The following is a 72089-nucleotide window of genomic DNA, read 5'->3' as shown; positions in this document are numbered from 1 at the left end:
GTCTGAGCAATGGAGCTCAGACATGCAGATTGTTCTCAGATTTCAGCTTATATTTCCATGCTTTACTTTGCTGAATGTTTTGTGATCTCTGCTGGGGCTTTCTCTCCCAAAGTACTTGACCCAAACCTGAATCTTAGGCATCCGGGGAATTCTCCCTCCCCCCCCCCTTTTTAACCAAATTACTAAATATCAACAGCTGGCTGCCTTGGAGCCATCCTAGGCTCGAATGCCCCTTCCTTATCAGTACGCATAGAATAAACTAAGCCAGCACAATCAGAGAAGCAGGAAGAAACTTTGAGGAGGGTTTTCTGGCAAAGGATAAAAGAAGGAGCAGCCAGCGGCTAGACAGAAGATACCGTAAACGTTTTAGAAGCTGTTTCGTTTTATGAGGAAAGAATGGGCTGAAGGTGATGATACAAAGTGATAAGACAGCACTGTCCACATTCTTCGGTCAATAATGATCTGGTAAATCAGTGTTTTAAAGGGCCTCCTGGTTGCTTCGCACACCCTTTATTCTGTCAACCATTCCGACTGGTGTGGAGCCTTCTCTTTAGAGAGCATTGGTGTTGTCTGATGTGGACAATGTTTGTGCCAGAAGTGTGTGCCAGAAACATGGGGGTGTTTCCCCCTCCTTCTACCCAGATTTGCAATGGCTCACCCCCACCCACCTGCCCACAAGCATCCACCCCAGCCCCTGTTCTTTCTTTAGTTCGTATTTCAGTTTAAGTCGTTGCTGTCGGTGAAAAGACAGCTAAACACAAAATGTAAAGAAAAAGAAGGTACCTTTTATCATATGTGGTGGACCTGCTCCAAGGTGAAAGACTTCTGGGAGAAGATTTATAATGAATTGGAAAAAAATGTTGAAATATACATTCATTAAGAAACCAGAGGCCTTTCTTCTTGGAATAACAGGTTTGGAATTGCCCAAGAAAGATGTTAGACTGTTTTTGTATGCCACGACTGCAGCTAGAATTTTGTTAGCCAAGAACTGGAAAACACAAGAAGTGCCAACAGTGGAGGAATGGCAGATGAAGATGATGGACTTTTCGGAGCTAGCCGACCTCACCGGAAGAGTCCGCAACCAGAAGGAGGAGGAGCGCCAAGAGGAATGGAGAAAATTCAAAGACTATTTAGTTAAATATGCTAAGATAATTTAAATAGAAATACTTGCAAACACCAGATAGGCTTAGGATTTAAATATGTGATGTTATAGAATAACATGTTTAAATTTAATATGAAAAGAAAGAAAGACGTTAATTGATTAAGTAAATTTTATGAGAAATTTGTTTTTTGAAAACTGTTACAATGATATATATTGAAACTCAGCCAGGGGGATTCGAGGAAGTCACGTAACAATGTTATTAAGACTAGAATAATTACAGTTAGGATTTATGTTTGTTTGTTTGTTTGTTTATAAATTTTGGAAAATCAATAAAAAAATTGGGGGGAAAAGACAGCTAAACACGGAGGATAAATCGGAACTGAGCAGGGGAACGTTGCGAAACATGTGCAGCATGTCTTGAGCTTTCCACGTGATTCGTGAGATGCTGAGCGAAAACATGCTCCTCAGGTCCTCCTGACAGCAGTTGCAGGCCTCACCTTTGGAGACTGAATTCCCACACTTTTCCATCTGCTCGCTGCCATTAAGTTCAAAGTCAGAGTACAGAATCTGTTTAATCAGATGGGACTGCTTGCTGTTAGGCGTTCAGAGGGGTGTTCTGTATCCAATGACTAATCCTTACACTTGGCAAAATACATTTGTTTTCCAGAGACTCTACAGGGTTTTCTCTCTCTCTCTCTCTCTCTCTCTCTCTCTCTCTCTCTCTCTCTCCATGTAATATTCCTTTGCAGAGGTTAGACTGGGGGGGAAAGAAAGCATATCTGAATATTTCAAAAGGAGTCTATTGAAACCTGGTACAAACTGCATTTCTGCAGGGAATTTGGCTAAGCAAACCATTTCTGCGGTACTTATGTATTATTGGTTTTTTATGACACAGTTGCTTATTATTAAGCACAGAAAATTCACAGACACAAGGTATCAGTTTCAAATAAATATGGTAATTGGATGTAGTAAAAAACCGGGGGGGGGGGTTCCTTTCTGAACAATACCCCCTTCAATCTTACTTTATTTTATTTTTAGGTCCAATTCACATGGAGGTTTGTGTGTGATTTCTGCTAAGTTTTAAGTCAGGGGTGGGATCCCCTCCAGCTCATCAGCTGTTCAGTAGGGAGCAGGAAAGAGGTAAAAGGATGTGGAAGCTGTGGAAAGTTTTCAATTGAAGCTCCTTCCTCGGCAAGGAGATGTGCTGGAAAAAGATCAAAGCACAGTGGGAAAACGTCTCAGCAGAGTGGCGGACTTGCAGAGATGCAGAAACTGTCGATGCATTTTGCAGGCAGTTTTTGTGATGCAATTACATTTTGCCAGTTGAGGCTTTGAATGGCGGTAAGGAGGGGCTTGCAGTTCAGCTGCACGTTGGCTTTTATCTGCATTGTTGCAAGCCACCCCAAACTCTGAGCAGTGCTTACTAGGTTCCAGGTGCTTACCCAGGGTTCAGTCTCCTTGGAATGAGGGACAGTGGAGACTGTGGTGTCCTTATGATAAATAAAAAGGTAAAGGTAGACCCCTGACCATTAGGTCCAGTCGTGACTGACTCTGGGGTTTTGGCGTTCATCTCGCTTTATTGGCAGAGGGAGCCGGCGTACAGCTTCCGGTCATGTGGCCAGCATGACTAAGCCACTTCAGGCAAACCAGAGCAGCGCATGGAAACGCCATTTACCTTCCTGCTGGAGTGGTACCTATTTATCTACTTGCACTTTGAGGTGCTTTCGAACTGCTAGGTTGGCAGGAGCAGGGACTGAGGAATGGGAGCTCACCCCGTTGTGGGGATTCAAACCACCATCCGTTTGATCGGCAAGTCCTAGGCTCTGTGGTTTAACCCACAGCGCCACCTGCATCCCTTTATGATATATATTTACACATATATTCTGTGAACTGCACTGAGACCCTGGGGTATAGGGCAATTTAAATTCAATTAATAATAATAATAATAATAATAATAATAATAATAATAATAATATACAACCTGAGGGATTCACAGCACCCCAACACCCCAAGAAAGTCTTGCTACACCCACAGCTACAGACTTGGATCCCAGCAGAACTCAGGCATGGCTGTGTCTCTGATCTGCCCAGCCTGCTTTCTGCTTCTACCTCACACACCTCAATTTGACTTTTGTCTTTCTAACTAACAGACTTCTGTTTCAGTGTATCTGAAGAAGTGTGCATGCACATGAAAGCTTATACCAAGAACAAACTTAGATGTCTCTAAGGTGCTACTGGACAATTTTTTTAAAAAAATATTTTAACTAACAGACAGTGGAGGGAGGGAGGCCTGCCCATTTGTTTTCTGGCACAGAGCCACTTGCTTTGTATTCTGAATGGCCCATACTTTAGGGGCCATTACCAGGAAACCTTGTTAGATCCAAGAATTAGAAGGGACTCAGGCATAAAACCTAACCACCTCCACCCTGCCCAAATTCACAACAATACTCTTCTGCTCAGATTAAAAAGGTAAAGGTAAAGGTAAAGGTACCCCTGCCCGTACGAGCCAGTCTTGCCAGACTCTGGGGTTGTGCACCTATCTCACTCAAGAGGCCAGGGGCCAGCGCTGTCCGGAGACACTTCCGGGTCACGTGGCCAGCGTGACATCACTGCTCTGGCAAGCCAGAGCTGCACACGGAAACACTGTTTACCTTCCCGCTGGTAAGCGGTCCCTATTTATCTACTTGCACCCGGAGGTGCTTTCGAACTGCTAGGTTGGCAGGCGCTGGGACCGAGCAACGGGAGCGCACCCCGCCGCGGGATTCGAACCGCCGACCTTTCGATCGGCAAGCCCTAGGCGCTGAGGCTTTTACCCACAGCGCCACCCGCGTCCCTAAGTTCCTTTTTAGGCATCAGCATAGGCAGAGGAGATAACAAGCGCAAGATGAACTTCTTCTAAAAACCAGAAAGAAAAGTTAATGGAGAAATGGAAAGTGAAACTTCAGTGGAATTGCAAGAATTAAATATATGCCTCTGTTTCCATGGAAAACAGATCTCTGTGTGTGTTTGTGAGTCTGGTACCTCCCACTATTGGAATGTGACCCTAGGACCAGAAAAGCTTCCCTTCCTCATGGACTGTGGTCCAGATGAAAATCAGTTCCCATCCCCCCCGCTCTGCAACTGCCCTTAAAATTTATATTATGGGTATGTTGGTGCTGCAAACTGGTTTAGCCCAATATCGGATATGGATCGTTTAAGCAAGTCCACTTAAGGCAAATGACTGCAATTTTTTTCCTCTTGATACAAGACAGGCAATAGCTCAGTCGGTAGAACATGAGACTCGTAATCCCAGGGTTGTGGGTTTGAGCCTCAAATTGAGTGAAAGAGTCCTGCGTTGCAGGGGGTTGGACTAGATGACCCTCGTGGTCCCTTTCAACTCTAACAATCTGTGGTTTAATGTGCAGGGAACCAAGCGCTATGAGCCAGCAGCCAAGAAGTTCATCTTTCCCCTGAGCTTCCCCCTTTCCCTGCTCTTACACTTGAAATATTCATTGAGGCCGGAGCAGTGGATTTCTATGATGGCAGTAAAAGGAAGCCACACGCATTGCTCTACAAAAAATAATAATGTTTAGAACTACATTCACACAGACCTGGGTAAATACCGTAGTTCTCGGTGTCCTTTTTTCTTTTCTTTTTTTACTGTTCAACTTCTGTTATTTTAAAAACTTTTCCATAACTGTTTTATTATATTTTGTGCAATGCCTTGAGACATATGAGGAAAATAATTAACAAATAACAATAATACCAATGCTACTAATGGTCTAGGTCCTGGTTAGATTATTACCCCAGAAGTAGAAGCATTCCCTCCAACTTAATCTCATTTGCCTAGGTAAAAGGTAAAGAGACTCCTGACCATTAGGTCCAGTCGTGGCCAACCCTGGGGTTGCGGTGCTCATCTCACTTTATTGGCTGAGGGAGCCGGCGTACAGCTTCCGGGTCATGTGGCCAGCATGACTAAGCCGCTTCTGGCAAACCAGAGCAGCGCACGGAAATGCCGTTTACCTTCCCGCCAGAGCAGTACCTATTTATCTACTTACACTTTGACATGCTTTCGAACTGCTAGGTGGGCAGGAGCAGGGACCGAGCAACAGGAGATCACCCCATTGTGGGGATTCAAACTTCTGACCTTCTGATCGGCAAGCCCTAGGCTCTGTGGTTTAACCCACAGCGCTGCCTGCAATGCCATTAGAAGGAGAGTGGAATCTCTAGAAATGGATGTTATTTGCAATGTGAGTTGGAATGTAATTTGTTAATAATTTTGAAACTTAATAAAACTTAATTGGCAAAAAAGGAAGGAGAGTGGAGTCTACGCATGCACAGTAAAGTCCTTCTTTCTTGGTGCTTAACTTTGTTTCAGTTAACAGATTTAATTTGCCCAATTAACAGATTTCCGAGCTAAGCTCTGCCAGTTACAGGTTAATGGACCTAACAATCCTTTAAGTCTTTCAGGAAATGTTTCTTTGCTCCCATTCAACCAATATGTGATAAAACTGAGATTCAGCTACGTCTGCCAAGAGTAGATTGGGGAAAATAAACTCCTTAAAGAATCTTAAACTTGGTATCATATTAATCTTTCATGGATAAACTAACTTTGACAAGATATCCCTTTAACCCAAATTGCCACCTGCAATGTGGGTTGTCTATGATACAGCACTTTTTCACTTTTTCAATTTACACAGAAGTAGAGAGTCTAACCCACTTGTGTACATTGGGAGTATGGAAGCCAGGGTGGAGGCAATAGCTTCTTTAACCTCCAAGATTGCAATCTGGTATTAGTTGTTTGCTCTGCATTTGTCAATCCATTCCCAATCAACATTACTACTAGACTTTTTGTTTAACATAGCTTAAGACTTCAGCTCCAGCATTGTACTGCCATTATCTGCTCTCTGTCTTCTTGTAACAGAAGAGCAGCAAAACAATGGGACTAATCCAATCACATGAGTTGGATAACTTTTAACCAAACACGCACACATTTACTCCAATCTGTCACAGATGCAAGCCAGATAATGCTAAGCTGAAGTACAACATCCCATCCTTTCAAACTCCTCTGGAAGGCCAAGACTTCAGACAGTGTTTCAGCCCAAGCCACTGAAAATAACTAGACCACCCTTGTTATTTCATAAATAGAATCAAAGAAGGTTTGTATGGCAGCATATGCTGTATGGCCAGCAACCCATTCTTACTCTGAGAGCAGCTTGGTGTGTTTTTAAGCTGCCCTTTTTCGCACAGCAAGCTCCTTATTAAATACAGATTTTGCCGTGGAAAATTGGTGACTTTCTTTTTCCTTTAAAGAGAGATCTTGCGTTCCAAGCGGCAACTGAAGTGCTGTGTTTTATTTAATGCTTTCACACTTAAGGATGCCCAGGTCAGCATAAATAAAGCATACCTTTAGCAGAAAAAGCGATTTTACAGATTTGATATAATACTCGAAATTGTGCAATGATACATTGTTGAATGCCAAAAGGAAAAGGAGAAAAAATCGAGACATGTGGCTCCTCAAAGACAAACAGGTTTATTCTGAGAATTTTTTTAGTTCAATGGGGCTCACTCCAAAGTAACTGTATGGTTGCAGTCACACAATCATCCCTTGGTTTCATAAACAGAGGTATGCTTTGCCTTTCGCTATGTTTTCTAGTCACATGCTATCCCCTCCCCCCCTCCATGTGCTGCACTAAATCAGGAAGTCTTCAATTAACCACAACTTCCCATTACATCCAAAGTGGGGAACTTTGGCTACCAACTTCCAAACAAGCTGAGTTCTGAAACCAACTCCAAACCACAGTTTAAGATCCCAGCTTGTTCTGAAATGAGAAACCTTTGTTTCTGAGCTCAGATGTAACTGTTAATGGAAGACTTGGGTTAACTGCAACAGGAGAAGGACTACCAGGCTTATTATAAAATCTTTGCTGTACCTACAATTGCTTCTTCAGAGGTATACTCCTGACAAGTTTAAATAAAATATTGCCTCCCCCCCTAAACCTACCAATAAAATATTATTTTTTGCTGTATGAGTCTGAGTAGGTAACAAATGCATGACATCTACTAGACTCATTGATGCATTTGTGAATTTCCTCCCTTCTGAATAATAAAACAGCTTACTTGCCAGCTATTTTTCTCTAGCTACAGTTTTCTGATGGAAGCAGTAATTCATTGCTAGAGCAGATGTATATTAGAGATAGAGATGTGTCGCTAAATACCCATCATACCATCAGCAGTTTAAACAACTACTTCAGATAGACACACAGCACATTCTGCTCTCATCTAGCTAAATAATCTGCAATGGTTGGGTTACATCCACCTCCTTTGAATCAGTTAGAACAAGTGCCAAAGCGATCAAATGGACATAAGAGGGCGCTGTTTGGCTTCATCTCTTGGAAGAGAGCTTTGTTAACCAAACAGTGAATAACAGCAGTGCCTTTAAGAGCTGTTCAGTGTCCAGCATTTCATAAAGCAGGAAATGGGGTTGTGTGCTCTAGAAGATTAGATATTGAGCCCAACATTTGCCAAAAATAAGACAAAAACTGGTGTCTGCTTTAAGAAAACTCTAAGCAAACTGGGATGTCTGCCCCATATTTGTACTGCTGTTTTGTGCACTATAGTTCTTTGGATTTAATGTTACTTATAGACATTAAAATGTCCAGCAGAAATACATAGGAAGAGTAGATCTTAAAGTAAACTTTTTTTATGTTGAAGTTTCTGCAACCTGACTTATGTGAAGACTGGCAATTGCATAGACCAGGGCTAGTCAACATGGTGCGCTCCAAATACTATAGGACTCCAAGTCCCATCAAGACCAGCCAGCATAGCAAGTTGTCAGGCATGATGGAAGTTGTAGTCCAAGAAGATCTGGGGGGCACCATGTTGAATACACCCACCCAGTGTAGATGTTCAAACAAAGTCATAGATATTTATGCTGTCAGTGCAAGCACATATAGGAAAATTTATTCACTGCCTGGCCAACATGCATAGTCTCCAAAGGGACAGGCAATGTATTGCCCTCCTGATGTTGTTGAGCTGTAACTCTCATCATTCCTAAACACTGGCCATACCGGCTTGGACTGATGGGATTTGTAGTTCAATGACACTGGGGAGGGGGTCATCACTGGCTATTCCTGCTCCAAGCGAAGTTGGTGAACATGCTCAAACTGACTGTCAAAACTGGGGATTTCTTACACCGCCCAGTCAATGTGCTTGCAGACCTTAAGAACATAAGAAGAGCCTGCTGGATCAGCCCCGTGGATCTGCTGGATCATGCTGGGTCTTGTCTAGCATCCTGTTCTCACAGTGGTCAACCAGATGCTTGTGGGAGATTTGCAAGCAGGATTTGAGCACCAGAGCATTCTCCCCTCCTGTGATTTCCAGCAACTGATATTCAGAAGCAATGCATGAGAGCTTGCTTGTTCAATTTGTGCACAGTGTACAACATCACCTGCAAGATCAGGCAGTGTACAGTTTCCGCCATTAATGATTCACATTGAGCATGCTTTTAGGAGCCAACCTTGTAGCCTTCTCATATTCTTACGTTTTCCTTAAATCAGATTCTGTAAGACATTTTATGTTGGTCTCTATATAGGATAATGATGTGATGCAGGCAATTTTAATAGAGCCAAATATTCTGCTCGTTTAAGAAAAAAAGGTCAACAGTGGAGAACACTCTTCAGCAAGTGACGGCTTCTTTCACTTGCCAAATTGGAATGGGGAGCCAGTTCTGAATGCCAGTTGTGTTAGTTTCCTCATCTCTGACTATGTAGCAGGATTGACATATAACAAAAGACACATGCTGGAGTTCTATAATTACTTGGCCATAAGGGAAATTGAGGATTAATGGTAGGGGGGAAATTTTGATATTCAGAGGCAACACCCACTGTAACTGGCATGCTACATCCATATTAAGTCACACATTTCCCCAAGGACTAGCCAGGCTATATGGATCTTGGCTAAATGAATCACAAAATACCCTATAGAGGGCAGTCCAGGAACAGCAACTTCCTATGTTTTCTCCTGGGCAGCTAACCAAAACAGGGATTTGTTTAAAATAGTAAGTCTGAACAGTCGAGTTCATGAGTGAAGTTTGCACAGAGTGAAAAAGAAAAGGGATATGCATATGAAAAAGAAGAGAATCTGAGAAGGCAACATTTGTGATACGATACATGAAGGCATCATGTTTCTAGTCTTCAGGGTCCTTTCAGATTAGTTATCATTTTATGAACACAGCTTTGCAACCAAGCTTCTCCACCTCCTCCTCTAAAAATTAATATATTTTTATTATTTCACAAAAATGAACCATATTCCAAGGATTCCATTATCTTAGGATGTGGGTCTGTACTTTACAGTCACCATCACAGTTGTATTAATAACCATTACAAAAATTCTGCGTCACATAGAAGGGCTTTTCTCAAGGTTCACCTTATTGGTTTTGCTGAGTCTATAATGCTTTGTCTCTTTTGAGACTGTGGTGTTTTCAGGTGTCCTTCCTCACCAGTTCATTGGCAAACTTTGTTTGGCTGCTGTTAAGATGACTTAAAAGTGCCGTGTCTCTGACTAATACACCTTAATGAATTGCAATAACGCCATAGCAGAATCCAATACAAACATTCTCTTGCATAAGTTTTAGAACTTTGCCCAGTTCTAAAACTGCCTTTTTAATAGATAAAACCAGCAAACAACCTTCAAATATCAGTATTTTATTCTAAGCACTCTATAAGGTTTTAACATTTTTTTCAGGTGAACATTTCTTTAAGGGTGTATGATTTTACATATACTCTTCACCTGAGAATATCCAACCACATATATATGATTCCATTTGTTTACAAGCACTAGATCCAAGGAAGCTTATCCAACCATTTTTATTGTTTCCTCTACTCTTTGAATCAAAACAGTCACCCACAATCAATTAATTGTGTTGATTAATCAGTTACTAAGGGGGCAAATAAGGCTACAGTCCTAAACACACTTCCTAGAAAGCAACCTCCCAAGAACACAGTGGGACTTATTTCTGTGTTTAAAAAAGGTAAAAGGTAAAGGACCCCTGGATGGTTAAGTCCAGTCAAAGGCAACTATGGAGTTGCGGTGCTCATCTCACTTTCGGGCAGAGGGAGCCGGCATTTGTCCACAGACAGCTTTCCGGTTCATGTGGCCAGCATGGCTAAACTGCTTCTGGTGCAACCGAACACCATGATGGAAGCCAGAGCACACGGAAATGCCATTTACTTTTCCACCGCAGTGGTACTGTTTATCTACTTGCACTGGTGTGCTTTCGATCTGCTAGGTTGGCAGGAGCTGGGACAGAGCAACAGGAGCTCACCCCATCGCAGGGATTAGAACCACCGACCTTCTGATCGGCAAGCCCAAGAGGCTCAGTGGTTTAGACCACAGCACCACACATGCATAGGATCAGTCTGCACAGCTTCCAACCTTAGCTTTAACAAGTGGAATCAATTCTTACTAAAAGGGATGTGAAATGATGGGACTTGTAGTCCATCAGTATCTGGTGAGCCACAGGTTCCCTAACCCTGCTGATGAGGCTGATCCATCTTTTCTTAATATTAAATGCCTTCTTCTTCAACAGACCATAAGAGTGTTTACCATTTGCCATCATCTGCCAGCAGCCATTTGTCTAAGTCAGGTGTGAGGAACCTTTGTCACTCCAGTAATTGCTCAACTACAATCCCCATCATCCCTGACCATTGACTGTGCTTGCTGCGGTTGATGGGAGTTGTAGTCCAGCAACACCTGGAGGGCACTTGATCTAAGCCCTTAATTTGTGATCCCATTTCTGGGTCACCCAGTTTCTTTCCACACACCCAACCCTTTCTACAAGCAATATAAGCATTTATTGTTCAACACCTACGTACTTATTCAATGCTATAGTAAAAATACCTGACCCACAAATTTTGCTTTGACAGGCTTCAAGAATGGTAATATAGAAGTTTAGGCTAAGTTTTTCATTGCCAAAGACTGCTTTATATGATTTCTGGAGAAAGATACAGAGAAAAACCTCAGAGGTGAGAGGAAAGGCAGTTGAACTTAAACATGAAGAGGAAAGAGACAGCAGCAAACATTACACGATTACGTAGGAGAAATGTAATGGGCTTTCACGCAACCAATATATCACTCACCCCATAAGTTAATATTTCCAGGTTTCTCCCTGCATAGGGGTTTTTTGCTTCTCTAGTTGAACTGCTCTAGAACAAGATATTCTCACAGGATCTTTCATTATCTAAATGCCATTAGTTACTGTTATGGAATGCTTTGCGGAAGGGTCTCAAAACATTTGCAGGCGGGGAAGCCATAGTCTACAAGGCTTCCAAAAAGGAAGGGTGTGTGGAGGAACCCAAGAACAGGAAAAAAAGAATTACACTCAGCTTCTATTCAAGGATTATCAAATGTCCCTCATCATGACTCTTTCCAAAGGGAGGTTTCTCCTGTTAGCGGAAGAGCACAAACCCAAGCTAAGCTCTATGCACGTCTAAGAGATTATTACAAAAAATGAAGTATGCAGAACTGTGGCTAAAGCCAAAGGTACATCTAAACTACATTTAAATCACAGAACTAGACTTCTGTGCTGGTGCATCTGTTTGCAACAACAGCACAATATTATTCTAATTTAGATCTAGAATCACAGTTCAGCACTGCACTTTGCATAGTGGTGCTGGCTAATGACAGAAAATTAGGGTCAAATAGTGTTCTGTGGAAATAGGCTGCTGTCAAGCCATGCCAACCAAGGCAGGTTGGAGACACGGACAGCTTTCTGCTGGACTTGTTACTACCTCACAACAATCACTCGGTCTAAGACAATGTGCTGTTCACAGCACCTTGCCCCATGAGACCCAGTCCAACTCAACTCGGTCTGGCACATTTGCGTGAAGACAGCACTGCCATCTTCTAGTCACAACTCCTCCAAGCCCATTCTTCAAAACAATCTGCTTGGCACAGAAATATTTATTATCCCTCCCTAGTGGGTGTATCTAACCCTGAGGAGCAAAATGAATCCCAGCCAAAGAAAACGGAATATGTAACGTCCATGAGAATAGCAGATGTTATCCTCCTGTACTATTTTTAGAAACAACATTTATTTGGGAATGCATGGAATTGCTGGCATATATTTTTCAGGTCAGTTATGCAACATTTGCTGCCGTATCTAGCAGAGGAACAAATGTAGTATATGCAAGCAACTGAAAACAGCTCGCTGTTTACGTACAGAAACACATTCTGGGAGTTTTTGTGAATGAAAGTTTCTAGTCCTCGTGAATGCAACTGGTTTTACAGTATAGAATTTGGGCCAATTGTGTGCTTCATAGTTGCCCTCCAACATCCAACCCCCGCCCCCACCATAGCTCCTGGGCCAGCTCTGTGCTCTTTGAGACTGTGTCATTATAGCCAGTGAGCAAGCCTGATCTTCAAGATTTAATAGGGAATTGGGCAGTACCAATTATTAGTAGTACTGACCTAGTAGTAGTAGTAGTAGTAGTAGTAGTAGTACTGTAGTAGTAGTAGTACTGTAGTAGTACTGTAGTAGTAGTAGTGGTGGTGGTACTGACATTATCATTATCATCAGTGCTTTTTTCTGGGGGTATGCAGGGGTACGCATACCCCTAAACATTTTGTGAATCTGATGGGAGAAGAAACTGTTTTTAAAAAATTAGTTTCTTCTCTAGCATGGTGAATCATCAGTTCTGTTGCTACCCCCAATGGTGGCCTCATGTCACAGTGTTCCTGTCAATGGTGATTTTCTTGAGTCAAAATGAGAGTACCCCTAAACATTTTTTAAAGAAAAAAAAGCACTGCTTATCATTATCACTAGGCTGGTGGTGTATCGTCAGGATCATTGCCTGAATCCTAAGGGCATCCCTTAGGTCCCAGGTTCATATTTGAAAAGCTGGTCCCAAACAATTGTCCTGTGAGCAAGCAGTGAGCCAATGGCTGTTGTGACTGGTGGGACACGGTCACCCTCCAAGCACTGGAATACTCACCTGGTCTGATCTGGGACAGGGAAGGGCGGTGAGGTTGAAATTGCGCAGGTGCCAGTCCATCGCTCTTGCTAGTTCATCTATGCAGCCCTGACGCCTCAGCACCACCCAGTCCGGCCCCAGATCCATCCAGGTAAGTATTGCAATGGTGATGATGCTCCACCACACTGGCTATGAAGGAACACTTTATGTGTCATGGCTCTCCCTTGCCCTAACCTCTCCCTTGAAGATACCCAAGTGCATCATGTTCAAGCATCTCTCTTCTAGTGCACAAGCTATGGTTTTATGGTCTTAGTGACCAGGCAGAATGGCCACTCTTTACTCTCCAGCATCCATTGCCTGAGGCTGCTGTTTCATGCTGCCTAACAGTAAGACTAAAGGGACGCGGGTGGCGTTGTGGGTTAAACCACAGAGCCTAGGGCTTGCCGATCAGAAGGTCAGCAGTTCAAATCCCCACAATGGGGTGAGCTCCCATTGCTCGGTCTCTGCTCCTACCAACCTAGCAGTTCGAAAGCACACCAGTGCAAGTAGATAAATAGGTACTGCTCCAGCGGGAAGGTAAATGGTGTTTCCGTGCGCTGCTCTGGTTCACCAGAAGCAGCTTAGTCATGCTGGCCACATGACCCGGAAGCTGTACGCCGGCTCCCTCGGCCAATAAAGCGAAATGAGTGCCGCAACCCCAGAGTCGGGCACGACTGGACCTAATGGTCAGAGGTCCCTTTACCTTTAACAGTAGGACTGGCCCTGCTCAATGTAGTGATACAGCTAAAATACCCATCCCCTAACAGTGGCTGGTTGCAAAGAGAGATGGAGGCTGTTCCACAGCCTTCCACAGTTCAGTCCACTCCTGCCACCCCCAGCCCACCAAACTACATCCCACATGTTCAAGGTTTGGATATTAGGCCCAGCATGATGTCTGAAACAGGCAAGTGAGAAGAAGAGATAAGTAATGTGAAGTCTTGAGGGGACACATTTAAAAACTTGGGTGCTATCCAAAAGCTTGCTTCAGAGTTATATGTGGTTGTTGTTTGATGCAAACAACACAGGGATGTTTACAAATGTGTTAAGAATTCCCCTCAGGAGCTTGGATAGGTTTACCTCTTAATTACTTACGAAGCTGCCGTACACTATGCCATTCCTTCCTGATGTTTAATAATGCTTTCGAAAGAATCCTTTATGAAGATGGATAGTATTGTAATTGTGCAGCTGAGGAACTGGCGGGCTGTCAAAGAAAACAGAGGCCAGTTTATCACGGGTGAGGCTGCGTTTTTCATTATCCGCCACTGTCTTCCTCAATAGAGTTTCTATTAAATAAAAACAAATTGACCACTAGGGAACAGATATTATTAATGATCATCTTTATTGTTGTTAGCCATGGGCCATTGCAACTTGCCAGTGACTGATTAGATTGCATATAGCAAAATATCCTGTACAGAAATTGTGAAAAGCAAAAGGCTCGTCTCGTCAGATGAAGCCCAGCAGAAGATGTCACAAAGCAAATACAAATGTCAACAAATGGATATATTGTGCGATTGAAATCCAGCCCCATAAGGAGAGATTCAGTAATGTGCTATGCCTTATTCCTACCCATCCACCAGCAACATACATCAATGCATGTTACTGCTAAACCAAGTTGGCTCATAATTAGAAAGCAGTTAATAGAACTAGGGGAGATTGAACACAGTTGTAGACCCATGATTTGGTTTCCAGTCAACTAAAAATACTATCTTCTACTGGACTGAGCAATATAGTAAGACTTGAAGCCAAAAATGTGTACAGCCTGCAAAACTGATGAGCCACAACTGCATCCTATGCATGGTGGATTCCGGGTGATATTTTGGCTTTTTGCAGGCCAAATGGATTACTGAGCCCCTGGTGAGCTGCCAATCCTAGCTAGTAGTTTGTATTTCTGGTTCCAATGGTTCACAAAGTGTGTAAGCCTGAACGTACAACTTTTACAGAATTAGATAAAATTTAATATAATTATTTTTTCAGGCTTTTTTGTATGTGATTGAACTAGTATTTCAAGACACAGAAATACTCAGCACTGCACTAACAAAGGTATAGTTGTAGAACCACCAACAGCAGGACTGAAAAGTGGTAAGTAATAAGTCATTATAATTACAGATTTGAACTTGCTCATTACAGATTTGCTAATTACAGATTTGAACTTGCTCACATGCTCACTGGTGCTAGGTTAGCTGAAACTCAGAGATGTTTCTCTTTCCCTTTCAGAATTTGTATTTAACAATACCGTAACTATATGGGGTGGCATTCAACTAAATTTTACTCGAAGTGGATTCGGAGTAGTCATGTTCATTAATTTCAGTGGGTCTGCTCCGCAGAGGCCTCAGTTGAATGCTGCCCATGAGCTCTATCCAGTTTTTAAAACAGGGTTTTATACACTGGTGGAGTTTAGTGAAGTTTAAGGAGAATGTGGCATTTCCCTTAGAATGTTTCACTATTTATTACACAGTAATAGTGACCTAGAATAGAGAAAGACTGCTAAGCTTGGAACAGATCATGTCAGGGGGTGGGTAGGTGGGGAAAACTTTTGAAGGTTTCAACTTCTAAATGTTTCAACAGCTGGCAACCCCCCACCCCCAAATGATCACCACAGAAGAGGCAAGGGCAGGTGAAAAGATAATAAATGTTAATTTTATGTGTTGACCTCTGCGGCCTAGTTGCGGCAGGGGGAGTCATTAGGCAATCTCTCGCCAGACCACCCATCACCTTGCATAAACTTTAGCAGAGAGGCTGTTGAGGACAGCAGGATTGCCAACGTCTTAATGAGCTGCTGTAAATGTGCTTTAAAAAATGGGTCGGTGTGGTGATATTTTAAAGTGTGTGCTAAATGTCTGCATCTTTGGTTATAGAGAAATGGCTGCTTACTCCTGTAAGCCTTGTTTGGTGACCACAAAATGGGGGGGTTCCCTAGGTATTTTCAGGGGGACGGGGTGAAATTCAGGGAGGAGTATGCGAATTTCACCAGCATTCCTCTGTGTTGCCAGCTGTCATGTTTGTAAATCCCCATAATTCCCTCAGAACACCATGGTGTAACATTGTTCCAGGGTATTGTGGGAAACGAAGGCTGTGTACACGCTATACCTGTGAAGCACATTCAAAGCACACTGTTTCCCTCAAAGAATTCTGGGCCCTGTGATTTGTTGAGGGTTGAGGTGAATTGTTTATATATATATATATATATATATATATATATATAATATTTATTAAATTTTTGCTTAACAATAAATGCATATAATAACATACCAATTTCAAATATCCACATTTCATAGACATCCTTGGACTTCCTCGCACCTCTTGTTCCTGCTCTCTAAACTCATAAATTTTACCAGCAAATTATTAACTTAATTTAATTTATCTAATAAGGTTTTCCAATATTCAGATCTCAAATTTTAAGATTTAACAACTCTCTTATTGAAGGTTAATTATAGAATACTATTTATCTAAAATTTGTCTTGTTTTTCAATTGCGTTCACTTTTATACACAGTAATTACTAATTTGTTAGAGCCATGTTGTTACAGATCTTACATTTTTCTTAACATTCATACAGTTTACAATGTTTTTGTAAGTAGTCCTTAAATTTCTTCCAGTCCTCCTCCTCCAATTCTTCTCCCTGGTCTCGGATTCTGCCAGTCATCTCAGCCAGTTCCATATAGTCCATCAGTTGCATCTGCCATTCTTCCAGTGTGGGCAAGTCTTGAGTTTTCCAGCATTTAGCGATGAGTATCCTTGCTGCTGGAGGGTTGAGGTGAATTGTTAAATCTGTGAGGGGTAAACTACAGTAACCACTATTCTTTGAGGTGAAAAGTGTACTTTGAATGGCTTTAAAGGTGTAGTGCAGGCATAGGCAAACTCGGCCCTCCAGATCTTTTGGGACTACAACTCCCATCATCCCTAGCTAACAGGACCAGTGGTCAGGGATGATGGGAGTTGTAGTCCCAAAACATCTGGAGGGCTGAGTTTGCCTATGCCTGGTATAGTGTGTACATAGCCTAAATATGGTGGCCAGCTTCACAGTAGAACCAGGAAAGTGTTGGTGTATGTTGCACACCCCAATTTAGAAATTTCTTCCACACCAATGTTTCAAATGGGACCCCATGGAGGGGGGTGGGGGGAAGTCACGGGATTCGGAGTAATCTCTGTATAAGGATATATATTTGGATTTTTATACTTTTATATTTGTAAAATCAAATAAAAGTGTTTTAAAAATAAAAATAGAAATTTCTTCCACACCACTGCTTTCCACCAGCACCCCAACTGCAAAAGACTGGAAGTGGTCCCGTCCTCATATTTTACCTCAGACTCCCCATGAGATTTGATGGTTGACACCTGTTGAAGATGTTTACCTTTCAACAAGCCTTCAAAGCTGGTATCTGTATTAGTTTTGAATTGATTTTATAGAAAGAAGAAGAGTAGAAGAAGAGTTTGGATTTGATATCCCACCTTTCACTCCCTTTAAGGAGTCTCAAAGCGGCTAACAATCTCCTTTCCCTTCCTCCCCCACAACAAACACTCTGTGAGGTGAGTGGGGCTGAGAGACTTCAGAGAAGTGTGACTGGCCCAAGGTCACCCAGCAGCTGCATGTGGAGGAGCGAAGACGCGAATCCGGTTCACCAGATTACGAGACTACCGTTCTTCACCACTACACCACGCTGGCTCTGGGTGTTGTTTTTACACACACATACATATTTTCACTCTTTTTATACATGCAGTTGTTCTTGATAAGTTTTTATTGCATTGTAAATCACTTTGGGATGCCACAAGGGAAGTGATTCATAAATGAAAAATATAAATAAATAAGATTCCAACTGAACATTTAAGTATTTGAAAGCTTGGCCCAATCCTAGTTTAATCTCAATTCTATAAAATGTGTTACCTTCTGATTTCTACATATCAAGGCACTGTTAAAAGTCACAGTCTCAGCCCAGGCTGTTTTCATTTGCTTGTTTTAGTCAGTTGGGAACTGCAGTTGGAACAGTAGTTCCTAGCCAACAAGGAAAAACAACCCAGGCCTAGCTCTAAAAGTCCTCCTGACAGCCCAAACTTAACCTTTTCTTGCTGCTAACACATAATGCAAAAGTCTTCACACCCAGCCCAGGTTTTTAGTTTTATTTCAAGAGTTTTAAACTTTGGATAGGCAATCCACACCCCCTTCGTGTGTGGAAATTTTGTAACCTGCCCACAAGTTAGGAACGGTAATGTGTGTTCCTCACCTTCGCCATATTTTGTTGTACCAATTTTACATGCTCACCCATCGGTAAATATTTTTTGGGTGGCTTACACCAAAATAAACAGCAAGACAGCAAAGAACTTCCTTTCAAAAGAGGCTGCATAAAACAACTTATGGTCCAAACTGAAACCACGATTAAAGCAGAATTTATAAACCTAGGTCTTTATTCACCTGGGTTATGCTTCAATTTATTTGGCAGAGGCACCCAGAACAGGGCCTCTAAAGAAGGTCCAGGTAGGAGGAGGCAATCTCTGTGTAATCTTGTCCCAAAAAACTTAGTGCTTCATCAGTTAAAATCAGCATTTTAATTGAGCCCAGAAATGGACCATTGTTTCAGAGCTCCAAGGCACTGAGCAAGTCATCAGTTGACTGGCCAAAGCTAGTGGTGTAACATGGGGCAGGCATAGGGGTGGCTGCCCCAGACACAAAATTGTTAGGGGCACAAAATTGTTAGGGGCACAAAATTGTTAGGGGCACAAAATGTCAGCACCCAGTGCTGCCTCAATATACTGTAGCTCTGCACTTCAGTCGCCAGGCTCCCTTGAAAATGGCTTCTCCATGTGAACGAGGAAGCGATCTCTCCAGACAATGGAAAGGCTCTTCTTTTCTTTGAATGCACATGCATACTTTGTCCGTTTCCCCTCCCTCCCACCCCCCACTTCATGCAGTCCCGGACACTGGCAACCCAAGCTACACCACTGGCCAAACATCCCTCCATTGGTCATTTCCCCCACCTCCCACTTGCTGTGACCAGCAGCAGGACATTAATTTTGCTCTGTAGCAAATGAGAAACTAAGCAGTAGGTCCTTGCAACCTTAGTGGTCAGTCTACCGGTGGGGTGGGAACATGTTTGCCCATACAGCTGGAAAATCAGATACATAAAAATAGTTAATAAATGAACTTTGGGGATCTGGTGTCAAGCCTCACCATCCATTAGACCCTGGTGCTTGGGCTAGAAACAGCAAAAGTGTTATGCTCTTCATTGGGTGTAGATGTTTTTGCAAATGGCATTTCAGAATGTAAATATGCGACTACATTTCCTGGAAGAGTTTGCAGCAGAATAATTTGACTTCAATTTTCATCTCCTTTGACCCACATTTGGCAGCAGTATACATTAGTCCAGAGGATTCTCAGCCGAAAATAAAAAATATTACTCTCACTAAAATCCGGTGCTGACACAATCTGTTGCACTGCTTCAAAAGTGATCATATTTATCGCCGTCATTGTGGTGTCCATCTGCTTTCACTTCAGGGGCTACACATGTTTTCTTAATCAAAGCCGTTGCTCTGTTGTGTTTATGGAGGATCATTATTTTCAACTTTAGACCTTCCTAATCCCAGGAGGGGAAGCTTTAACCACAAGTTTGCTTCCACGCCGTATGACATGCAAGTGACCAACAATTTCTAGTTTGTCTCTAGAGATTACAGAATGGGCTGTTTGCCCAAAGTGCAGGGAAAAATTGCTTCTGACATCAGGATTAAATTGGCTCCAGAGATTTCAGCAGCTGGCAGCCAAGCCAATCACATGCAACTGTACGTATTGTACTGTATGCAGTTTGTTTAAGAGACTGACTGCAAGTTGTGTGTATCTGTATAAATTAGTCCTAGCACTGCAGCAAATTCTGAAATAGGCCAGGCACAAGATTTTAGATACATTCCCACTCAAACCCTCTTGGATTGATCCTCAGATTATGAAGGATCAGGCCCAATCTGCATTTATCTATATTGCTTCAGTTCCTACAATGACATAGCCCCACCTCCATTCAGTAAGTTGTATAATTTGGGGAAGGCAAAATGATCTACAAAACTAGTCTACTCATACTGAAGCTGATTTCGACAGCATTACCTATAGCTAACAAGCACTAAAGTAATCCATTCCGAATGAGAAATTCAAATACCTGAAATGCTTCCTAACTGACTTATTTTTGGTAACACAGAACTACACTATTTATATATATGAAGTTGACATTCAGTTGTAGAACAATATGTAACGTTGCAGACCTAGGTCAAACCAATCAGCAGCTAATGGAAATTAAAACCTCACCATTTCATTGAAAACCAAAGCCATGGGGAAAATGGCAGGCTATTTCCCTAATAGGTATCATCACTAATAGCAAGGAAAGTGCTTGTTTGGGCTTTTGTTTCATTTCAAATAAGTTCTAATTCACAAACTCACTATGGATGGTCTACAGAGCTATATGATGACCAGGTGCAGAGATTCTATTTTGGTTCTAATCCCCTCCCTAACTCCTTACTGCTTGGCAGTTAAGCATTTCCTGGGGTGCGTGGTAATAACAGGCAGCTGTCCTGTCAATTCCTCTGAAAAATGAGCTAATAAGGCAAGCAAATGATTAGCCTTTCATGTCCTGCATCTCTATATTTTCTGCAGTTGTCCTTAGAGATGGCTCAGGTAAACACCCCGGTATTCCTTAAAGCACCTGCCAGTTTCAGGGAAAGGGAGAAAGCTGTTGAATATTATTTGTTAAAGCAAAGGTGTGTTGTGGTAAAGAAAACTATAGTGGTAATCAAAAATGCCGTCACTTCAGTGCTTTTTTTGGAAATGACACCTATAATTCCTGAGCAGTGATGTAGCATGGGGGGAACAGTGGACCATGGCCCTAGGTGCTAAATTCTGAAGGGACGCAAGCAGGTGCTCATACTCAAGTGCTGGCTTCCATCGGGATCCCTGTCTCACTCCAGAGAAAGTGGCAGAATAGCCCATTGAGGGCTGCTGCTGCTGCCCAGGCACGTTCTGGCAAGCCCCCTCCTCAGCTCCCTGTCCTTCCCTGCTTTCTTGCCTACAGGTGGGGGTCTCTGAGCCATGGAGCCCAAACTGGCCTCACCTTGCTACCACATCCCTGACAGAGGCTGACAATCGCGGATGCACTTGTTCCTTGCTTGACACATTGCATTCCCCAAATGGCAACAGGAGCATTGCACTTCCCAGTCAAAAGCAGGAGCTGCCCAGGCTTACGGTGAGTGGGCACGGATGGAATGAAGTGGGAAAGGGGTGACTCCATTGTCGGGATTCACCTGCCAAGGGCCGTGTTAGCAGGTGGGACTCCCCTGCTTCACTTCAGGGGGGCGTTCCAGTGGCACTGGCAGTTTGCCTGCCCCGGGCACCAGCAAACCATGTTACACCACCGTTGTTGAGCATTCATTTAAAGAGGAGTTTGGGTCATAGTTGGTTTCTACACAAACAGATCAGCAACCTCAATCTTTTCCTCTTCATAACATTATCCTATGATTCTTTTTTTTAAAAAAATGTCAAGACAATGTACAAGTTGAGCCTGCAACAAAATGTTACAGTCTATCCTAACATTTTAGCATGAATGCTTCTCTTTGTGGCTTTAGTCAACAAGACAGAAAGAGTTGGAGCAGGCTGCTCCATCACCATTTCTGAATTTTGCTTTTCCAACTGACGTTCAACATTCAATAGAGCTACTGAGCATGCTAAATCCTTATTGGGCTCTTTTGCCTCATCCCCCATGCCCACCCCACACTTGGGTACCTCTGCCATAGTTCATTCCTACAGTGGAATTCCTGGTTTCCCGTTACATTTGAACAGGGCTGTTAATTTCAAGGAAGAACCTCTCTAGTAGCAAAGTTTGGCTGCTGAACAGAAGCTAGCAATGCTTGTACATTATTTTCAGGGGAAAGGACATACCTATTAAACTTTTTTCCCCATTTGCTTTCTGGATGTCCAAGCACTAAATTTGCATAAAGTGAAATTTGAGGCTCCTTGGGGGTTTCAACTTGGGCAAAACATCAGAAGAATTTCATGGGAAGCAAAATATTTCTTGGAGTGGGAAGGTGGGGATTCTCATATTTTAAAAAGAAAGAAAGAAAAGAAAGCAACTGGCAGAAGTCAAAGTGTAGAATGACTGTGATAAAACACCACAAGTACCTTCGAAAGGAAATATTGGGAGAGATTTTTTTTATTTAAAAAAATCTATCAAACAGTCAAGGCAATCACAGGATGAAGCTAAGCCATTGTATCAACACGAAAGCAGACAAACGTTGCTCGCCAATTGGTTGGCACTAACAATGCTTGAAAAACAATATGCTGCACAGAACATCTGGCAGGTTGAAGAGACCTGGGCACTCGGTGATTTTCAGCATGCTACAAACAGAACATTTATTGTAGGCACATCAACTCTGTGTTATAATGGCTGCTATCCAACATCCAATGAGTTGCAATTAAGCTCCTCTGTAATTATGATATGAATAGCATAATCCACAGGCTCTGATGAAGTTCGCATTTGGTTAATTGTACAGTCTTGGTTGTGCAAATCAGTATAAACAGTGGCTATTCACTTAATTGAAATAGTTATGGAGAATCTTCAGAATTGGAGAAGTTATTCTGGTTGAGTACAGAAGCATTTGTTTCATGACGCATCTTAAGCACCAGTCTAACAGTTCTTTCGTCCGCCTCAAATTCTCATCCAGCAAACCTGTCGATGTTTTCCATGTCACAGTAAAGGACACCTGTGTCTTAAGGGAGAATGCTGCTGGCAGATTTATAAAACGTCACTCCAATTTGTTTATTTGAAACAGCTAAAATCACAATTATTACAATGGGGGGGAGAGGGGTACAGGAAAAAAAGACCCTGGATAGCTGAAAAGACCTCCCCTTGTCAGCTGCAAGTGGAAAGATGTGAGATTCTGTATCTTTCCACCTGCATCTCAAAAGCCAGGATGGCAAGGATGATCCTAATTTCCAAAACATGATGGCACATTGTGCTGGACAGGCCTGTAAATGGCATTTTGTGCAAGAAAAGCAGTTCTATATATTACAAGCTTAGCCTATTACTGTAAGATTTTGTCCAAATTGTTTCTGAGAAGAAAATCCTAACCAAAAATGTGTTTCATTGGGCTAGTGTGTGTGTGTGTGTGTACACACACACACACACACACACACACGAGAAGGGCAGGATTTTCTTAGGAGGGACAGAACATAGCAATGAATAAAGTTGCTACAAATCAGGAGGAGGGGTAGGAGAAAGGCCTTTGTCACAAGCGATCTAAGATGTTTGAAATGTCACTTTAAAAGGACTGTCTAGTGTCTAGGATTTTCAAATTTTCTATTGAAATCAAGTCCTCCTTTGTTTTGTTTTTACGTTGAGAACAGCGGTGCCTATTCCTAGGAAGCCGCAGACTGCAAGTTCGTAGGTATTTAGCTAAGTTCCAGCCTATTTGAAAGGTATTTAGCATTCTCTGTTGTTCTGTGGGATTTGTCGTAAATCTTGAGTAAATATACTTAGCACAAGCTCAAACAACTGAAGTTTTGAATTCTCAGAGGGCTCAGATCTGTAAGCCCTTAAAAAAAAAGTCTCTTGTTTAAAGAGAGATAAAGGAAAAGAACCTATTTGTCAAAACAAACATTTCGGTGTGTGGGTGTGTTTGCGCATGAGAGAGACGAATACCAGACATTATCTCTCTAGGAAGTGGCTGTCCTTCTGGGCTTTCGGGTAGCATCTTTTATCTAAGGAACGAGACCTATTCTAGGAATTAGGCCCATGTTTCTTGAAGTGGTAGCATCGCTAAGAAACCCCTGAATCTTATTTTCCTATTGCCTTCTGTTTCTCTCCCTCAGATGGCATTCAGAAAGTTGTCTTCAAAGGGCTCCTATCCTATCTCTGGTTGCCAGGAGCTCTCTCAGACAGGGATAGACATTTTCAGAGCGAATGTCTCATCGAAATGCTTTGTTCCCAGAGATAGCTGAATCACTTTTGGGTTGAGCGAGCCGGAAAAGAAGACATACTGACAATTTTAGCTGGTGCCCTGATCCTAGGGAGCAGCCTGACATGCAGCACCGGGAAGTAGGAACTTGGCTCGGTGCCTGGGATGCAGAGCAAAGTCAGCTATGGCCGACACAGCTTGGGCATGGGCTTTTTGATGCTCACAAGCACATTGTGCACACAAGACAATGATTTGGATCCTAAGAGAAGCTAACTGAAGGAAGTTTGCAGTAGAAAAGTTTTCCACCTCCCCCTTTGCCTTGCCTTGCACTCCCACCCTACCCCCACCAAGCAGGATGGAACATTGGACTGCTGTTGCCATTTTCAAAAAAAATCTAAAACAGGGCTTGGCTCCTAAGGTAAGTAAACTGAAGTTGTTCACAAAAGGAATGTTTCCCCATCCCTTCCCTCCACCTGCTACCGCCCCCCCCCCCCATGCATTGACAAAAAAGAGGGTGAAGATTTGTGTGGTATTTGCATATGTTAAATTGCATGCATAAATGCCAAATCAGACATTGTTACTGTAATTTCAAATGGAAACACAGCACGACTCTTGATGGGCATCTTTAAAACCCTTACTCTCCTGTTCTTATGGTTCTTTTTCTGTAAAACAGACTTGAATCAGAGTCCTTCAATCTTTCCCCTGTAAAGTAGGACACATGGCCACCTTACCTCTGCACTCATCCCATAACCAACCAAGCTGAATGCATCCCAACAGAAGTTTGATAAGCCTCCTGTTTGGGGCATAAAAAATACACATTACACAGGATCCTGTCTTCTTTCCTCTCCATTTTTTACTGAACAGAAATCTGCCTAGACAAGGCAAAAGAGGCAGCTTAAAGTGTTCCCCACCCCCCAAAAAAATTGAAACATGGCATAAGGGACTGGCATTCCTGAAGGAAGGCAATACTTCCTCTTACACATTTTCAAAGTACTGTAAACCTTTTTGCATGCAATTGTAAGTCTACCTCTCATTTAAATTCAGAAGAGCTGGGTGCCACAATTTAAGGATATTGACAAGCTGGAACATATGCAGAGAAGGGTGACCAAGATGATCAAGGGTCTAGAAACCATGCCTTATGAGGAACGGTTGAGGAAGCTGGGTATGTTTAGCCTGAGAAAGAGGAGATTGATATATGATATAATATAATATACTGTATGATATGTGATATGTGATGAGATGGGAGCCATCTTCAAATATCTAAATGGCTGTCACATTGAAGATGGAGCTTCTCTTGCCCTGGAGGGCAGGACTCTTAACCAATGGCTTCAAGTTACAAGATAGGAGATTCCAACTAAACATCAGGAAGAACTTTCTGACAGTATGAGCTGTTTGACAGTGGAATGGACTCCCTTGGAAGGTGGTGGATTCTACTTCCTTGGAGGATTTAAAGCAGAGGTTAGACGGGCATCAGTCATGGATGCTTTAGATGAGATTCCTGCATTGCAGGGGGCTGGACAAGTAAACCCTTGCAGTCCCTTCCAACTCTACTATTCTATGCTTCTAAGAAATCCAGCAGTTCATCAGGCAAGGCTGGTCCAAGACGTTGGCAACAGTTTGCTGCTCTTGCATGTGTACATACCATATACATTTAGAGGACATGACTTCTCCCAATGAATGCTGGAATCAGTTGCCTGAGGCAGCTGCTTCCCTCTGCCTACTGGTAGGGCTGGTCCTTCAATTCTCAGAAATTTGGGAAACACTGTGTTAGACTCTGCGCACAGTGGGTGGTGTCTCATTGCTCATAGAGACTATTCACGTAAAATGAAAATGGCTATTGTTCAAAAGGACAGAGGCAATCAAACTTTTAAAAAAAAGATTTGAGAAGAATTAAAACCAAACAACATGGATTGCCACAGTAAACATTTCAAAAGAGAAAACTTCCAAATTGCCTTGTAATGTTTAGGATAAAAATGCAAAGCTTTTGAATTGGTGCTGCTAAAGAGCCTCTTGTAAAAATCTTACACAGATCTGGCTCTGGGATCGTGCAATCTGCCATGGGAATGCTTAGCTCTGTGATTGGTAGAATGCCAAGCATTTAAAATGGTTTTGTGTCAGCATAATGATTGCTCCCACGAGCTTTGCTGGGGAAGGTTGACATTAATTAAACTACTAAGTAATCAAGAACTTGTCTTGTAGGATCAGGAGAAGGGCTTGGATCCAATTGTTTTCAAGGTTTACTTTGGCCTCCCTCCCCTGCCTCAGTGCACCATATATGCCAAATGTCTCCCCATTGATGAAGTGTGACAGTAATGTCGAGCGAGTGGCACTGAGCCTGCTATAGACCACCACAACTTATCCAAGCTACGTTCTCAACCTAGGAGGCTCAAAAGCTAAACTTCTAAGGACAGCCTATGTAGTCCGGTGGCAAAAGTTCTGACTTGGGTGCAAGGGATTTGGACTGCAACCACCGCACAATCTCTGTGAAAAAGGAAAATAATATTTGACAAAGACTGCACTCAGTCACTAGTTTCCCCAGAGGATCTCTTTGAAAAGGAAGAAAGGGGTTGGGGGAGTCAGTACTCGATTCTCACTCCCTTAAAGTGACCCACCAACAAATAGGCATCAGTTCATTTCCACTCTGTCTCTGTTTAAATTTGCCCTCCCATTGCCACGTCAATCTGGTTTTTTTTTAATTTAAAAAATACATCGTGAAAAATTGAACTCATTTTTCACAAAATGTGCATTCTTGATATGCATTTTACCTCACAGTGTGAATATTTTGCATGTATTTAAAAAATGAAATAAAATTCTATTTTGTACACTATTTGTTTCATTCTTTGCAGACTTCACTGTTTCCCTACACAATTTCCCCATGAGGAAGGTAACTTGTATTCCACTTTATTGAGGAGCTAGGAGCAATCATTTTAACCAAGACCACCCAAATCTTAACTTTTATTTTAATAGCCCTATCTCACGGCTGAAATATTATCTGTACTGTATTACCAGGTAGGTGTGTGTGTCACATGAATCCACACAATTTCTGATGCATAGGACACAGGATGCTGGGGAAAAAAAATTAGAATTCTCCTCCTTGACATATTGGGTGGTATATTCAACTAAATTGTAGCCCTGTTGAAATGAATGGATCTAACTTAGTCATGTTTACTAGTTTGAATGGGTCTACTATGAACACTACTGGTTTTCCCAGTAGTGATGTATGGAAGTGAGAGCTGGGCCATAAAGAAGGCCGAAGCATTGATGCTTTTGAATTATGATGCTGGAGGAGACTCAAGAGTCCCATGGACTGCAAGAAGATCAAACCTATCCATTCTGAAGGAAATCAGCCCTGAGTGCTCACTGGAAGGACAGATCCTGAAGCTGAGGCTCCAATATTTTAGCCACCTCATGAGAAGAGAAGACTCCCTGGAAAAGACCCTGATGTTGGGAAAGACTGAGGGCACAAGGAGAAGGGGATGACAGAGGACGAGATGGTTGGACGGTGTTCTCAAAGCTACCAGCATGAGTTTGACCGAACTGCGGGAGGCAGTGGAAGACAGGAGTGCCTGGCGTGCTCTGGTCTATGGAGTCACGAAGAGTGGACACGACTAAATGACTAAACAACAACAACAACACTATGAACAAAACGTAGTTGAATTCCACTCCTTGTATTTGGTGAGGGGGTGTTCGGATGGTGTTTTTTTTATGCTGCTGGAAAAGTGTGAATTGGATACACTCATTTAGGCAATCCTTGGTACAATGTTACCGCCCAGAGACATTCCTCAGTGGGAAAGAGAAATCCCACAAAAACCCTAGTGATAAAAGCCAAATGCTCAATATTTTAAACCTTAGTAAGAAATGAGTTTTATGAGTGAGTTATGGATGCCACCCCAAAATGTAATGCCAGATAACCCCATTGCTACTGCTTCCTTTCCACATTACTTTTGCCTCCAAGTTGGCAACGAACATGCAACGATGGTACATCTGAGAGGTCTGGATTTGGCCCTAGGTTCTCCAATGGCTGCTCCCTATTCTCAAATGACTTCCAGAATCAAGACACTCGAAGAAGAAAAAAGTAACACTATCAAAACCTCAGCTGAAAGCCATTCCAACACCCACGCACCCAATCTCTATTGAGTAGCCCTAACTGAAGCCACTTAGATCACTTGAAAACAATGTTGTGATTGCAGTATCTGGCCTTACCTGGGAGAGAGCTGAACTAGTTTTATCTTCAAAGTGCACTAGAGGCTTCATTTCACGTTCTCTGAAAGCCATTCAGAAAGATTATCTCTGCGTATGGAAGGACTTTAATTAAGGCAATCATCGTGCTAATGGAAAGTGGTGGAATAAAGGCGGCGAATAAAAGCTAATGGTAAAATTATGTTGGCAGTGGTTTTTAATGGAACATTTACCTCCTTGCCTTTTGTTCACGGCAGATGAGTCATTTAAAACGACTACTTTCAGAAATTAAATATATGTATATGTATATGGTTGATCTATTGGCATTACAGACTCTGCTCCTAATTCAAGAAGTGTACCTCTCACTGTTATGAGTGATCCCATTTGAGCATAGATATTTGGGTCATAAACACTTTAGGAGGAGAAAGGTTGTAGCAGAACATGAAAGCAAGTTAAGAACAACTCGGAAAATGACTCTGCTTGGTAAAGGTAAAGGTAAAGGTAAAGGTACCCCTGCCCGTACGGGCCAGTCTTGACAGACTCTGGGGTTGTGCGCCCATCTCACTTAAGAGGCCAGGGGCCAGCGCTGTCCGGAGACACTTCCGGGTCACGTGGCCAGCGTGACAAAGCTGCATCTGGCGAGCCAGAGCTGCACACGGAAACGCCGTTTACCTTCCCACTGGTAAGCGGTCCCTATTTATCTACTTGCACCCGGAGGTGCTTTCGAACTGCTAGGTTGGCAGGCGCTGGGACCGAGCAGCGGGAGCGCACCCCGCCGCAGGGATTCGAACCGCCGACCTTTCGATCGGCAAGTCCTAGGCGCTGAGGCTTTAACCCACAGCGCCACCTAAAATGAGATGCTTCCGTTGTTGTTGTATTATCACCTAGAAAAGTGATCTCTTCACCAAATCTTTATTACGGGTAAACACAAATTGTATTGCAATCTCACTACATGACTTCAAAGTTGAGTGACATCCAAGAAACTGGAACAGTAGGATATCTTGAAGAGCAAGTTTCAGTCCGCATGAAAGTTTTACTATTGCCACTATTATTAATTCCAGGAAAACTGGAAAAGGGTAAAATGGAGCAAAGTGTAGGAATGATAGTTAATTTTCCCCCTCTTCATTAATGCTATTTCGAGTTTTCTAAGCCAAAAGGTTTCTCTTTGGAACACCTATAGTTTTAATGCTTTAAAACAAGGATAACAAAAGCAGTGTCTTCCAGATGTTGTTGTTGGTCCCCGTCAACATGAGCAGTGGTCAGGGATGGTGATAATTGGAATCCAACATCTGGATGGCACTGCACTGGTTACCCCTACCTTACATTCCATTTTGGTGGAGTTCAGCTCATTCTCTTTTGTATATGCAGCATACTTAGATGTGTTACTGGTGTTACTCTCAACTGGTGTTACTCTCAAGTCCATAAGCAGTATGGATTGGATTTAACTATTAGCTTTGTTAGTTACTCTGGGCTCACCCCCAAGTCCTTTGCAACTCAAATGATGGTGAAGATGCACGAGTCTGCCTAGAAGAACTGTTGCAAAATATATTTTTAGGGTGAGCTTTCTTCTCCTCTATTAGCCATGAACTGGGTGGAAGCAAGCATAGTCATAGTCAACCAAGATCTATATGTGTGATGTAACAGCAGTAAAATACATTTCCTGTTTGCCCAGAGTGGACACACAGGGGAATGTTGCTCCAGCCAGGAGGACTTCCTGTCACACCTGGTCTGAAGTATCCTCCCCCTGTGTGTGACCAGGTAGATGGGCGTGACCCTGGCAGACCCTATAAAGAGGCTAGTCATGCAGCCATCTTCCTCTCTTGACCCTTTTTCACCTTATCCCATTGTGATGTTTTTGCTGTGTGCCAGCTCTCAGCCAGCAGCACATGGGCTCATCCCTCACAAAGGATAGGCTCACTCATCTCTGTAACTACAAGCTAAAGCCTGCCTGTGAACTGAATGTAAGTAAACCTTATTACTTTTAAAACAAAGACTGTTGTGTCATTATTGTTTTTAAGAGGGAGCAAAAGGGGATTTACCAGAAACAATCCAATCTGGACAAGCCAGACTGGATTGCTTAACTCAAATGGTTCTAACAAATCTACCAGCTAGCTTCTTGCTATGTACAAGGGAATGTGCTCTACTACAAGCTCACTAGCGTGAGTGAGGAAGGATAACATTTAATCAATATATTGTCTCCTACTATCCACAACATTCCCACACTATAGGGCATGGGTCAGCCTGTGGATCAAATTTCCCCAGTCTTTGGTTCTTCAAGGTCAGTTCAATGTAGAGTACAGTGGTACCTCAGATTACAGACGCTTCAGGTTACAGACTCCGCTAACCCAGAAATAGTACCTCAGGTTAAGAACTTTGCTTCAGGATGAGAACAGAAATTGCGCAGCGGCAGCAGCAGGAGGTCCCATAAGCTAAAGTGGTACCTCAGATTAAGAACAGTTTCAGGTTAACGGACCTCCAGAACAAATTAAGTTCTTAATCCGAGGTACCACTGTACATTACAGAAGTCCAAGTGGGAGGTCATTAATTAATTACTGTGCCAGGCTATTCCTGTGGAAGAATGGTCATAGCTGGTGCAGCAGCTGGGCGGACGTTTTAAGCCACTGAAGTGACTTCAGTGACAAAATGGTACCAGGGGGAATCCTCCAGAATATACACTTGCTCCTTCATGAGGAGAGGAACCCATCAAGAAGAGGGCATTCCCCAAATTCCCAGACCTGCACCCTCTAATCACAGCGTCTTCACCTTATCAGGAGAAGTTCAATTTCTTTGTCCTCATTCAGCTTATCACAACAATTAGACAACAGGTCAGAAATTGCATGGTGTCACCTGACTCTGATGAGCTGGAGAAAACAGAACTGGGCGTAAACCACATATTGGCAATAGATGCTGCCATGAAATAGTGGTGAAAATGTTGAATATCTCAAGTACTTTTTAACACTTATTTTTTACCAGGGGGCTCGTACAATTCTAATATACCCCATGCAACTTTTAAAGGTCGTTCTTTAGAGTCTCTGCTGAACATTTTCCTTGAGAGACCTAACATTTTCCTTACAGAGCAAGTTGCAAAGAATTTTAACGTAACAATAGCACTAAGATCCATTTCAGTTTCTTGAATATTTTGTATGAGATTTAATCCACTTGTAATTTCATACATTTCCAAGTAAACAACTTACATTTCTAAGGTTTATGGTTGACGGGGAGCAAATAAATGATGTCATGTTATTTTATGATGTTATTTAATGATGACAAGTTAGAAATAAAGGTAAAGATAAAAGGGCCCCTGACCATTAGGTCCAGTCGTGGCTGACTCTGGGGTTGCGGCGCTCATCTCGCTTTATTGGTCAAGGGAGCCGGCATACAGCTTCCGGGTCATGTGGCCAGCATGACTAAGCTGCTTCTGGCGAACCAGAGCAGCGCACGGAAACGCCGTTTACCTTCCTGCTGGAGCGGTACCTATTTATCTACTTGCACTTTGACGTGCTTTCGAACTGCTAGGTTGGCAGGAGCAGGGAGCTTACCCTGTCACGGGGATTCGAACCGCGACCTTCTGATCGGCAAGTCCTAGGCTCTGTGGTTTAACCCACAGAGCCACCCGCGTCCCTCCAAGTTAGAAATAGCCAGTAACTATTTAAATTTTTGGAAACCCACGTTACAAAATCCACCTGTATGTTTTTACACATATGAACTACTTAATAGAAAGTTTCCCATAAAATTCTAATTTTACTTTTATTGCATTTTACAACATGCCCTTCCTCCAAGAATTTTGGGGGTAGTGTACCCCACTTTCCACCATTCCATTTTATCCTAACAACCCTGTGATACGGGTTAGTCTGAGAGTATGACTAGCCAAAGCTCAATAATCAAGCTTCATGGCTGTGTGAGGATTTGAATCTGGGCCTCCCAGCATCTACCCTAACAGTCTACCCCTTATTGGCTCTCAAGTGACAAGGCATAAGTACAAAACGGGTGCTCTAAAGGTATTTGGTAGCCATTTCATTACTTTGCTGTTAGTGGACAATTTACAGTAAGCAGTAAAAAGTTTTACGACTTTCTCCCCACCCCCAAAATGCACTGCATAATTGAAAACGTTTTCTGGGCATATCCCAACAGAAATGCCTTGCTCACATTGACTCATCCACCTCCATAAGATGGGGCCTGAAACACTACTGCTTCTAAAGCAGTGTACCATATTCTTCCAACATGGAGACTGGCTCTACAGCCATGTTAAGTTAGATGCTGGACAGCTCTGAAAGAATGAAGTCTGGAGAGCTGCACGTTCTTCAACCCTGCTGTAGGCCAAAGAGAGAACCTTAGGTGATATGTACCTGCCTTGGTGCCTTACACCCAGAGATGATGAAGCTTGATGCAATGTCCTGTCTCCTACATGAAACAACGGAAAACCCCAAATACTACAAGGTAATTTTCTCTGCCTCCTTGGAATGCTTTCCTACATAAACTCCAATGGAAGGGAAAAAAGAAATCTGCGCTTCTTTCTTAACATTAGCTGAATGGTTCTTACAGGTACTTACCATCCTAGCAACGTCGTTGGTCACCGCTAAACTTGACTTTGTTTCATCATTTTAGGCATGTGCCCGGGGCTGTTTTTTCACAGGAACTCAGTTCCAGCACCTCTCAGATGGGCACCATTCCCATTACAAGGGAGGTGTTTATGGCGAGTTCCAGCACCTCTTTTTCTAGAAAAATAGCACTGCATATGACTTCATACTCACCAGGCTTTTCACAGTGGGACGATCCTTCCCATCACGCACGGCAGAAACACCCTATTTGCATTATCACCTTTTTTTCACAAGAGGGATGAATTACAGTGGTACCTTGGTTCTCCATTTTAATCCGTTCTGGGAATCTGTTCAACTCCCAGAACAGTTCAGAAACAAAGGCACAACTTCTGATTGGCTGCAGGAGCTCCCTGCACTCAATCGGAAGCTGCGTCAGACATTCGGTTTCCAAAAAACGGTCACAAACCGGAACACTCACTTCCGGATTTGCAACATTCGGGAGTTGGTTTGTTTGACAACTAAGGCGTTTGACTAACCAAGATACCACTGTATGTGAGAAGTGTGTCTGGGTAGCCCGCCTAAACCCTGTATGAGGTTGTGCACCTGGCAAAAGCTGAGCAATTTACGAACTCGGGCAACCGTGTAGCCAACACCACACTACATAAAAAATGGACGCACAATATTATAGATAACGAGAAGGATTCTCATCTTCTTAGTGGCCCAACTCCCCAAGAAAGTTAGGATCTATCTTGGCGATCAACCATGTGCTATGGAGTAGCTGAGGATTAGCTCCATTTCCCATCGGGAAGAAAAGCTCCACCTGTCCCCTCTGTGGCACACCCCACTGAAGCCAATTTGTATCTCTGACCTTCCACATCAACACCTAGGCTTGGAGTTCAATACTGGACAGGGCTTTGAGGAAGAAGGTGTGGGACACAGAGAGAAAGTGACAGCTTCTCCCCATCTTTCCCAAGGAGGAAGAGTCTTCACTCACAGTTAGACCACAGCTTTGTGATTGCCCATATTAAATCAATGAGGTAATCCACGGAGAGCTGGGTCTGCAGAAAGTGGGTGGTCTTTGCGGATGGAGGCGCTCTCTCCCTTCACCCTCTCCGAATCTCCCTTTGGCCCAAGCCAGTTCCTGCAGCTGGAGGGAAGGCAGGCCACAGACTGTCCCGGCACATTTCTTCATTTCTCACTTGAGTGCTCTTCTTTAGTTGCTTTTCAACTGCCCACTTTATATCGGCTTCATTACACCACCGCTCCATTTGTCATGCAAATCGGGAAACTCAGGGAAGTTTTTCTTTTGGCCTTGTCTACGAAAGAATACCGAGAGGTATTCAAAACGTATTAACACAAATCAATGGCACCAATAAAAGCAAGATCTCCTTAGCAACATAATCTTGATTGCAAAGGGAGAACTGAGAGCATTTAGCAGAACAGTGGTCCGCATGGAATACGCATTTGTCTGGAAGAATGCAGCACAAAGCCTAAAAGAGGGATGCTGAAAAAATCCAAAATTAACTCACACTGAACAGTTACTCTTTTTTTTCAGATGTGAACAATTGGCTACATTAAATCTATCATGGGCTTTTCTGCTCAGCAACATTGTATCATACCTCTTTGCAAAGTGAAATTACAACACCCTGCATGCTTCAGAGTAGCTCCGGGGTGTTTTTTTAATTATACATAAAAAGAGGCTGTTAGGGATTTTTTTTTTAAGAAAGTAACTAAAAGGACTCATAAGGGGGAAAGCATCACACAAAGATAGAATATGTTGTTTAAATTTAAGATCTTGCTTATAGCACTGGGCAACATTTGGGTATTGTACAATATGGCCCAGGGTTAATATTGAGGATGTAATAAAAAGCGTGTGTTTAAAAATAGTACTGAAGACGCTAGGAAGTATTCACAGATATAATATTAACTGGACGTTTTGCTGCTAATGTTGTATTCTCTATATGTAGCTGGAGCTTACTTTGAGGATACAATACTTCTGACAATCTCCTACACAAGTGAAAAGACAGAAACTGACATACTCTGAAGACCCTTTACAAGTGAGAAATATGAAAAAGAAAACCATTTTAAAATTAAATGGGGGAAATAAATCTTTATGGAGCATTGCTGTTAAACAGAATTTTGCAAAATATCTCATCATTCCTGATTTCTGACTTAGTGAATTCAAACTTTGTTAGACAAAAACACTTTAGGATTTTTAAGAGCAGCCCAACTTGCAGAAACGAGTTAAAAGGTTTTCAGCAACATCCATTCTCTCTCCTTTGCAAAGGGATTTCATAAAATGTAGACCATTCCATGCTCAAAACTTCCAAAGAGATTTTTGAGCATCTTTTGAAAAATGTATTTGAAGAATAGGAAGCCAAGCTCATCAATGAGCATTAAACCTGCTTGTTTAAAGAGAGTCCAGTGTTAATTGTGCCAGCAAGTTTGAATTTCCGTTGCTTTTTTAGGCATTTGTTACTAGCAATGTTTTCAAAATAAGTTTTTTCTTTTCTATCAAAGAGAAAGTTAGCTGAAATTCTAACCACGCTCACTAGGAAACAAGTCTTACAAAACTGGGATTTACTTCTGAGTAAACCTTCTAAGGACTGGGATAATTAAAAACATTCTGGTGAAATGAAGCAAAATGATTGTGCATACCACAAATAAATGAAAAAGAATGCACCATATTGAGGTTAGAAAGGAAAACAAGTCTTGATAAGATAGCTTCACAATTTTATTAGTTTGTAACATACAATTTAGGAAATTCTCTAGCGAGACTTCCAAGTGGAATACATTCTAAATTTGGGTCAGGTCAGAGGGAAAATGGTTGATATTTAGAAAAAAAAAATTGTGGAATTTGGCTAAATGGATTAACTTAAAGCAACCATAACAAATGTAGTTAAATATGCACATATATATTTTAAAACCCATTCATACCCAAATTGTAGCATCTAACTGCAGATTCTGGATTTGATGCACTTTTTATGAAAAAAAAATGATACTTTTATTAAATGATCTCTAGCTTGGTCTTTTAACTATGTTTTCATATGCTGGCAAACTGAAAGATTATCTATGATTAAGAGAATGTCATTTCATATCTATTTTCTGATATACTACATTAGATTAACAGGATTTCCAAAGATACAGTCAAATGCATCCTAAGTGTCAGTCAGGTAGAAGAATCAACTGAGCTACACACAATGACAACAATCCAGAAGGCCGAAAGTGCACAGGGCTCCCATTGGCTGGGTATGAAAAGGCTAAAAACCATGGCCAGGATCCAGAAAAACTACTTAAAGCACGCCCAAGGGCTTCAGCATGCTCGTTGCAGATATTTTCTTTTTAAAGAAGTTCGCTTTGAACAGCAGACTACCATGCTATATGACAAGCAGGTTTCGAAACTTCCTGTTTCAAAAATGGTTTGCCATCTATGGCTTACAGCAGAGAGAGAAGCTGCTGTTTGGGAAACACTTTGGATGCATGGAAATAGTCACAGAGTCATTTGGATCATTACCGCAAAGAAACCAGGTGCTCTTTGCAACACTATATATATATTCGTATATTCTGTATTACAGCCAACAGGTGCTATCTAGAGAAATGTAGGAATGCATGAGTAATTAACAGCTAAACCTTTGCTTGTTTACTCAGAAGTAAGTGTACACTGGATTGCAGTCTACAATTCCATGGGGTTTACTTCTGAACAAACAATGTGACTGGGCTGTTGGCATTCTCTCTTTAGCTTACTTCCAATATTAGTCTGTTGAGAAGGATATCTAACATTACACACCCATTTTGCAGTAGGGTATACTGGGAAAATATCGAACATTCTAATTAATCCTTGCTATCAGTGTTTGTAGCTTCTACCTTTGAATGGTATACATGACTATACAAGCTCCTAGCAGCCTTGTAACTAACTTTTGCCTTTCATTAGAAGCTCATTACAAGGCTCTTGGTTGTTTCAGCTCATCCAACTTTAGTGAGGCGAATGCCACCGGAAACTGGTGTCAGTGGAAGTGTTGAAATGCAGTGTTGAAAGATCTCCTTGTGTGCGCAGAATGGGAAAGGAGCAGATTGGGAAGGCAAAATTGGGTATGCATAATGGAAAAGCTTTCCATGCTGATACAGGAAGGTTCATCTCCTTTCTGGATGCAGGTTATCTGAGGGCTCGCTATGCAACGTGACTTGAGTCCGCGAATGGGAACAGTCTCCTTGGGATTTTCTTATCAATATATTGCAATCCATTGCAGGAGCCAGGAATTCGTGAAGCAAATTTCCCTGATTCAGTTCACACCAGTGAGGGCTGTCAGTAGAAGAGCTCACTGCATGATGGCTTCAATTTGTACGGTAAGTTGCACTGAGAGAAATAGCTAGGAGATAAAATATTCGCTATGGGAATGCTGGTCTGTATGACAAACGTAACATCTAGACCTATGTAACATCTAGACTTGCTGTCCTTAGGACTGAAGGAAATGACTAGAAATAATTGGCCCTATATCAAACCTGTCACTCCATACTAAATATTAGCTGCTCACAATACCACTGCAATAGCTCTGCCAAACTACCAAAATGACATGCTTTGTCGCACTGTCCTATTGGTATAACCTACTCTAAATTGCCCTGTGTTAGTATTCCAAAAACCTTGAGTGTCAAGCCGGAAGTCACACACTGAAAAACATACATAGTGCATGATGTTTAACTATGTTAACAAAGCAGGAATTAAATTTTCAACAAAAAAACTACAATTCAATCAAAACAGGCAGCTTATTTAAATACAAACCCATATTCAACTTTCTAAAGATGATACTGTACAATACGTTTGTTTTGTTTTGTGTTAAGAAGTTTTATATAGGCTGCTAGACTGAGATTTTAATTTTCAGGAAAATGGTACAGTTGGAGCATGTTTATTTCTAAATTTAATGCTAGCAGTTACAGCTGGCTGACATGAAACCCAAACTGTGAAAAATGCAGTGCACAGAAACATTAAGGAAACACTTTGTTATTCCCTCTACTGAAGGTAAGTTACATTCTCTAACCGAACTAGCACAGTTACAGATAGGTAACTTGTACTGTGACATCATGCAACACATAAAAACTGTTACAAAGCTGGGGGGAAATGCCCATGTTTGAATACTTATGGGCATGTACCCAGCTGCTCCTTTAAAATGAACAAAAGGTATCAGCCACCTTAGATGACATCCCACAACACTCTCACTTGAATAAATCTGAACATGCCTCTGAAATATCTTTACATGGAATTGAGGGGAAATAATTGGGATTTTTTATTTGCCTCCGTGTTTGTGTCTTTGTAGCGTTTTTCACTATCATGTTTTCAAATATATTGCTACCACTACATGGGATAAAAAATGGTTGATTTTTTAAAAAGTCAGCCATATAGTACCCCCCATTAGCAGCTACATATCAAAATATGCATACTGGAAGAATTCAGCTACTACTCATTTTTGTGCTTGTAAATGCTGGAGGGTCCAATTTCCCCTCCCCATCCACGCTTCAAAAAGCCAAGCAGATAAAAACAACAACATGGTAAGTGAAATGCATACAAAACAAGAAATAACAAGCAGCAATCCATATCATTCAAACAGACTGCCAAATTAGCAGTTACAGAAGAAGCCAAGAGGGTAGTCAAATGTGGATTTAGAGCAGGTTGAAGCAATCTCCTCCTGCTGACTCATGCAAGTAACGCTTATCCACAGGGTTGGATTGTTGAGTTGTATAACATGAGATGTCTTCCATGAGATCTGAGACCAGGAAAGTTGCATGTGATTTACGTTCACGATTCCTCTCCTCCGTGATGACATACAAGACCCCTCATTTCAGGTTCTGCTGCTCGCACAAGGAGACCGCCCGTGTGAGTCATTCTTTTGCATGTTAAGCCACCCAGCAGATGGTCTCAACCCACTTAGACATGAAGGTTAGTGAGATATTGAAGTGGTTCTCACCCTCCTTGGGGTCTACCTAGTCCGAACTAACTTTACATGCAAGACGTACACTTTACAGAAAACAGAAAATACAAGTCCTATTGCAAGCAGGCAGTATACAACTGCCCTTGGGAAGATTAGTTTGACGAAAAGTCTGCTGAATGAAGTAACAAATAGGTCAAGGAATTCTACTGAATAATGCACCAGTGACTCTAAAATCTAGTCTCTGCACACCAGCAACTTACATACACAGAGGAACTCCAACATGCAGATAGAGTTCTTGCACATGCAAGGGATTCTCCATTTGCTTCGATAGACATGGAAACTCAGCACATGCAAAGAGATGGAGAAGAATTCCTACCTTTATGAAAGTGAATGAAGAAGCCTAAGGCCCCAGAATTCTGGAAAGGAGCCGGTTTTTACAAAGGCTCTGGTCAGCTGAGCAATACCAATGGATTTTCCATCTTAATCAAGGCCACAATCCAACACAGATCTAGCCACAATTAAGCCTCCTCAGATAAACCAACTTCAGCAAACTGTGTTAGATTATGGCCTAAGTCTGTATTATGAAGGTGTTTCCAAAGCATGCAAATGTTTTAACACATACAATAGAATGCTCATCGATAAGGGGAAATGTTTTGTAATTCTTTCTCTAAGGAAAAGCAGATCATGGACTGCAAATGATCGTTTTTGGATACTTGTTTAAGACTACGCATTTTTAAAGCCCTTATATTTTAAAAAGCATATAGGCAGATACTGTCTGCAAAGAGCAGTGCACATGAGACAGCCAAAGCCAACTGCATGATTTTCAGTGGGAAAGAGTCCCACTGAAATCAATGTGATATAGAAATGCCTAACTTTGGCCAGATCATGCCCAATTATTACCAGATTAAAAGAACATTTTGGAAGAACTGTATATTGTGATATGCAAAAATAGAGCCCAGACAAAAGGTGATTTGAAATACTTTCCTGGAAATTCTTTCCTTTACAAAAGATGCTTCTCCTAATGAAGATCTGCTAGGAACAGCAAGCATTGAAAAATACACAATAAACATATCTGTATAATGACAATAAAGTGAAACTGTATTTAAATGAAGGAAAATGGAATCCTTGCAGTGGGGTACACTTTTCATAGTACAAATAGTAAGCAGAATGCATTTGTTGGCAATTCACATTATTGCTCTGCTACATGAAGAATGGGCCCTTAACCTATGTTACAGTTCATGTACGTTAAGCTAAAAAAAAAAACCAACCCCAAGCTTCTCAGAAATAGTTGTATTAAGTAGGCTTTAACACAATATATGAAGATATGCACAGCCAAAAAACTAAAAGCTGCCCTGACCAAAGCATACTATCACATATCCATTTCTTTTAATGCTTTCTTGTGCAAACAATAAACAGAAAGCTAACCATGTAAACATAGAAAAGAGAAAAAAAGCTGGGATGCAGTAAGTATTTATCCAGTACATTCAGTAAGCTATTCAACCAAATCACTAATTTTTGATTTGCACATCTGAATCATCAACACATCTGTAGCTTCTGGTACAATGTTGTAAATGTTTTACATACAAAGACTCCACCTGAAATAATTATAGAAACTTAACTGTGCTCAAATCCCGCTGAAATGAATGGGATTTTAAAAGTTAGTCACAACTAACGTAACCCATCAATTTCAATAGGAATTGAGACTGCCTTTCTCTGACCTGGAGCCAAACACTGCAACATTTAAAAACTCAAACTACTGAAGTATTTAACAAATATTTTTCTGACAAGCTTGCATCCTTGTGTACTATTAGATCTAGTAAACAATAAAAACAGTAAAGCTGTTACATGGCATTAGCCACACAGTATGTACATACATAATTTCTCTCTCTCTCTCTTTCTCTCTCTCTCTCTCTCTCTCTCTCTCTCTCTCTCTCACACACACACACACACACACACGCACACACACGCACAGTAGGTGCACACATACAAAAAACTGGTCTATTCTGAACCAGGATTAAGAGATTGGGAGCAGGTTTGGAGATCACAAATTCCACTCCCCCCTCAATCCCAGTTCTCTTATTCCCAGCAGGATTAACCAGTGTTTCGTGTGTACCAGTCCCCCATGAAATACTAATTATTTTTATGATCCTGAGCAGTATTAACCACTGAACACATGCAAATCTATCACAAATTCTTCTAGTGGAATACTAGCAATCCAATTTCAAGTTTCTTGAGAAGAACATCTTCAGAGTAGATGGTACTTCTTCATTGAATAGAGAAATGCGCAAAGGTGAACCAATGTTTGGGTATCAAGAAATGCTGCTTGTCGCCTCACAGGTGGCTGATTTACGTTCCAGAAAGGAGAAGGAAAAACTCTGATATATACAAGTATGTTGCTGGCAAAATATGCAGAGATTCAGAGAAGATGCAAGTGCATAGATTAAAGTGATTGCCAATTTTCACAATTTATATGGGGTTAAAAATAACTTCTCACTTATAGCTATTTTTGGTTTTATGTTTATAGCTATATATGTATATATACACGCACAGAAACACACACATACATAGATATATGTATATATAAAGTCTCTGGAAAAATCAGGATACATCAACAACGGAAAAGGGACAGGAAATAAGTTACACTGACGTCTGCATGAAATGACTTCCGCAAAATTTGACAAAATGCACTTTGAACATGCCGTTACAAAAGAAAAGAATGAAGAAACCACAATATTATGTAGAACCAATGCTATATCATCACCAGGAGAGCACCAAGCAAGGCACCATTGGAAAAAAAGACAATATACTTGGGTAAGTCTCTAAAGTAAAGCAAATGCTAATCTGGTCGGAAAATTGGTGTCTTTGGTAAAAATTCTATAAGAATGACCTGTGTAAAAGAGAGAAAGAAAAAAATATATACATTTAGTGAGTAATTAATGGCACTGTCCATTTTTAAACATCTCAGCAATGTTAAAGCTTCTACTGTGCTAAAGGAAAAGCTATGGATGGGATCCAAACAGTTATGTGAGGCACATGTACCCACAGGCATTTTTCAGCACTCTCCCAACTTGCAATTCCCAGCAACTACTACTAGTACTAGTAGTAGTACAGACGTACCTTTGGTCAAATGGAATCTGTTCCGGAAGTTTGTTCGGATACCAAAACATTCGAAAATCAAATCATGACTTCTGATTGGCTGCAGGAAGCTCCTGCAGCCAATCAGAAGCCACGGAAGCCCCATTGGATGTTCAGGTTCCAAAAGTACGTTTGCAAACCAGAACAATCACTTCTGGGTTTGCGGCGTTCAGGAGCCAAAACGTCTGAGTTCCAGGGTGTTCAACAACCAAGGTATGACTACTGTAGTTGTAGTTGTAGTAGTAGTAGTAGTAGTAGTAGAAGTAGTAGTAGTAGTAATAGTAATAATAATAATAATAATACCCCACCCATCTGGCTGGGTTGTAGATGTAGCATGTAACCACCTAGAGCCAAAGTGGTCCCTTTTCACACAATGCAATGTTTTGGCTCTTGTAAGAGGTTGTGATGCTGCTATCATTATTATTTATCATCATCATCATCAATTAATTAATTTTCTATCCCGCCCTTCATCTGAGGAACACAGAGCAAATTACAATATGAAGATACAAAAATGCCCAGCATAGTAACAAACAAAAATAATAACCCCACCACCACCACCTAGCACAGTTTAAAAGGACATAGATTGCTTAATAAGCCAAAGGGCAAAGGAGAAGAAGGATGTTTTTGGCTGGCACCGGGTGATCCTCCCTGGAGAGAGCACTGCACAAAGTGGGGAGCCATTCCTAAAAAGCCCGTTTTTGTGCTGCTTCCCTCCGAGCCCCTCACAGACGAGGCACACAAAGATTGGTTTGATGTGTGAAAAAACACAAGTTCAAAGCCCTCCTTGTGCACACAGAACTAGTTGTCTTAACTATTTGCACGACGGCTTACGGATACATGCACAAGACTCATTCATGAATTTCTGAAAGAACCAGTTGCTTGGTTCATAAGGTTTTAGCCAAGTAAAATAAACTCAGTTATTAATACAAAAATACCGACACAGGCAACTAGGCCTGCATAATGAGGGCAACTTTGGCCTGTGCTAGCCTAACAGAGCCACAATGCCATAGGGTAAAAATCTTGTGAAACTGAAGATAATTTTTACAAGAGTTTCAAAGGAAACATGCCAGTGAGCAAGACTTTCTGTGCACCTAAACAATTACAGCAGCATTCAAAAAGCTAACAACCATTTAAGTGCGACCCTTTAAAAGGAAGCTTTGTTAAATGTAAAAGCAGCACTAAGACTACATCAGTTGTGTAACTCAGTTAAAATTAAGTTAGGCTTACAATTTCAACATTTTCATCCCCAACCCCACCATTCCCTTTTCTTTTGGTGTTACTGTCTTCACCTACAAACATTTCTTACTTTAAAAACTGTTCCGAATATATCCATGAATACAGAGAATGATCACTTCATGTATTGTTTTGTTTCAAGCAGGAGCAGGGAGGTTACATCCTATTCTGTTAATTAATTTTGGTTTACAGTCTTGGGGGAATAGTAGGAAAGTAGCTAGATTACTAAAAACATGTAGATGTAGATGGTCTCTCTTTTGGACTACCACATTTGGCCCCTAGTTACACATGTGATTGTTTCAACAATTAAAATTACGCTTTAGCAGGACAAGAGATGATCTCCTTGATGAAAACAAACAGATAAGGCAGGAGGATCTGTTTATTCCATTTCCCAATTTATCTACCTTCTTAACTGTGGCAACACTGAGATGCTTACCATGTTATACAGCAGCAAGTCTCTCATTTTACTCAAATGCTTACTACCCTTTGCGGAATTATGAAAGGTTAATATTCAGCTAGTTCTGAGAGCACATGTGTTTCTACTTGAGAATAACTTATTGTACTATAATGAACAACACAGAAAGTGACCCAAGTCTGTAGGCCTCCTAGATTGATCCAGAAGTAGTCTTCAACTACATTTTGCCTATTTTCATAAAGGGGGGGGGGATGTTCCACTGAAGACAATAGCATGGACCCTAAGGTTCCCCTTCCATGAATGACAAGTGTCTGTTTTGGAACCAACACATTGCCCTTTTCACCAAGTAAGTGTGCAGTTTAGTTGTAAAAAGTTTAAATACAGTGCTGTTGGTCTATCACAGTGGTTCCCAACTGGTGGTCTGTGTAACCCAGTGGTTCCCAACCTTATTTCTGGCCATGCCCCACCTAAGCATCTCAAAAATATTGATGCCCCCCATGACATATAATTCTTATTATTCAAAAAGTGAAGTTCTTTAGGAAGCCTAAAAGGCCATTAACTGTTAATAACTCATTCTCAAATTACCCATTGGGAACCATGCGTGTAACCCATTCAGAGGGTCTATGGCACCATTCACATAACAAAAACTACCATAGCGGTATCCAAATTTTCAAAAGTAGGAGGTCCACAGTACTTAGATAACTGGGAACCACTGCTCTATCACATTCCCACCAATAATAAATGTTGCCTAAAGGGGTATCTGAATTTAAACTAATTTTTAAAAACAATTCTACATTGGGCTTGGAAATTACAATGACAACTTTCATCAATGCTTGAACACCTTGTTAAAAAACACTAATTTTAATTTGGCACATTCTCAACATAAATGAACTCAGGACTGTGGCCCTCGAATGTGAGTGGATTTTTAAGAGACCAGAAGCATTCAGTAATGAAAATACAAAACTGAATTCTTTACGCAGGCCAACCTCAAAAACCTGTGTCAAATTTTCTTTCTTGCCTCCAATTACTGTGAAGTTATCATGAGTCTATGATCATAAATTAACATGTTCACTATAATAGATGATCATAAATTAACATGTTAAGTATAATAGATGTTAAAAAGAAATAGTTAGTTGAATAGAACTACTCTGGAAAAAAGGCATTTTAGGAAGTCTTTTATGTTTTAGGCTAGATATAGGCCTTAGTACTTCCCCTTTTCTTCAGTGCTAACAGAAAAGATGATTTTAAGATAATTTCTAACTATTTAAGCACTGTTTTAAATCAATCTTTTAACTTACTGTCTATAATGCATGTATTGTGTTAGAGAATAGACAAGATATATAATTAAAAGGCATGGATGTGTTAGAAATAGCTAAAGCTAGATGCCACTGGGGGTTACTTTTAATTTAATTGTTAACCCCTGCTTGTGTTTTTTTTAAAAAAATATAATACTAGAATATTTTGTAAGGGCTTATTTGTTTTAAAGCAGTTAAGTATCTTATCACATGCCTCTTTCCATAGACACAACTGAAAAATTTAAAGGAGTAGCAAAGTGAAATGAAATAAGAAAAACTACAAGGACTGATTGCTGGGTGGGGTGTGGGGGACAGAAACAAATGCACCCCATGAAAAGTCTTTCAAGAAATCCTCCTCATCTTCTGTATAATCTTTAGAGCTAGAGAATGAGAGCCAAAACCGACACATCACGCTCTTATTATCAGGCCTGACTTTTAAAACATTTGAATGAAGCTAGTAAAAGCTCAAGCTACTTTCAAGACTGCTGAGGTATGGGGGCAGTTAAAATCGACAAAGTCTAAAGGTTTCCTAAGCTCCAACAGCTTAGTTGAAAGGTCTCCTTCCATACACTGAGACTCGATTAGCATTATATAAAACAGTCCACAACTAACTCACTGCGTAACCAAAGTTGCAGTTATTCTTTTTATACAGCATCTGAAAATTTCACACCCCATCAACGCACGTTCAAGCTATTTTATCTTGGCAATTAATTTATTATTTTTCCCCCGGAACACAGTGAAGCCTTGTTTTCAAGTCATTCATAACTTTATAAATCAGCCCTGCGCATGAAACCATACATCTGTGAACCGTAGAAAATCCTTGCCACTCAGGCGATTAAGCTCCTGACACCTTTGCTGATTAATAATCGTGGAAAGAATAAGATCAGAAGCAAAATAAATGATCATTTAATAGAGAAATGCACAAAACAGCCCTTTAACTTACATATTCCATCATGTTATTCGATTCACATTTCCTTTTGCTTAGCCTCCAATGCAAGCACAGCTAGACAACAGGGAGAAAAAGGGGGAAGAAAAATGAGCTGTGTTTTATCGCCGGCACAGAGACTAGTCCATTTGTCCAGCTTTCATATTTCGCGTTCAACAAAAGCATCTGTTTCCATACTGTGCAATTCAGGCCCCAGCAGTACGAAGCTGCTCCCTGCGGCACTCACCTTGTGGTATAACCTATTGTTTTCCCATTCTAATAACTTCTCAATCGATCTTCGTGTCTGGAAGACAAATGAGAAAGAATTTTACTCTTGAGCAGCTTTGGAAAAAAGTTTGTTTTGCAGCTGCCTTTGTGTGGAAAAGGTGGCTGGGGTGGAAGAGAAACGTGGTAAAGGACAGCAACTTCAGTACAGGGTGGTCTGCCGTACTGCGAATTTTCTGGTATTAATTATAGCTAGGATAAAGAGGTGTGTGTTTCAAAAAATGGTTTCAGCGACCAAATAAAAAAAACACACTAAGAAATATTTAAATGGCTGGAAAATTTATTTATCTACAAAGCTGCACATTAATAAAAGGTTTTTTAAAAACCCAAAAGTGCTTTATTCACTAACACTGTTAAGTGAGTCAATTTAGATCCATTGAAGTTAATGGAACCAAGCTACCTCATAATTCAAGTAACTTGAAACAAACAGACTGCAGATTAAGCATGGGATAGTTTCCACATACTGTGCGTAGACATTATGATAACTATAATTCATACAAAATGCCGTGCTGTTGACCAATTTCACATACTGGAGCTCTAAAATGTTAATCTACAGTTTCTCATTAAAGCACAAATTGTTCCAGAATATTTGGAAATCTGCACATTGATAAGTCCCTTGAATTTAAGTTATCCAGCTTTAAGAGAACTATTTAAATCCCCTTGCACTAAATCTGATACTCTGAAGATGCAGTTGGTATTCTGATTTAGAAATACGTCCTGCTGCTGTTTATGGTCACTTGACTGCCGTATCATCGACTGCTCAGTAGTAAAATGGGATTTACTAGTCCTTATGAATAGGGAGGATAAATCACAACACCAGGTGTTGAGATGAGACCAGAGTTGCAGGTGCAGAGGCATGGATCACTGAGCCTTGTGGCAAATTCAACTTCATACAGCTGCAGCTTCCTTACAAGGCAAAGAGAAGTTGGGGAGGGGAAAGGGGGGGGGGCTGAGAAGCATCTTGCACTTCAACTACTGCTAAACAAGAGGTGCTACAAAATGCACACTGGTGCCGCGAGTGAACAAGTGGTTTTTTTTTTAAAGAACTACTTAAAAGCATTCATTATCAAACCTCCTGAATATACACGAAAGGCAAAAAATACATATAGTGGTTTCATTTATAACAATCACAAGAGCATAAACCTGAACTCTAGCTACTTGAAAGAATCAACTTTGTTAGGCACGAATAATTATTAGGATTTTATTTTTTTTACCTTTTCATTATATTTCGAAAATAGAAGGGATTCCCAAGAACCCTGGGGCAAATTTTAATAGCAAGGACAAAGTCATTACATTGTTCTTTAAAGTTCTGTTCCTTTTGGCCAATACTTTTTATTTTATTTTATTAAAGACAGTGCCTGCCCTCTAACAATGATCAGCAGACCTCACTTGTTTCTTTGTCAAGATAGCCTTTTAGAGTCTGCTCTCCTTTTAAATGAAAATAGGGCAGCAGTTATGGTCACACTTTTGTTAATTTAGTTGCCAGTCAGCTCCAAATCAAAAGAAAATAAGGCTGCAGAGTGTAATTAACATTCAGTTCAGTCGTTTTGTCCCTTGTCTAGCCCCCTAAGCTTTGTTAAAATTGCCATCTGAATGCTGAAGGCTGTAGGGAAATCGATTTGATTCTAATCGCACCATGAAAAGAACATGATCTAACTGCTTTCAGCCCTCCGTAAATCTGTACTAGGTCTTTAGCACAATGCAACTTCCAATTTAAAAAGCACTGAATGTCTCGTCAATGACTTTGTGAAGAAAAAAGAACAAGGAGCAGACATAAAAATTCCAATAGTTGTTTAAGCATTAAAGCTCATTTGCATCACAGCAAACCTGAAAAGGGCTGACCTCTCAAACCGCCTCTCAGGTCTATGAAGTTGTAGCCTTGACAAGCTCACATTGACAGAGCTCATTGACTCTGAAAGGCTACTCTATCAATGGTGAAAAATGGCAATAGGTTCTACTCCGAGCAGGCATCTGCCTGCCCACCCGCTGCTAAACCAATGGCAAAACCGATTCAAAAATGTGAAGCTACCTTGTAATCTTCCTTGCTAGAACCTTTTAAATAATAGATTTAAGACTGCTGTACAATTTAAATTTCACTGCCTGCACGGAGGGGAAGGAGAAAAGACAGAAAAGAAACCAGCTTCCCAAATACTAGGGGAGTTAAAACACTTTGCACCCTAGAAAGGAAAGTGAATACAGAAACTTAATGCAACACTACGAAGAGACATCTTTTAATGAAACAAGTTTTAACATTCAACTATTGTTACTCTTATTGAGGGAATGAAGGACTTAACTATGAAGTTAAGAAAGGGCAATGAATTTGAAGGAAACATATTAGGCAGCTTAAAACAAATTATTAGCAGTTAGTATTAAGCAGGCAACACACATGTAGAAGACAAATTGTGCATCACTTGTATTTCAGTTTTAACACACTATTGCCAAAGCCTGTGTAGGTAACACTGTTGTATACCTCAAGCATGTAAGATTTTTTTTTCTACAAATACTAATTTTGTAAATTATTATTTGTAAGTCGTCACATGTACAAACAGCTTGCAACATTTATAAAATCACTCAGCAATACCCAGCCCCGTCAGCCATACAAAAGGTGAATGAAAGTTTAAATGAAACATTAGCAAGTACCTCTCAGCCGGGGGAAGAAAAAGTGAATTAAACAGCGTCGCACAATTCTCGACACCAAGCCTTCTTTTCCCTACTTGACAGGTGAAGGGGGGGAAAGACTTGCACGTGCAGCTTAATTAATCACCGCACTTGACATCTCAATGATTTACAGTGAGGAGCAGGTGAGGACATTCAAAACCCAAAAGGGACTCTTGATTTGAGTAACTTTCCCAGCTGACGGGGATGACAACCCTGTAGATTTTCCATCAGTGGCATACTAGAAAGCACATTATTTGCAAAAGTTAAGTGGAAGAAAGTTTACTAGGAAAATTTTGCAACGATGCAAAAGTTAAGTGGAAGAAAGTTTACTAGAAAAATTTAAAAACTAAACGTGGCGGTTGTTTCTCCTTTCAACATCATAGTTAACCATGAAATTTATTTTTTAGTTAAAAACCACTCTTGTTGTGAAACTATACACAATTATTTATGTAAGCTGCATCAAACAGGGTTTGATACAGGAACTACAGAGAGATATGATACACTTGTACACGATACGCTTGTGGATTTATCCTATGCATGTTTGCTAAAGAAGTCTTACTGAGTTCAGTGAAACTAACTCCTAAGCATGAATGCACAGATTTGCAGCCTTTTCTACCTATTCTCTATTGAGTAAAAAAGCTAAACAAGCCTAATGTAACAATGAAGTAGTCTTCCCTCGCTAGATTAAAAAATTAAAATTTAAATTAAATCATTTAAAATTCCAGATTATATGTAATCCTTATACTAAATGTAACACTTTTCCTTCAGCAGTCACCTGCATCATATGAAAATCCTATGTCCCCCTGCTAGTAAATGCAAAACGACCATTTTCAGATTTGGTGCAACCCATTCTAAAGCACAAAGTGGGCATTAACTTAAGTACTTCAATTGCTAAAGAGCTCAAACACATAATACATTAGTCTTTAAGAACAATGTGTAATGAAACTTTAGAGTGTGCCAAAAGCTTTTTTTTTAAATTGTTCCAGCTTTATTTTGTAATTGCATATAGATGAGACTAGCTGCTAGGATTTAAATACAGTGGTACCTTGGTTTAAGAACAGCTTAGTTTATGAACAACTTGGACTAAGAATGATGCAAACCCGGAAGTAGGTGTTTTGGTTTGTGAACTTTGCCTTGGAATAAGAACATGCTTCGCTTCCTGTTGAGTGTGTTCCATTTGTAAATTGAGTCCCCCGCTGCTATGGGTGGGAAAACATGCCTTGGTTTAAGAATGCTGTGGTTTAAGAACGGACTTCCGGAACGGATTAAGTTCGTAAACTAAGGTACCACTGTACTAGGAACTGTGAAAAGCCTTCATCCCAGGTTTGTGCATGAGGAAAATCTGTGGACAACATGTCAATGTTGAGTGGCAGGGTGTCAACAAAATTTAGAGACTTGTGTTTGGTGGCTAGTTATATATGAAACTTCTCCATGTTCATTCACTTGTTAGAATTCCTACCCACCCTTCACCATAAATCCCAGGGCAAGTTACGAAAATTATAAAATATTCAAATCAATTAAATTACAGTCATGGTAGATCCTAGGATTATCCAAGTAGGCAACGATATGTCTAGGCAACTTTAAAAAAATAACGAAAGCCTCTGCTGGAAATTACAGTACCATTCCCTCAGTTCAACAGTTACATGAAGACGCACTAACACAAAATTGATAAAATCTTTATATTCATATTTAACAGTTGAATTTTCCACAGTGGCTAGTGTTAGTTTTCTATGTACCTTCAGCCACTATAGAAGTTGAAACCACTGTGTTAAGCAAGCCCAGGAAAGTAACATTAACATTCAAAATTAACATTAAAAAAAAGTATTTGTAAAGCAGAATAAGGCACAGAGAAAAGAAGTCTTGAACTTGGAAGCTGAGGTTATGTGGCAATGAGTATGATCAAACTTACTCTTTTACTGAGGCAAATCACTGGCCACATACTACAACCTAAAGTGCAGCAGCAACAAAGGCAGCCACAAAGCAGCCATCGGACATTGACTGGAAGATTCTTCTTAAGACAGCTATTCACTCTGCTGATGCTGGCTTTAAACTCCTCAGGTGCAACCTGCAAGAAAGAACCATGAAGCATTGTGATAAACCTAATGTCTTAACAAATCCGTTTCTCTATTTTAAAAGCAACATTAAACTCACAAAATTAAAATCTCTGTCAGATCTCCTTATGAATTTCATTCACAGATACTTACTTTTCCTGTTAAGGACGAAGGAAATTCTGCTTCAAATTTGTTGCTCAGTCCAAACCTGCAGACAGAAAATAAACATATTCTTTAACTCTACATGGTATGGCATGCTTTACAGGGTAATTTTATTTGCTTTGGTAAGAAAAATAAAGTCAGGGAACTACACTGCATAACCATAAGCTCACAAGTGTTGGAGGGAATATATTTTGGCTCCTTTAATGTTATGTATTTAATGTGGCAAGTGCTGTAACAGCTACACCAAACACTATTGATGCATAAAGTTGTGAAGCAAGTCTCACTGAAATGTCAATAATCCATTTGGAAAGTGCACTACCAACTCAAAGTAGCGTATGCTTTAAAAAGCTATGTTTGCGTGGCATAAATATAGGTAAAAAACTGAGAGCAAAGATTCCAGAAGGACAAAAGTTAGGGACCATGAACACGTTCTTGTGCGTTTCCAAATTGCTATGGATCTACTACATAATCCACAGCATTATTGACTTTTTATCCTGCACAGTCTTCCGGCCTCATCTTAGTTTGTTGATTGGGTTTAACACTTTTTCCTCATTCATTTAAAATAAAATTTATCTACTAAAAGCAAGTGCAACTGAAGGGATACCCGCATGCATTCTGACATTCAGGAATAACCCCATATTGGGCGAGTAGAAGAGACAACCGCTTGCAATCCCATTATTCAGCTGACTGCATCTTTCTGCTGTTGGATTTGTCTGTATAGGCATCTCCCCACTTACACGGGGGTTACATTTCTGGTACCGCTAGTATACTTGAAATCGTGCATCATGGGGAACACCATCTAAAAAGTCTGTAAACACCTTCTAAACTTCACCAAGCACCACCAAAATTCCACTACAATCACTCTCGCCAAACCTCCTTTCTCAAACTCCAACTCTCCACAGGCCTTAAAAGGTCGGTTCAAAGACTCATGGGATCACAGTTGCAAAGGCTCCTGGAACTGCTAGTTGTTTTCCTGCTCTTTTCGGGCCTTTTTTCTGCTCTTTTTGAGCCATTTTTGCAATTTAAATCAGTTTACTTCCCATCACTGCACACATACATGGTTGTGCACAACCCAAACACATCTACGTGGGGAACCTCAAGCAATATGCAGTCCTCTACAAAACTGGTGGGAAAGATGAGATTATTAATGCATGGCCATTCTCATGTGGCCCATACTATGTGAGAATGGCCATGCAACATTGTTAGGGAAAACTAGTTTGGCATGCATATGGCTAGCATCTGCCAGGGAACTACAGACAGCTGAAATTCCCCATTATGTGCCCACTACCTCCTGGGTTTTTATGGACAGGCTTTGCTTCGAACAGGGAATCCCTGGACCACTCCAAGTTGCACTAGCTGCCCATTATTTTCTAGCTCAATTCAAGGGGCAGACCACCACCTTTAAAGCCTTGAAAAGTCTGGAACACTACACCTGCAAGAATGCTTCCCCCCCCCCCCCACCTGTCAACATAGGCAGGGAAGGCCTGCTACATAACATCAATAGCAAACTCAGGCGATTCAGTGACAAAAGGCTTAAGTCAAATTGGTGCCCCTGCAAAATAAGAGGGATACATCAGCAAACAAAAAAACTAATAAAAATCCAAAACGAAAACCACCAACAGACCAGCAGGTATGCTATGGCTTCCAGAATGTTAAGCGTCAGAAAATAAAACTGGGAAAGTGTGTGCATGTGTACACAAATTTGAGTGAAACAGTGATAGTGAGAGAATTGGCCCACGTAAGCCCCTTACAGATTACAGTATCTTGAAGGCTTAGTAATGCAGAACTATGGCTGACACCCTGAGCACTCATGTTAGGGGGTGAGGATGCACTGCAGCATTGTGTTGCAGGTCCTATTTGATCTACCCGTTGAGGAACTACATTAAGTGGCAACTTTTCCATGAACATTCAAAGTCTTTTCAACACTTTTCCCCAAGAAACACTACTTGTCTTCAGTTTTAGGGGAAAGTTAAAGCGTTATAGTTCTGATTAAGCAACCGAGCCACTTTTTTATCATTTCTATTGCTATAAAGTGGTACCTCAGGTTAAGTACTTAATTCGTTCTGGAAACTGTTCTTAACCTGAAGCACCACTTTAGCTAATGGGGCCTCCTGCTGCTGCCACGCCGCCAGAGCACAATTTCTGTTCTCATCCTGAAGCAAAGTACTTAACCCGAGGTAATATTTCTGGGTTAGCGGAGTCTGTAACCTGAAGCGTATGTAACCTGAAGCACCACTGTATTTGTATTTTAGTTATTGTACTTTGCATTGTTTTTATTGTTGACTGCTATATTTGATATTTTATTGCAGCCACTTTGAAAAAATAATAAAGGACTAGCAATGTATTTACGGTAAGTATAAATAATTGTGTCTATTGCCAGACATGGTGCCACAGAATGCAAACATGTCTACCACATAAACTGTGAAGTGACCTACTGTGGAATATGTAGTGTAATGAAGGGCAAGAAACTGGAATCTCAACTTGCAGGTATATTGAGAATCTTGCAACCCTCGGTTCCAAGCCAGTGTGTCATAACAGTGTAAATTTACAGCTGGGTTAGAAAGCAGTTTGCAAGTTCTTTAGTATATGTGTACCTCAAAAAGGTGTACAGAGGAAAGACAGCCCCTGGAACTCTCTCATAATAATTTAGACACTTTTGAAAGTATTGAACGAGTATACAAAATGGACCAATTCTTAGGACACTTTTTTAAGAAATGGAAAAAAGGAAAAGAAAGGCAGCTACTGTATGTGTATGAATGTTTGACTGATGCAAAGTTACATCAAATAAGCTATACACTTCAATCACATTCTAGTTATTAATCAGATTTATGAACAGAAGATCTAAAGTGTAAACCAAGGAACTTTGGCAGAATCTCTGGAAGTAATCATGTCATCCTTAAGCATAAGTGACTCTGCAAGGTCAAGCGGCTGCATTTGAAATATCTTAAGCTCTTAGGGCATGTGTTATTCTCTCATCTTGACCTCTTTCTTTCTAGTAGTCAAAAAAGTCTGACCTTTTGCTCCCAAGAACACAATTAACTGTGGAGAAGAGATTACACCATAAAAAAAGAATCATAATGAACCATGATGGCCTGATAATTAGCCACTAATAACTCCCATGCAGAGAATAAGAACATAGGAAACTGGGATAAGTACTCTACAAGTGTTAAAATATGTGCAAGACTTCAGGAATTGGTCCTGTGGTTGTCCTACCACATCTAATTTTTCCCCTAAAGTCACTGGAATAACTAGTGGTCCAGACATAAAAAGGTAAAGGTACCCCCTGCCCAGTCATGTCCCACTCATACTGGGGACCAAAATCAATTTCACGCTGGGAGAAGCGAGGTTCAAAGTTTTGTATACTTTATCCATAGGAACCTGGGCCTCGCTCTCTCGCTGACAGGGATATCAAAAACTTCCACAACACACAGAAACCTGAAGCCAAATACATTCCGAACACTACAAAAGCCTTAAAAACAGAATGTTTACTTTTCTTTCTTGAAATTTAGAACAGAAGTCTACCCAGTTGAATGAATAAAACCAACTGATTTTTTTCTATTTTTAAAAAAGTGTGGTTTTAAAAATATGGGCCAATATGAAATTTGAATTTAAAACATACAAGTTAAAATCTATACTTCCCTTCAGTGTGAGTTTATCAAAAAGCACATGCATGCATATATATATATATATATATATATATATATATATATGCAGGTTTTGGTGTCCTCGGGTGTCTTCCCGTGTAAAAGTTGGGGTGTCTAGGCGACGTTTCGACGAGGTCTCACTCGTCATCTTCAGGCTGGTGCTTTCGGCTTCTTGTTACTGGAACAGAGCGGGATCTCAATGTTTGAGTTCCTATAAATACTGTAGAGGGGGTGTGGTGTCTAGCCTCCGATGTTCTGGGCAGAGAGGAAGTTCCCAGGCTAGTGTGCCTTTTCTTCTTTTGTTCCTTAATTACTTGAGAGATACCTTGAGTGATTTCTTGAGTGATATCCTGAGTACCACTTAGGTGGGTCATTAGGTGTGGATTAGTTGCTAAAGTCTTTGTGTCTTGACCTCTTGAACTTTGTGAAGAGTTTTCCTGAGAAGATGGCTGTATTGCACTTAGTTGTGCTTTGGCTTGGCTTCGTGTATAGGGGCGAGCTGTGGTTTTGTGGCTTGTGTCAGCCAGATCTGTGTAGGGATTGCAGGGGGGTGCAGCATCCGGAGGTGCCACCATGGATTGGCTACTGGATGGTGTCAGTAATTCATCTGTGGAGAGGGTCTGGGTTTGGGTCTGGTGTGGTTGATTGGTGTTGGCGTTCTGTGTGCCTCTGGATCTGGTGTCAGTTTTTGTGGGGAGGGCTAATTTCCAGATGTCTGGCAAGCGGGATGTGTCGTCACGCTTGTTCATGTTGTGAGGGTGTTTCTCTATCTCGATGGCTTCCATGATTATTCTCTTGTGGTGATGTTCCGTGTTAAAGAGCAATTTGGAATCTGCAAAATTAATTTCGTGTCCTGTTTCTTTCATGTGTTGGAAAAGAGAGGAAGTTTTTTCTTCTTTTTTGACGGCATTCTTGTGTTCTGCGATACGTGCATTTATTCGTCGCCTAGACACCCCAACTTTTACACGGGAAGACACCCGAGGACACCAAAACCTGCATTCCTGTACCCGTGAAAATCTACGAAAGCAAATATATATATATATATATATGAGAGATTTCTGATCATTATAAATACAATGCAGTAGGCCGTGTATCACATTTGCTGTTTTGGCAAATTATGAAATTTATGATTAGCATGGAAATTTATTTACATGTTATGGAAAAATACTGCTTTTGCCCAATTAATTACCACTTTTGCTTCTAGGAGGTTTGGTATGTTTGTGCCAAAAAACAACACACTTAACTCTCTATGGTCTATTTGTTCAAATAAGTGATACAGTGGTACCTTGGGTTATAAACACTTCAGGTTACAGTCTCCACTAACCCGGAAGTAGTACCTTGGGTTAAGAACTTTGCTTCAGGATGAGAACAGAAATCGCACGGCAGCAGCGGGAGGCCCTATTAGCTAAAGTGATACCTCAGGTTAAGAACAGTTTCAGGTTAAGAACGGACCTCCGCAACGTATTAAGTTCCTAACCAGAGGTACCACTGTATTGAATAGTGTCCTGACATGCAGAAACCCAAACAATTTGATAGTTGTATCTCTTTCACTAAGTCTTTTATGCTCCTAGGTATTCTGCATATAAGCATTACTTAGCTGCATATCAGTGTGGTTTAATTATGACAGCAACCAATGAGGCACATTTATTCAGCAAATGCCCAATTTACAAGACAGGAAATCTGATTTAAATCAATCAATCATCACAGCTAGAATCCAACAAGAACAAGTAAAGACAGATAAGAAGCAAGTTTCCTGTTCTCATACTTTAACAAATTTCCATTTGTAGAAAGAGGCACATTTGCCAGCAGCCAAGAAGTATCTATGCTTGCAGAATGCTCACTCACATACACAAAGTACCCTTCCTTTTCACTCCAAGGTCTTTTCTATTATGTCCAGCATTCCAAAGCTCTCTTGCACAGACAAGTTGCATTTATCCAGCAACTTAAAAAAATGCTACAACTGAGGGCAGTGACAGCACACAATACATGCTACCCCACTAGTGTCGCATCTGAGGCTGCCCTATTTTAAAAACATTTATTCTCTACCGCAGCAGCTTAGAGGATCAACAGAAAGTTCCCTTTGAAGGAAAATCAAGGATGCATGACTGAGAGGTCCACACTTCTATATGTGCTGCCATTTCAACAACAAACTTGTCAAGGCGAAACCTTAATAGCTATTATCACTCAGTACACACAAGTGCTATATTACCACCATTTGAAGAATTCATAGTTATTGCCTCATGTGAATTATTCATGCCTTGAGGCAGAAAAATAAGGGGATGGGTCCAGAATAATAATGATAACAATAACAATATAATTTTATTATTTATACTCCGCCCATCTGGCTGGGTTTCCCCAGCCACGTTGGGCAGCTTACAGCATATGTAAAACATAGTAAAATAGCAAACATTTAAAAATTTCCGATACAGGGCTGCCTTCAGATGTCTTCTAAAAGTTACATACCGTATTTTTCGTCCTACAGGATGCACTTTTCCCCCTCCAAAAATGAAGGGGAAATGTGTGTGCGTCCTATGGGGCGAATGCAGGCGCACCAACCCCTCTCGCTCTCCAGGCTTCAGGAAGCTATCCTTCAGGGAGTACCCGCCAGGCTCCCCAGGCTTGCAGGCAGCAGCCTGCAGCCCGGAACGCCCTCCGAAAGGTTTGCGGATAGCAGTTTGTTCTGGGGTTCCCCCGGCCCCAGCCTGGCGGCTGGGGGGGAAATAAATTTTTTAAATTCATTTCCCCCCCCAAAAAAAAACGAGGTACGTTCTATGGGCCGGTGCGCCCTATAGGGCGAAAAATACGGTAGTTCTTTATCTCCTTGACATCTGGGGGGGGGGGGGCATTCCACAGGAAGGGAGCTGTAATAAGGCTGTAAACCTATACCTGCCTAACTGACAGTAAGCCCCACTGAACTCAATGGGATTTTCTTCTGAGAAGACATGCCTATATTGCCTTCTAAGTTAGTTAGACTTAGGTCATATAGAAATCAATGTGAAAAATTCAAGTCCTGCTGATTTCACTCATTGATTTCCCTAGTACAACTAACTTTACCAGAGTTGTTCTGTAAAAAAAGAATAATCATACATTCTAGGAAATGAGTCGTCTCTACTACATTTTATAATAATAATAATAATAATAATAATAATAATAATTTATTAATTCTACCCCACCCATCTGGCTAGGTTTCCCCAACCACTCTGGGCGGCTTCCAAAAGAAGGTTAAAAATATATTTAAAAACATCAGTCATTAAAAACTTCCCTAAGGGCAAATTTCTCCTCCTTCCCACACAAACCTTCTAGAATAGGGGGATCCAACTACAAAATGGGCCACAAGAGTACTTAGACATGGAACCCGTAAACCACACGCCACCTTGTCATGCAGAAGGAATGGGAGGGAGGCCAAAATTTGACACAACCCAGTCCAGCCCTCACACTGCCATCCCAAAACTGGCTAAGCAAGGCACTGGGCTTTAGAAAGGAGGCAAAAGGTGCTGTCAGGGTCCTGGAGCCCTCCCACCTCCTTCCTAAAGCTGGGAAAGCACTAACTATGCTTTGGGAAGGAGGTGGGAGACCCTGTCAGAGCCCTCATGCCTCCTTCCTAAAGCCCAGTATTACGCTTACCCAGCTTGGGTAAGATAGCACAATAAATGGTAGGGGTGTCAAATGTTTCCAAGGGCTGCCCAAAAAGGCTTTGAAGGACACATGTGGCCCTCGGGCTATGCGCTGGACCACCCTAGAATCACTTCTAGTAGAAAGAAAATTTCAGGTTTTTTCAAAGCAGAGGTGAAAGTCATATGTCTGTGGTGATTGAAGCAACAGGTGTGACTTTTACCTTTGTACGGCAAGCTACGCGCCACCTTCACAAAAATAAGAGGTTACTATACCCAAATTCCACACACTTTTCTCTATCTTCCATCTGAGCAAGCAAGAAATATGAGCACAATTCAAGGAAACATTCCAGCCAGGCAAAAGCCCTTGAGGAAAACATGGAACAAGGCTGTTGAAAGCTGTTGCCTGGACAGAGGTGATGTAGCCTGGAAGAGTCCCATGGAGGTTACCCTTGCAAACCCTCTAAGATTAACAAAAGGAATTCTGTATTGAAAAACCATCTGTATTTGGCTCCTGAGCCAACACCAGTCCTCATAAATAGTGTTCATGTGATCACTGGAACCAAGTTGAGTCTCTTCAGAAGACATTCCTCCAGAAAGATTTCAAGCATGATAGTGTTGGGAAGAAAGTCAGGTAAATGAACTATAATGGCTGCTTCCAACAATACAGCTGTTAGCAGCAATACCTATGCAAGCTAATTTCTTGACAAAAAGGCAAAACAACTATCCCACCCCATCCTCAAACAGAATACCAGCAAAAAAAGAAAGCATGCCACCCAACAAGCAATTAAAATTGGGAGGGGTGGGAAGCCCTTGGCAGGCACAAAGGGGTCCTGCTGCCCAAAGACAGCATCCCAGATCATACAACTGCAGTAGTTGGAAGGAACTCCAGGGGCCATCAACCCCATGCAATGCAGGAATTTCAACAAAAGTATCCGTGACAGATCCAACCTCTGCTTAAAAACCTCCAAGGAAGGATATTCTACCACCTTCCCTTCCACAATCAAACAGCTCTGTCAGAAGGTTCCTTCTGATGTTTAGTCGGAATCTCCTTCCTTGTATCTTGAAGTCATTGGTTTGGGTCTTACCCTCTGGAGGAGAAAACAAGTTTGTGCCATCTTCCATGTGACAACCCTTGAGATATTTGAAGATGGTTATCCTATCTCCTCTCAGACTCCACTTTTCCAGGCTTAACTTACACAACTTCCTCAACCATTGCTCATAAGACTTGTTTTCTAGACCCGTGATCATTTTGGTCGACTTCCTCTGCACATATTCCAGCCTGTCAATATCCTTCTTAAATTGTGGTTGCCCAGAAATGGGCACAGTACTCCAGGGCAGGGTCTAACTAAGGCAGAAAAAAGGGGTACTATTACTTCCCTTGATCTGGCCACTATACTTCTGTTGATGCTTATTCATGTTACAAACTTATCCATGTTGCAATTTTCACTGAATGTCTTGTGGAAGTGGTCCTACAAACAAAAGTCTGTTTGAAAACAGTGTTGAAACATACTCAATTTTAGACAAGTTGATAGAAGAGCCAAGTCTCAATGCTGATTTAACACTGGAATTAACTATATATCCTGAAACAATGCATGATACTGCGAGTTACCAGTGTTTTAAATGATATGACAGATGTGTTCGGTAAACTCATGTCTGAAAAGAACTGTGATCTAAAACTAAGTCATAGCATGTACTATATTATAAAATATTGATGCTTTGGAAGGAAATTATTAGTGCAGATGGGGGTAGGGGTTTCTGTCAGTGCTGATCAGTCTACAGCAAGCCCCATGGTAGCGCTTTGAGGTATCAGCAACCAGCTAATCATCAATGCTTCCAAAGATTTCAAACCATGAGGCAAAGGGAAATGGGTTACCTGATGTCATTGTGACATGAGGTAAATGACAGGCAGTTGGTCCCATCAACCTTTCAAAGTTCACCTGCAGAGAGGGGAAAGAGATAAGGAGCTGACCCACTGACCAAGTCCTGCTCTTCCCTCCACATTAAAGTGTTGTTACAAAATCTTTATTTTATATGAAAGACATATGCTCTAAAAGAGAAAACTATCCTGTCCTAAGTATAGAAATATTAAACAGATTCAAAGTTATGATACAATAAACATAAAAATTCAGGCTGTAAATGAATGTTATATAAATATTAAATGCATGTTTTGCAAAAGCATTCAGCCTGATTTAAAATAAAATATGCTAGTTATTCCTTTTAAATTGTATAATTACCTAACACTTATTATGTTTGTCAATTAGGTCAACTGAGCAACATTCCATACCTTAATTAACCATTTTCTAATCTAATCAAATTGCTCTACTGGAATGGCAAGGAAAAACAAAGAGTAGTGTATTGTTGAAAGCTAACAGATTTTCTTTTGGCATAAACTTTTGTGGATTAGAGTCCACATCATCGATGAAGTGAACATCAGAGGAAATAACACAATCTTCTTAGCTTCCCTATGCTATTTGAGCACCTGTGCTGGAAAAAAAGTGTTCTGCTTACTGATCAAGCTTTCCCCTTCCACTATAGCTGTTAAATTAGCAAGTTTGGGTTATTGCTATTACTGCTGTTTTGAACAGTCACTTTGAACAGTGGGGTCAAATGTCCATGAAATGGTCCTCTAAATCCACATATCTTTTTGTAAAGCGCTTTGAGGTTGTTGTTGTTTTACAATCAAGCAGTGTATAAATTTCATGAAATAAATCTCTCTGGCAACTTGAGGACTCCATTCATCTGATGTAGGAGGCTCTCGTCTATGAAACTTCTACGCCACAATCTGCTAATACTTTAGGCCAGGCATGTACAATCTGCATCTCCTGGCCGAATTTCAAAAGCTCTCTGCAAGCTACCTCTTTGGACATCTGAGAAGAGTCATCTGCCCCACACCCCACAATCCACTAAGCCAGTGGTTCCGAATCAGCTAAGTACTGCAAACACCCTGTTTTTCAAAAGCCAAGCCATGATACCTAGTAGTTTGTGTTATGTGAATGGTGCCAGCATACCCTGCAACATGTCCCAGTGCAAAACCCAGGACACACGTTTTCCAGGCCGTGCAACAGCATAGAAGGTGTGGCAGAAGCAGAGAGAGGAAATGGGAAGCACTGCCTACTAGCAGCATGCAGCTGACAGATTATCCTCAAGGGAATACAGTGGTACCTCGGGTTACATACGCTTCAGGTTACAGACTCCGCTAACCCAGAAATAATACCTAATACGGGTTAAGAACTTTGCTTCAAGATGAAGCAGTGGGAGGCCCCATTAACTAAAGTGGTGCTTCAGTTTAAGAACAGTTTCAGGTTAAGAACGGACCTCCAGAATGAATTAAGTACTTAACCCAAGGTACCACTGTACAGTGTTCCCCCTCCAAGTTTTCAGTGCTAAAAGACCTTTGTGCATGTTTGCTGTAATCAGGAAGAGACTAGCATAGTTACTTCTCTGGAATTTCCTAAAACAGTGCACTTTTATACTAGGTCTCCTAGGCATGCAGATTATTGGGCACCGTATACGGAAGCTAAAACAGAATCAGCAGTACAGCTTCAGAAGATACTCTGATGGTGTATTATCAGCTGGTGTAGATCATGCAGGAAGATATTCCCGAAGGCCAGAATCCCTCCTGAGACAAAAGCTATATTCTGTAACAACAGCAACCTCCAAAACAAGTCACCTTAAAAGAAATTCAAACAATACAGCAATGGATTGTTTATTATTTTTGTTCTCAATGCACTTTGTAAACTCTCTGCTAGGGATCAGATCATTTCTACGGTATGTTTTAAAGACGGCCAAGCACAGTCCTGAGACTACATAAATGTTAATATTAACATTTAACGTCTCTTTGTCATTTTATGGTAGGGACTTTTTAAAAAAAAAAAGACAAAGGAGTATATTTATTTAGGTTGCTATTACTTATCATTAAGATTTTGATATACAATCTGTTATGCAGAAGTTTCAAGGCAATGTACAGTAGGACCATAAAATGCAAACCAAAGATATACAGATACAATTAAAATCAAGTGATCAGCATTCTTCACTTTGCTATTATATCAGTTCAGTTATGTGGACACAAATAGACACTAAGCTATGCAAATCCTTCAAGGTAAATTTGCAGACATATATTTGATCACTGAACTGATATAGCCATAGATACTGCTAACCTAGCATTATCATACCACACTACACAACTTCCCTAAAGCAAATCCAAATGGCAAGCATAAGCTTAGTCTGTAAGCCAGCCTTCACTAACCTGATATTCTCTTGCTGTTTTGAACTACAATTCCCATCAGCTCCAGCTGGAATGGCCATGTTGGTTAGAGCTGATGAGAGTTGTAGTCCAAAAATCTGGAGGTCACCAAGTTGGCAAAGGCTGCTGTAAGCAAATGTGCCTACACGTGACCTCAACTGCAAACTATGGAATAGACCTATAATGATCAAAAAGACCTTTAATTAGACAGATGACCCCGAAGGGGACTATACTTCTGACTAGAATTCTATTAAAAGAGGATTAGACAATTTCATGGAGGAGAGAGCTATCACTGGCTATTAGCCATGATGGCTAGGCTCTGCCTCCACAGGTGGAAGAAGCAATGCTTCTGAATAACCAGCTGCTGGAACTCACAAGAAGAGAAAATGCTCTTGTGCTCAAATCCTGCTTGGCTTCCCACAAGCATCTGCTCAGACACTGAGAAAACAGGATACTGCACTAGATAGGTTTGAGAAATAATTCTGAAACCACTAGACAGTCTTTTTAGGGTATCTAGACCAGTACTAGCTAGCAGGGCCAATGGAATGCAATAAATCCAGGAGGTCTAACTTCAAGGGCCATTCTAGCCTTTAATTCATTGGGCAACCTCAATTCATCATCTGTACAATGTGAATCATAAAATTAAAAGTTGTAAGGCTGAGCACAATATCTCACTTAATTAAACATGGTATAGAAGTGATAAATAATAGGATTAATAGCAACATGATGGATAATTGATTAATTTAATTTTCACTGTAGAAAGTCTCTCTAACAGTAACTGGTTTACTATGAAATCTAAATTTAATACCAATGTGTTAAAACATACACATTTCAAACTGAAACAAATATCCTTTTAATAGGCATTAAAAAAGAAAAAAAATGTTTACGTAAGAGCAATAAACTGGGATGAGGGGGAGAATCTGACACCTGAGGCCAGATATTATAAATATAAAATAGGCCATATTCCTCTTGAACCAAAGAACTGACAAGCTTTTAAAAGAGATAGTATTCAGGTATCCGGTATCTCACCACAATCATCCACTTAAGCTTGGTGATCTTGAATTTCTCAATAACTACCCAAATTCTACTGTGTGTTCAGTTTCTCAGAAGACTGTAATGAGGGAAGATAATCCAGTCATCAGAAGTTTGATGACATGAATATTTTGATGATATTCAATTTGTGTGCTCCTTTCCTTCTTACCCTAGGGAAACTGTAAAGGTTCTAAACCAGTGTCTAAGATCAGTGAAGGACTGGATGTGGATTGACAAATTGAAGCTTAATCCAGACAACACAAAACACAGATCAAGGAGTGACAGTTCAGCTTGTTTTGCATGGAGGTTATGCTATCAGGTCTACAGTTAGGGAGATCTCCTTGGCCTAGCCTTGATATTGGAAGTTGAGATGGCAGGTGAACATATGAAACAGGTGCAACTAGTGCACCAGTCTAGAGACACATGATAAAACATGCCTTAGTTATCGCATAACTGGACTACTGTTGGTGCACTTTACATGCTACTGCCTTTGAAGAGCATCTGGAAACTTCTGTTGATACAAAAACTGTAGCAAGGATTCTGACTCTAAAGCACGTTGGTTCCTTTTGCTCCTCCAGAGGCACTGCCTACCAATTCATATCAGGATCAATTCAAAATGCTGGTCATTACATTAGAAACCCTGAATGGTTTAGGACCAAGATACCTAAATAACCTTTTTAATTTTGTTTGGCCCTGCCAATCTTTTGAGATCAAAGGAAAGAGGCCCCTTTTGCACAGCCTGCCTCCATCTATGATACACTTGTTTGACAGAGATGCATGAGTGAGCCTTCACGTTGGCTCTGGTGCCTTCTTGACCTTAATACATTTTTATTTCAGCAGGTATTCTACCTGACTTACTAAAGATTCCTACTTGTTTTTATTGTTTCCTTTTCACTGTTCTGTCTTCATTTTGCTTTTCAATTTGATTTTTAGTTGTTTTCCATTTAATCGTTAGGATATAAACTCTCAGAGAGATATCAATACATACATTAATGTCCCTGAATACATACAGAGAGGCAAACAGAAAGCCATTAAGTTTTGCAATTCTACCCACCACCAACCATAGCTGAAAAGAAAAATCTGTAGTATAAATGTATGTGGGCTGCATGATCAAAGTATTTTGATCATCATTAACCAACCAACTAGTATACACACACATTCAGGAATGACAGCATGGGAAATTTCATTTAAATAATTAATTTAAATTGATCATTCTCAAGGTGATTTAAATCAATCCATTTCAAGTAGCATTACTTGTTTGTACTACTGGCTATATCCCTCAACATCCTGGAAATACTCCATGTCAGGAACACAGGACTGCATACTCAGTGTAATCCTAAACTTGTTTCGTCAGATGTAAACTTCACTGAGCTCAATGGGGCTCATTCACAGATAGCTATAGAATTTGCAACCCTTATAATATGAAATGAGATCTAGTTTAGAAAACAGCAAAGTAAGTGACCCAGATCATATACTGTACTATAAATGCGCTCATAGTGCTCTAGACATGCCTGTCATTTTTGTTAACTGCTGTATTTTAAGGGGAGTTTTTCACATCATAACTACTTGGCAGAAAGCTGAAACATGTTATTATACGTGTAGGTTGAGACTATGACTAACAGAAGCATTAACAACTTACATTCATCTATAGCACAGCTGGTCATGTATAAAAACACACACTTATCCAAATCCCAAGTGTTCTACTTCCTGACATGTCATAATTATTTGGTTTAGTACTTTACATTCTGCTATTAGTCATAATGAATCTCATTAGCTTAGTTTCCCTATTGACCCAATGACGAATTGTGTTTGTATGGAATGCTAGTAAAAAGTGGAGTATGCTCTACATACAAGCATAGCAATAATGGACCTGAGATCACATCCCTTAGCACTAGGGGATACAATTACATCTGTGAGTATGCAGAGACGTTTTGGGATCTCCCAAAATAGGGAAGTCTATGTCCAAACTTGTGACAAGCACAAAATGACATTAAACTTCCCTAGACATACATAATTCTTCATAACAGACTATTCCACAACAGAGCACCTGACCTGCCAGCTGTACTTCTAGGTCCAGAGAGACAGAAGATCAAAAAGCATGAATAGGTTGGAAAGCTTAAAGCTGCCTGACATTCACACAGCTTGATGAACAGGGCTGAAAGTATATAAACAAATGAATATAAGAATATGGACCAAATTTTAAATGATGGGTTGAATCAATCTCATTTATCTACTCTATGCATCTAAATACATGGGGGAGGGGCACAGGAAGAGCTGGAGCTCCTAGCAAATCCTAGATGGAGCACACTGGATCATAGAATCATGCAGTTGGGACCCTGAGGATCCAACCCCCTGTAATGCAGGACTATGCAGCTGTGGGACCAAACCTGCAAACTTGGCATTATCAGCACCACACTCTAACCAACTGAGCTATTTGGGTTTTTAACAATGTGAAGAGAAAAGAGCCTGGATAATAAACACAAACCTCTGAAAGGTGAGTAGAGGAAAGAGCAAGACAGCTGAAAACCCTTATTCTAAGGATATTGTTCAGAAGTACTATAACACTTTACATTACTTTATCATGACCTTGGACAATACACCAAAACTATTCTGATGAGGAGCAAAATCAGTCCTGCTTCACATCTGGATCCACTGAGTGGATTGCAGAAGCACAATTCCTTTACCTCTCGGTTCATCCTTCCTTCCTTCCTGATGGCCTACCTCACAAAGCTAAAACAATAACAAAACAAGTAATATATATATGTATATGTGCGCCACTACACTGTGGTAGCACAGCAGCTAAGGAAATCTGAGACAGACAGGCCTGAATTCGAATCTTACCTCGGCTTATCTAAGGGCCCTAAAAAAACAGCTTCAGACCCCTGCCCATTTGCAACACGGAGAAAACAGGCCTATCTCACAGGCCTGCTGCAAAAGCTTGCAGAGACGGCATAGCAGCTTGAGATATATATATATATATATATATGCAGGTTTTGGTGTCCTCGGGTGTCTTCCCGTGTAAAAGTTGGGGTGTCTAGGCGACGTTTCGACGAGGTCTCACTCGTCATCTTCAGGCTGGTGCTTTCGGCTTCTTGTTACTGGAACAGAGCGGGATCTCAATGTTTGAGTTCCTATAAATACTGTAGAGGGGGTGTGGTGTCTAGCCTCCAATGTTCTGGGCAGAGAGGAAGTTCCCAGGCTAGTGTGCCTTTTCTTCTTTTGTTCCTTAATTACCCGTGAAAATCTACGAAAGCAAATATATATATATATATATATATATATATATATATATATATACACACACACACGTATCTGAAGAAGTGTGCATGCACACGAAAGCTCATACCAAGAACTAACTTAGTTGGTCTTTAAGGTGCTACTGGAAGGAATTTTTTTTGTTTTGACTATGGCAGACCAACACGGCTACCTATCTGTAACACACACACAGAGTTGCTGCAACCCTAAGCGGGATGTGTACTTTCAGCAGGCTTTGGAGGCGGAAGGGTTGCAACGAAACTGGACTGCAGAAATCCCCCGCGGAAGGTCAGAGGTGCCTCGACAGGAAGGTGCCAGTAAGGCCCTGCAGAAGCAGCTCCTCGTTTCCTCTTTTCGCCGCCCTCCATCCCTCTTGGCCCACCTCGCTCCCACGTCTCCCTGCTTCCTCCCTTCCTTACACAGTGACATGGCCGGAGCCGCGCACCACCACCGGGTCCGGCGAGTGCTTGAGCAGCTGCTCCTCCAAGGCCCGCTCCTCGTCCTCCTCTTCTTCGTAGATCTCGTCGAAGTCCGCCATGGCCGGGCCAGGCCGGGCCGCGAGGAAGAGGAAGAAGCAGAAGAAGAAGAAGCCGGGAACGAGAGGAGAGAGAGAGAGACAAGAGCAGCAGCAGCAGCCGCCGCTTCTTGGGCCGCCGCCGCCTCCTCCGAAGCTCCGAGCGAAGCGGCCACCGAAGCTTTTCCCTCTCAGGGCCGCCGGGAGGAAGCGCCCGTCATGGTCCCGGGGAGGGGGAAGAGAGAGACGGACAGGAACAACAACAATAACAACATCCGCTCTCCGGCGCCGCGGCAGCCACTGACTGGGAAGCCGAGGGCGCCAAGCCCCGCCCCTTTCCTCGCCGCGCGGCGCACGCACGCACGCGCGAGAGCGAGGGAGCGGGCGCACGCACGCCGGCCTGAGAAAACGAGGCCGCCGCGGAGGCCCCCGAAGCGCACGCGCCGCGCTCGCGCTGCTGTTTGAATAGAGGTGCGGCCAACGGCGGCCGCGCGGCTGGTAGCTGCTGGCTGGAAGGAGGAAGTCGGCCTCCCGGGTGCCATCTTGGGAGGGGAAGAGGCGTCGCCTGAAGCCGGATCGGTCGGCTTCTTTGTGTGGTCGGCGTCGGCTGCGAAGCCTTGGGTGCTAGGGGGAAAGGAGGCCCAGGGGACTCGTTGGAACTTCTCATTGGTCAACAAATAAAACATATCCCTGAGTTGGCTGGCAAGTTAAAGTCTTAGCCTTGCAGCTGGAAGCCCTTTCATGAGGTGGGTCTCTAGGGTAGCTGCTTTTGTTTGGGCAAAATAAGAGGTTTGGGGGGCGGCGATTCCCCCCCCCCAAAAAAAAAAACTCTTGTTGAAGTGACTTCAGAGCAATCAATGACAATCTGTTGCAGCCTAACAGGACGGCCCCACATGTACACATGAATTTGTAGAACTCTCTGTGCTTGGTCACCCAGAGCTTAAATACATGACCTTCCACGCGCCCTATGGTACACATACATTTGGAGAGGATCCCTGACTTGGCATACAGAGAAAGAAAGAGAGAAAAAAGCTCAACAACTTTGGCTAACCCTCCCCACCCCCGAGAAAAAAGCTCAACAATTCTAGAAATATTGATATCTTAATTCTGAGTTCCCAAAAATAGGGGTTGTCTTATACATGGGCTCATCTTATACAGTGGTACCTCGGATTAATTCGTTCCGGAGGTCTGTTCTTAACCTGAAGCACCACTTTAGCTAATGGGGCCTCCTGCTGCCGCTGCGCCACCGCTGCACAATTTCTTTTCTCATCCTCAAGCAAAGTTCTTAACCCAAGGTAGTATTTCTGGGTTAGCAGAGTCTGTAACCTGAAGCGTATATAACCTGAAGCATATGTAACTCGAGGTACCACTGCATACAGAAAAATAGTCAACTTAAGATCGGGCATGTTAAGGGTAGTATGGCTATAGATGTAGTTGCTGTCGATAAGATTTACTTCTGAGTAGCTAGCTAGTTTAGGTTTGCAACCATACACTGTAATCCCAGTTCCCTAACCAGGTTTGTCCAGAAGCAAGTAACATTGAGCTGGATGGGACTAAATGTCAAACAGCATTTAAGGCTGCTATCTAAACCATACTTGGTGGAGAGAAAACCACATTTGACACTGCGGCTCACTTCTAAGCAAACGTGCATAGAATCAGGTTGCATAGCTACAATGCTATGCACACTCGTTGGAGAGCAAGTCTCACAACAGCATACTACAGAGTAAAAATGGGACTGCCAAGGTGGGTGCTTACTTCCTGGGAGTAAGACCAGCTGAATGCAGTAGAACTTACTTTTGAGTGAACATATATAGAATCAGAATGAAAACATAAAGTGGTGTTTTCACTCCCAATCAAAGACATGCCTGTGCTTTCCTTAGCCGCTTGACTGTCAAAAGTATGCCATGGGTAGCTTTCCCACCAATGCCTTTGGCTACTGCATCAAACCGTATCTGTGATGTTACCAATGGTCACACAATATCCACAGCCTAACTGCCCTCTCTCTGGTGGAAGGGGCCAGTTCTTCAGTGATGTTTGATAATGTTGTTATCCTTTTCATTTCAGTGGTTTGGATTTCATGATCAGTTTTTCCTCTATGGCCTTTTGTCTGCAAGTATCATATGATTAACACCAATAGGAAATGCGTTATTTACAATGAATTGGGGAGGGACAGAGTGAGAAAGCAAGGGATAAATAGCCCCTTCTTCAAACCATAATTATAAAAGCATTATAAAGAATCAGGCCTTCTAGCTTAATGACTGCTAAAACCATGGATGGGTGCAGCTGGATGCTACTCTGAAGGACCACATGATACAACTCATTATTGAGGGTAGAATCCCTTAATCCAGAAAGAATTTGTAACATGCCGGACTTAAGGAACTTCTTGTGTTCCACATTCTACTCTGCCAAGAAAAACTCTTGGATGCTTTTGAGCATTTCATAGACTTTTCTCCTTCTCTCAATCCTTCATTAAAACAAGGAATGTGTGTGGTCATTTGTTTTATACTTTCCTCCTAATATAAAACAACTGTAATCTTGCCTTCTTTGTTTGTGATCATCACTCCTTAAATAGTAGGCATTTACAGTTGGTTAAATAGAGAACACCTGTATAGGGTGCCTGTCTAAAATTCCATCTCTAACATTGAGGGAAGTCTATGGGTGGGGGCGAAAGGGATGTATGCTTATTTTCCTACATGACTTATGTTAATGGATTATGCTGATTAAATTGTAAAATTCAATTTAAAAATCTTTTAAGAATAAAAAATAAAATTCCATCTCTAACATGGGAATTGTAGCACCTTTAAGACCCCAATATACAGAGCAGCATTTCCTTGTATAAATAGTATCCCTTTAATAAACCGACAATCTGATTTACCTTATTTACACTCCGCCTTCCCGCTGTTCCCCGACCTGGTTTGGAGGCTGGCGCTGGGGAGAAGCACGCTTCTCCCCACTGCCAGCCCCACAAGCTCGGGGGACAGATATCCGCAAGCCTGGGGAGACCGGTGCAACTTCCCACCAGGCTCCCTAGGCTTGCAGATGGCAGCCTGTTCTGTGGGCTGGGGTCAGGGGAAACTCGGACATCCCCCGCCCCAGCCCCATGCCTGGGAGGGAAATCATTTCCCCCCCAAAAAACTAGGTGCGTCCTATGGGGCGAAATATGTGGTAAATTCTTCCTGGTGTCCATCTCACACCATAGCCTACTGTACCAGCTATGAGGAGGTTTTGAAAGGATTCTGAGTAAACTGGTGGTAGCAGAAAATTAAAGAAGCACAGATACCTAAACTTGTGTTTATGCAAGTGAGGCTGAGGGAACTGGTTTCCCTGACAGTAAGTTTTGCCTGAAATGATTATAATTATAATTCATTTACTACATATTATGTTAAGTGCATGCTTTGATGTGCCTGCTTACAGCTGGCCACTGTTGTTGTTTATTAAGCAAAAGCAGCTGCAGGAGCCCACACACACTCCCCCAAATGTAGATCAAGACTGGGGAGGAATGTGTGCGTTCCCTTTCCCTTCTCTGCGCTGATTTTCTACCTCACCTGCAAGGCTAGCCCTACCATTAGGGAGAGCAGGTGTGGGGAACCTTTGGCCCTCCAGATGTTGCTGAACTCATCTGATCGAAACTAGCAAGCGTGGTCAGTGGGTGATGGGATTTTTAGCTTGGCAACGTTTGGATGGTCAAAGTTGAGGTAAACAGGCAGCTACTTCAGGTGGTAAATGACTGGGGGTAAGGAGAGGCAGCAAGGTGCTTTTTTCAGGGGGTACTCAGGGGTACACAGTACCAGCACACCTTTTTTGTTAAAAACAGAGACACTTACTGTAACAACTTCATGGTAAATACTGGCACCTATTTTTCTACCGGCACTGGTATTGGACAATAACATTGTGTATAGTATACAACCTTCCCTTTCCTTGCCAAACTAGACTGCTGCCCCCAAGTGTATTGGAGAAAGCTATCCCATCACCAGCGTGGTTGGATTCTGTGCATGGAATAGGACTGTGGGGGCATCTTTCTTTCACCTCAGCAGCTGCTAGGTGCCCCCAGATGTCCTGTTTTTCCTGCATGTAACAAAAAATATTTGCCTCTAAGTAACAAAGGCTGCCTAAATAGTTCAAAGGAAACGGTATTGATGTAGCACATGTCAATGTACTGAATGCCTTTTCTTAAAAAAAGAAAATAAAAAGTATGTTCATTTTAGCATACATAGCTCCTGTCAGCTGGAAAAGCCCAGAACTATGCATTCCCCCAATTAATTTGCCTGTCAAATCACTATGATAAGTTATAATATCCTAACATCTTTTCCATTAATGATTGTGGCAAATTTTGATCAAGAGAAAATAACAAAAGACAGCTAGTTTCAAAACTGTCAAAACATTCCCATCTATTATTTTTTGATGGGCTTTCTTAATTGTCTGTTAATGTTTGGAAATACAAACATACCTGCAGTCTTTTAATCTAAGCCATTTCGGTTCACTAATGAACACCTTCTTTCCAGAGGCAGCAAATAAAATTATTCTACACATATGGAAATCTAGCTTTTTCTTATAGATTTGTTTTAAAATATACTTTATTAATTTTCAAGCCAATGTTCTATAGTTTAACTACAACATACAGTACATCCAAATAACATGCACAAAGCCCAAACAAATGTGATATAAATTAATTGGGTCTTTCTTTTTTCTTTTCAGCTAGTAAGCAATATACCACCTGCATATAGTCTTGCATTTTGCCATAGCGATCCATATAAATCCAGATGTGTCCAGTTGTTCCTTTTCCTGTCCTGTTCACAAAACAATAAATTTCCTTCAAACTCTACTGCATTTTATTGTCATTTAGCCTCTTGAAATTTTCAATACCAGGTTCTCATAAATGCCTATATTTCATACTAGTCTCCATAATTTGAGATACAAAAAAGTGGAATGGAATGAGAATCTTTCTTTAATTACTACCAACAAGTAAATCAGCATCTTCTTTGTG

At 41.3% G+C, this 72089-nt stretch overlaps 1 protein-coding gene and 1 long non-coding RNA gene across 2 annotated transcripts; one reads left to right on the top strand and one right to left on the bottom strand.

Annotated features, from left to right (window-relative positions):
- Positions 1 to 35439: 35439 nt before the first annotated feature.
- Positions 35440 to 67517, bottom strand: CHIC2 (cysteine rich hydrophobic domain 2). The gene is made up of 6 exons (XM_083756097.1): positions 67011 to 67517; positions 50795 to 50849; positions 50500 to 50655; positions 45895 to 45951; positions 45666 to 45725; positions 35440 to 41531 (listed from the first exon to the last, which is right to left on the bottom strand). The coding sequence occupies exons 1-6, from the start codon at positions 67127 to 67129 to the stop codon at positions 41481 to 41483; spliced, it is 498 nt and encodes a 165-aa protein (XP_083612223.1). The 5' UTR covers positions 67130 to 67517; the 3' UTR covers positions 35440 to 41480.
- LOC310852597 lies at positions 50803 to 56645 on the top strand. The gene is made up of 3 exons (XR_014568304.1): positions 50803 to 50888; positions 53113 to 53153; positions 56499 to 56645. It is a non-coding gene; the product is annotated as an uncharacterized lncRNA (long non-coding RNA).
- Positions 67518 to 72089: the final 4572 nt, after the last annotated feature.

Source organism: Podarcis gaigeae, assembly GCF_964106915.1.
Source record: "Podarcis gaigeae genome assembly, chromosome: 9".
NCBI classification, from domain to species: domain Eukaryota; kingdom Metazoa; phylum Chordata; class Lepidosauria; order Squamata; family Lacertidae; genus Podarcis; species Podarcis gaigeae.
Note: the sequence above shows the minus strand (reverse complement) of the source record. Positions and strands in the feature narration are given on the sequence as shown.

Excerpts from the sequence above, each read along its gene's own strand:
- CHIC2 (XM_083756097.1), bottom strand. The coding sequence starts at position 67,129 with ATGGCGGACTTCGACGAGATCTACGAAGAAGAGGAGGACGAGGAGCGG. Across the intron at positions 50,850-67,010 it reads GGCTCCGGCCATGTCACTGT|GTTTGGACTGAGCAACAAAT; the intron begins GTAAGGAAGGGA and ends TTCTGTCTGCAG. Across the intron at positions 50,656-50,794 it reads CTTCGTCCTTAACAGGAAAA|GTTGCACCTGAGGAGTTTAA; the intron begins GTAAGTATCTGT and ends TCTTTCTTGCAG.